The sequence below is a fragment of the Mastomys coucha genome, unplaced genomic scaffold (assembly GCF_008632895.1).
Source record: "Mastomys coucha isolate ucsf_1 unplaced genomic scaffold, UCSF_Mcou_1 pScaffold22, whole genome shotgun sequence".
Classification (NCBI taxonomy): domain Eukaryota; kingdom Metazoa; phylum Chordata; class Mammalia; order Rodentia; family Muridae; genus Mastomys; species Mastomys coucha.
The window spans coordinates 46,165,585-46,225,609 of record NW_022196905.1 but is presented as its reverse complement, the minus strand read 5'-3'; the positions used below and the strand labels follow the sequence as shown (position 1 = coordinate 46,225,609).

Sequence of the window (60,025 nt, the reverse complement as noted above, 5' to 3'; positions counted from 1 at the left end):
GAAAGAATTTTAAAAGCAGTAAAGGAAAAAGGTCAAATAACATATAAAGGCAGGCCTATCAGAATTACCAGACTTCTCACCAGAGGCCATGAAAGCTAGAAGATCCTGGGCAGATGTCGTTCAGACCCTAAGAAAACACAAATGCCAGCCCAGGCTACTATACCCAGCAAAACTCTCAATTAGCATAGATGGAGAAAACAAGATATTCCATGACGAAACAAAATTTACACAATCTCTTTCCACAAATCCAGCCCTACAAAGGATAATACATGGAAAACACCAACATAAGGAGCAGAACTACACCCTAGAAGAAGCAGGAAAGTAATCTTTCAACAAATCCACACAAACCTAATTCCACCTCTTACAACAAAAACAACAGGAAGTAACAATTACTTTTTCTTAATATCTTAATATGAAAATTAATACTACCAACATATCCTAATGGATTGAAATCCAAGAATATGAGGAATTAGAAATTTGTTTATTGTCATCCAATAGTCTCTCTAATTTGGTAATTGGAGAAATAGGTCCAATATTGTTCAATCCATATATACTTTCAGCTTGTTTGTATGTGACAGTGTCTTGCTGTGTACAACATAATGGTCTTGAAATCTTGCTTTTACTATCTCAGCCTCTCTATTAGTAGTATTTTTATTTCATGTTTTTATACTATACTATGCTTTTTAGAACAGCTTACATATTTCAAAAGTATTTATATACTCAAAAGAAACGAAGACAATTAACTTGGGGGGTGGCTTGTCAGAGAACAACAAAGAGTGAGACTGAATGCTTTGCTTGATGTTCGCAACTATTGTATCTAGTTTGAAGAAGAGGACTTTATAAGTTACTCTTTCTCTGAGATGAATGCTTTTCCAAATTATCACAGCCAATGAACCAGATTCTTACCCTCACCTAATGTCTCTGCCACCCTCCAAGCAGAACCATTGTTCATTGAAACAGTTGGTGAATGACTTTATGGGTAGACCATCTTAATACCTACACCATTTCTTAAATGAATGTAACCTGTTCTCTGTAAGCTGAGAATGAAGTCACTCACTCAAGTCAAATAGCTTTGACCATAGCAGGAAGTCTGTATCCAAAAATGGAGCCTACAATTCATTCCTTGGCACAGCAGAACCCTCAACTCTCAGCTTAGCTACGATGGAGGTAAAATCCTTTGGTGATGTGAGGGTCATTGAAGTACAGCCTTATTACAATGAAATCCAATGTCTAGAAATTGTTCTTATTTTGGGCTTGTACCACAGTAAGAGCCAACATTTTAAGCTCTACTGAATACAAAACAAACAAATAAACAAAAAGACTTTATATATTCATGTTCATTTAAGAAAATACTGGTAGTGATGTATTATTTTGAAACATACAGTTAATATGTTTGGAGTTATTTAAAATTTATATTGAGAAAAACATATGTGTTGTCAGTGTTGGTGTAGACAAGCATCTACATAAGTGTTAAATTGATTGTTGTTTTATATCAAACAACTTTTATAATATTCATTTTTATTGTTATAATATTTTATAAATTTTAAAGAATATGACAAAAAAGTATTGAAGGAGGGGGTCTCTAGTAGGAGTTGGAGTACAAAAGGGAAACAAAGATGTGATTTAATTCTATTTACTTAAAATATGTTTTTAAATGTTAACAAATTCAGGAAATCGAAAGGGTATTTCCGGTCATAATGGCTCATGATTTTGCAAGAGTTTCTACAGCTCAATTAATGGCAGAGTCCCACAGCTCCAACATTCCTTTCCTTTCTTCTTTCTCCATACTGCAGAACATGGAAATCAAAAGAAGAGAGAAAAACAGAGGGAGCCAAAAATTGAAATCATGTAACTTTTCTCATCATAATGCAATAAAACTTAAAAAAAAATGCAAAGGAGGAGGCAGAGGCTCTCCTACAAAGCCTAGAGAAGCCTCTTGGGGAAGAAGATGAGGGCTGACCATAGCTTTCTGCTCCAGGCAGAAAGATTGCAGGGTAAAGTCGAGGCAAAGTGCTGGGTTTGGAGGGTCGGCATAATAGCAAGAAAATACGGGAATGCCTCTCCTACTTCAAACTGGAGGGTCAAACATCAGCATGACTTTCCCCAGCCAACCCCACTTCCTTTTCCCTTCTCATCTATTCCTGATAGAAACTCCTCACCAAAAGAGGCCAAGGAAACCTCAAATGACCAAACCCATGGCAGGGGTGATTCCACGCAGCCCAATGAGTTAAAACCCACACTACATGCATTTAAACATGCCACGGGCAGGGTAGGCTCATGTCTCAGTGTAGGCTGCCTGCCTAGCACACATGAGTCCTGGGTGCTTTGTCCTCTAGCACAGACTTGGAGAAGTGGCTGTGCTCACTGTTGTCACACCAATCTTGTGTAGAAGCTTGCTTTTCGCTCACAGAACAGCATTCAGCCCAGTGCCTGTCCTCAGCAGGTAATCATGCTGCACTCTGACAAGTGTCCTTTCTAACCTGTAGGCACTTGCTTTGCTTTGGTATTGTTTTGGCATCACCAGGATGGCATTTGTTAGTGACGAGAAATGTCTTATGGGATTGATGGAATGTCCTCATGAAAGGCAGCCAACTTGATTCAGATAAATGAAGTGGGAACGGAAAGGGTATTTCCCGTCATAATGGCTCATGATTTTGCAAGAGTTTCTATAGCTCAATTAATGGCAGAGTCCCACAGCCGCAACATTCCTTTCCTTTCTTCTTTCTCCATACTGCAGAACAGGAAATCAAAAGAAGAGAGAAAAACAGAGGGAGCCAGATTCCTCAACACCCAGGACTAACAGATTAACAATAGTGGCAATCATGATAGAGTAACAACTTTAACTGGGTGGACTTCTGTTGAGAGAGTGGTTCTGTGTGTCCTTGATTTGGTTCACACGGACCTTTTCATGTGCTTCTTAAACCTCATTAAAGAAATCTGATTAGCCAGATTTGAAGCTGAATTAGCCAAATCTTTGCAGGTCAAACTCATTCAGGTTGATAGGGCTCAAGCAAACGTCTTGCATCAAGTATTTGAAGTGCTATTTCTGTTGCTGTTTCAACAAACAACAGCTTGGCTGACTGTCATCTGGAGAGCACCTCAACTCGATAATAACTTATTCATGGCATGCTATGGTTTACTATTTATCTCATTCATTATGAGCTAATGAGTGAGAATTGTTGCCCTGGGCCCTCACACCCAGGCCAGCTACCCACTTGGTCTGTTCCTGAGCCATGTATTTCCTTGTGGGGAAAGACTGAATGGCTTGGTTTCTTCTCTCCCTCCTTCTTTTCTTCCCTCCCTCCCTCTCTCCCTCTCATTTGAGAGAGTTGAGCTGAAGTTTGAATGGGTTGGCATAACAACACAGCCAGCTCAGGATCCACATTTGTCTGTTTTTAGCTATTTGCTTAATGTTTGTGTGTTGTATCTACTTATCCACATGTTAGGTACCTCCAGGATTTTGTGGCTACTAACATCGAAGAGGCTAAGTGTGAGTTGAAACTCATGGAAGTACAGATGGCAGCCTCAATTCTCTACAACTGTGACAAGCCCAAGCCTGTGTGACATTTTCCCCAGGACCCTTCTAGAGCCTGAACGTCCTGCTTCCTCTTGCTTGCCTCGGTCTGTCCTTTGCACAGCAAGCCCTTTGGTTGGCTGCGTGTCTTAGCTTGTCACCTCCTTCCTTTCCTTCAGCTACTTCCACTGTACTTAAAACGAACCCCAAACTGATCCCTGTGCCCTGCAAGCTCCCTCTGACTGCTCTGACGTCAGCCTGCTGATCTCCACAGTCAGGGCTGGCTGCCTTGGCCTTCTGTCTGTCCTTGCACACATCAAGCCCTCAACTGCCCCAAGGCTTTTTTTACCTTCTGTCCCCTCTGTGCAGAATGATCTTTACAACCTTCACCGCACGTACTCAGCTTCTTAAATGCCACCCATCTCCTCATATGCCTTCAGGAGACTTCTCAGCATGTGTATACCTGCTTGTTTCCAAACCTAGGGGTGAGCCTTCACAAATGCTGACTTCCTACAGCCCCAGTGCCTGGGACAGAGCCTGGCATACACTAGGTGCTCTATCAATGCCTGTTGGCATATATTAGGTGTGCTACCAATGCCTGTTGAATGAACACACACCCCTCACAACAGTTTGGAGTTTGAGGAGGCATGTTTTACATTTTAACACGATTAGTACTCCCTAATTTTAAAACTGTGCGTGCTTGAGCTACAGCCATAGAACAACAGCACCAGAAACCTCACTGATATAGTCTCCCTCCCTCAGGCTGAATAGTCCACGCAGGTTCACCCAACTGTATGGGAGGGAGCAGGGATTAGATACTCAAAACCTCAGCCTGGTTCAGAACAAAGGATTCCTTAGGACCCTGGAAGGTGTTTAAGTTCACCCAGCTAGAAGCCTGTGGTCTGAGGAGAAAGCTAGACTGAAAGCTGGTATCCTTCTACGCCAGAACAACATAAAAAAACTAAGGGGTCTGGAGGCCATCTGTGAGTTCACCTGAGATCCTGTATTTTCTGCACTAGCATTTATGCTTCCTATGAGAGATGAAGTCTATGGGAATAACAGCGCCAGAACAAAGCTCACGGGAAGATAGTAGCAGACAACGTCACTAGGATTTCTATAGTGGCATCTGGGATGCTGAAGGACTCTGCCAGCTACGAAGCAAATGTGCTGTGTGACCTGGACAACCTCTGTTTAACCTCTCTGAGCTCCAACTTTCTTATCAGGGAGAAAGGAATGAAGACTGCTGAGATAGTCTATGAGAATAGGTCTTCCCTGTTCTCTAGGGAAGGTGCCAGTGTCTCCAGACCTGCTGGTCCATGTGCTAAGATAATAGTTTCTCTCCCCCAAAAGTCTACTTTAGACAATCAGTTGCTATAACAAAATCTCTGAGACCATGTATTTAATAAAAGCCAGCAGTTTACGTAGCTTACAGTTTGGGGGGACGTTCAAGGACATGGTAGCAGCCTGCGTGGGCAAAGACACCCCACGTGTTCTCATGCAGAACAGTTAAAGGAAGATGGATTTTTAGGTAATCAGTTCAATTACTGGACAACTTTGAAGTGTGTTTTGAAAACTTTGGGCATATGCTTCTTCTTTTTTTTTTTTTTCAGCTAGAAATGTGTTAAATAGCAAACATAGATAAAATGTGGCTGAGGAAAATTTAGCACTGAGAGTATAAACTGTTATTAACTGCAAAGCACACCACTAAAGTTGACGTCTCAGTGTAAAATTCAACTCTGTGTTTCAATAACTTAATATGAAGGCAATAAAATAGCTCAATATTTTTATATTGATCAGAAGATTGAAATAAAAACATCTTGTGAATATCTGCATTGATTTGGGGTCACCTCAAAATTCACATGTCAAAGGTCTGACCCACAACACTGGGATAGGACTCCGAGGGAAAGAGGGTCCCATTGATATATTGATGTCGCTCATTAAGATGATATTGGACCACAGGATAGAGGATTTCTAGCTCCCTAGGCCTGGTGTAACGAATGCCTAACCTTGAAGTGACCTGTCCAAAAACACCAAACCAAACCAAACCAAAACATATTTACAATCTCATATGTATGCATGATGAGGTATACATGGACTTAAAATTATGGGATATATGACCTGCACATGCATAGATAGTTTACAGTTATCTAACATCTATGGTTGTTATCTCAGTTGTTAACTTGATGAGATCTAGAATAGATGGGATACATGATTTCCTGCAATCCCACCCCCGGCTGATGGGAGCGCTGTAGTAAATAACTATAGTTATAGAATTGTAAAGAAGAACCAAAAGAAACCCATCAGCCTATTGGGAAATAATATTATGTTCAACCACAAGTTTAGCATAAGTTATTAACTTAAGGATTCATGGGCTTAACTAGTTCAGGACTGCTTAGGGTTGAGCCTGTTACACCTGAACAGTTTCTCCTCTCTCGCCCACCCCCACTTACCCTTCTTCCATCTCTTGTGGGCACAAGCTTTGTCAGCATGGTAGGCGGGATCTTACTAGCATTTCCATCCACCCTCGGGCTGATGAAGGCCCTCCCGAAGCCTCAATGTCCTCTTCAGCTGGAGACTACAGCAACATGCTGAGGACAGTCATTGAGTGACAGAAAGGAGGCCCCAGGACACACACTCTCATTCCTCTTGTCTCCTGAGAGCCCTTCATCTGTTCGGGGAGGGGTGACTCATTTCCTAAAACTGCTGGATCACAAACTAATTATCTCCAGGGCCACAGGGTTCTTGTCACCTGGCTCTGGGAAGCAGGTCAACAGGCAGGACAGAACGTGCTGTCCTGGAGAATCAGGAAATCATGCCAGACATGCACCCCAGGGTGGACACTTGACTCTGGTACAGAGATGCTTATGCTGAACTGAACACACCTATACTCAGAACTTTACTGAAAAGGAGCTGTACCTAGGTGTACCTAGACTGTCCGGGGCTTCTACTACGGCCCCCGCCCCCACCCCATGCCTGGATCGTTGAGTTCTGGGCAGCTGCCTACCCTCCATGCTGTTAGAATCTACTTTCCTATCAATCACGTCGTGTTATCATTTACTATGTTCCATCTGGGCTGCTCGTAACTCCAACTGGGCAGCCCTCAGGTCTATAAAATTGACCCCTTAACCCATGGTGGCTTCTCCTTCCTCCTCTCTTGCACATTCTTCTTCTTTCTCTTTCTCCTCTGACCACAGGCCTGTGAAACCTAAAGTCCACCCATGCCTCTTCTGCTTGGCTACTGGCTGTTGGCATCTTTAATAACCAATCACAATTAACTGGGGGCGGGATCACTTAGCTAGTGTTTACTTGCAGACAACATCAGGCCAACCCACCACACTGAGGCGGGTTGAGGGCTGGAGAAGCTGATGTGGTCTTGAACTCACTCTCCCAACAGGGACCTTACCCTTGTGCCAGCCAGCTCATGGCTCCAAGCTTTTTGAGCTCAGCTCTCAGTGGTCCTAGGAGCTGTCCCCTGTCACACTCCTCCAGCAGGAAGGCTAGCCAGCTTTTTCTTCTGAGATTATCTTCTACAGAGTCCCCAGGCACATGGGTCAGCTATGGGATCACTTGGACTGGGGAGCCATCTGGGGACCCAAAACTCTGAGGCTCCTCCTCTGCTAAAAGTCACCTGGGTGTGGCCTTCTTGGCTGGGTGTGGCCTTTTATTGATCTTTGTAGAACATAATTTTAATATTGTCAGCTGTTGATAGTCAACAAACCGAATAGTTATTTTAAGATATACTTTGTTATGTGTCCCTTTTCATTTCTGATTCTATTGGTTAGTCTGGCTAAGGGTTTATCTATCTTGTTGATTTTTCTCAAAGAACCAGCTCCTGGTTTTTGTTAATTCTTTGTATAGTTCTTTTTGTATCTATTTGGTTTGATTATTTCCTGCCATCTACTCCTCTTGGGTGTATTTGCTTCTTTTTTGTTCTAAAGCTTTCAGGTGTGCTGTCAAGCTGCTTGTGTAAGCTCTCTTCAATTTCTTTTTGGAGGCACTTAGAGCTATGAGTTTTCCTCCTACCTGACTGGGTGTGGCCTTCTTGACTGGTTGTAGCCTCCTTCACTGGGCATGGTGTCCTCTGAGCTTCTTCAGTGGTGGCATTAAATACCTCTGTTCTCAGCTTATCCCTCTTGCTTGGTGAAGAAGGCAGATCAAGCTTGAGTCTCAGGCCTGTGATGAGCCAGGGCCTATGTTTTCTGCAACTGCACAGATGTGGGTCTTCATCGCCCTTCTGCCTGGCAAACACTCCACTGTAGAGCTACACCCTAAGTCTCCCTTTCCATCTTTCTTGACCTGTTATCCATTCCTAAAGGACAGTGAAGCCAGCAGAAATAACAACTAGTATTCAGTAAGTGTTAGCAACAACTAAGCCCTATAGAGCATGGGCTCCTTGTGAAGCATCAGGAATAATGTCTCTGTCAGTTAGAGAGCCCTAGAGATGTGCAGTAGTGTTCACTGAGGCCCTTTCTGTTTATGTCCACCGACCCAAGCCAGATGCCTTTCCCCCTTTGCAGCAGAACCAGAGAATGGTGCTTTAGATGGCTCCCCACAAAAGGACTAGCTGTTCAGGGACTAGCCATGCACTTAGCTGACAGTCTCCAGCTGTTTGCTTCATGGGATCCTCCTCAGTGTGTGAGCTGAGATTCTTCTTCATCCAGGAAACTCCAGACTGTGACTGAATGAGGTGATGTTATAAGCTCCAGCCATTTCCACTGGGGATCCATATGTGGGACTTCTTTCTCCCTCTGACAGATCTGTCTCCAGTTCTCCAGTGGGCTGGTGGAGACTGTCTTCATGCCTGCCCTGCCATAGATGGTTCCCCTGTCCAGATGACTTCAGCCTTTTCTTCTGCATCTTCTACTACCCGGCGAGCCTTCCACTCTCAGTCCAGATCAGGTGTACCTCTGAGCAATGTCAAACAACACTCACTGCATGCCAGAGATTCAAGAGTGAGCTCAAGAGCAGATCATGCTCCTATAGCACTGCACATTGTAGCAGATGAAGGCACAGGGTATCCTGCTGTGGGCTGATGAGATGGCTTAGTAGCTCAAAATGCTTGCTGCCAAGCCTGATGGCCTGTAATTTGATCCCTGGAACCTATAGAGTGGAAAGAGAGAACTGACTCCTGAAAGTTTGTCCTCTGACTTTACACACACACACACACACACACACACACACACACACACATACACACACACACAGTGGTACATGTACCCCTACATATATATATATATATATATATAGGCAATATATATGCATATATATCTTTATTTTGGTATATATATATATATATATATATACCAAAAGTACCCCATTCATCCAGGAGTAGCAGCTGCCGCTGCTGCCACCACCACAGCAGCAATTTTTGAGCCTCTGAAGGTCATCAGATGCCTTTTCCAGTAGCCTGTCCATAGACCAGAAAGGTCACTAAGAATCTTTCTGGGGAATCCAGTTGTAATTACATTGTCCAAAATATAGTAAAATCGATCAGAGTATGCTATTCTCATGGCACATTTTTGGATTCCCAAACGAGTCTAAAACCACGACATTATTTATGAATTCTATTATTTCTTTTAAAGGATAAAAAATGAAAATAAAGAGGACTATCCGGGATGGCACCCTTTGGGAGGTGCTGAGGCTTGCATCAGAACCACGAGGTCTGCGGAGGGCAGCTGGGGAAGCTTTCCAGCTTGCCCTCAAGATCAATCTCCAAGAGTGACTGTCTTTTCTTGCTGCTCTTCTCTGCTGTCGGCAGCCCTGTCTTGGCTTTTGAAGATTTTTTTGCCTAGATCCAGGTTTTGGTTGCTTGGAGAAAGTCTATAAAGAACATTCATTCTGCCATTTCCCACACACTCAGCTGGGATCTGCTGGGATATTTGAGCATCATCACCTTGTCGTTCTCATGTGTCTGAATTGTCAAGACATACTCTGTAAAAGTAATTTTTATTTGCTTGATGTAATTGTCATCTCAGAGGCTTTTTGCCTCTGTCTGTTAATCTAGGCCTAATCTTATCTAGGTCTAGAATGTTTTCAGCCTCTGAGACTTGTTGTTGAATAAGCTCACCCTTCCTAGTCCTTTCTGAGCTCTGGCTGGCTGGTGCAACTCAGCTGTTCCGGCTCAAAACTCCTGTTCGAGCTGACTGATTTCGATCTGGCTTCCTTCTTGGTCTCTGACTTTCTGTTCTGCTTGGCCTCAAACTTAACTCTAGCTAGCTGTTCTAATCTTTTGCTCCTTCTCATTCTCTGGCTTGTCTGTCTTCACTTGTGTTTAGTTTGTTCTCTCTGCAACCTGTCTCTGTACAACTGTCTTGATAAAACTGCCTCCTTCTCCTCTTTGCACTGCTCCTTAAGTATCTTCCCTTTCCCCTCTCTTCTTGGAGAGTTGGGCAGATCCTATTCTGTCAAGTCTTTCTCTGATTCATCACTCTGTCTGTCACTCAATTAGACATCACTTTCAAACATGGCTATTTCCTTCTACAAACTAACTTTACCTTCATTGTTCGGGATTAAAGGTGTGTACTAAGGGCATGTCAGTATATTCCTGCCAGAGATTAAAGGTGTGTGTGAAGGGTGAGCCACATCGCAACTAGAAACTGGTTTTTCCAGTAAACAACATAATCTCAGGGTCCACAGTGTGATCAAATATCCTGCAACGTTGCTCTCTGATGATGATTATGAATGGTCATATTTCATCTTGCTTTCAGACAAATTTTAACATCAAAGATGCTTTCAAAATAGTTGGGGGTAAGGAGGTAGGAACAGCCAGGTTTCTGCCTTCTCTAGAATGTGGAAAGCATTAGCGTCCAGCACAGTGTTTGACACAGCAACTCTGGTTGTCCGATTCTGAACAAGCTACTTGCCGTGCCTAGGTTTCTTCCTCTGTTCCAGGGTTATCGCAAGTTGTTGTTGAGATCAGAGGGGTAAAAGGTGTTACAAATTGTAAACACTCTGTGTAAATGTCAGATACTGTCATTGTGCCCTTAAGGGCTGTTCCTCTTCTTCAAAGTGAGTAGATAAGGTAAATATCTCAACAACGCTGCGTGCTTTAACAGACACTCAAAAATTTTCAAGAAATGGAAAATAAGCCTCAGTGTGACATGAGGGAAGATGACCTGCTGAGGATAAACATGGGATTTATGACTATCTGCTCCTCTTATATGACAGGTATAGGGTCCATAGAAAGACCCTTTGCCCTTCCATAAATGATGGATCGCCTGCTAGTCTGACAAATTATCAGTCTTTAGCAGCCACATAAATTCTAAGCTCCAAGGTCACCAAAAGACTCAGAGCCAGGAAGTTAGGACTGCTTAAGGAATGGAAATATGTCTCCGTGCCATAGCAAGTCTGGTGCTGCTCTGGTATAAGGGCAGTGGTTAGATGAGGGTTTTTTTTTTGGCACCTCTACCATCTTGCTCTTTGACTGGATCCTGTGAGTCACTGTGATGGTTTGTATATGTTTAGTCCAGGGCGTGGCACTATTAGAAAGTGTACCCTTGTTGGAGTAGGTGTGTCATTATGGACTTGGTCTTGAAACCCTCATCCTAGCTACCTGGAAGCCAGTATTCTGCTAACAGGCTTCATATGAAGACTTAGGACTCTCCTACACCATACCTGCCTGGACACTGCCATATTCCCACCTTGATGATAAAAGACTGAACCTCTGAACCTGTAAGCCAGCCCCAATTAAATGTTGTCCTTATAAGAGTTGCCTTGGTCATGGTGTCTGTTCACAGTGGTAAACCCTAAGAGTACCATTGGCTGAGAGTAGGGCTGCTGTTAGCTACAGAGTTCAGAGTGTAGATACATCAACACCAAAGGTCATCTGAAGACAGCAGCCATCACATTGTCTATGGTGGATTTCAGAGTTCAGCATAGAGCCAGGCCCATAGGAGTCACTTACAAAGGAGAAGATGGCACCCTTTAGTCTTCAGCTTGACACATAAATTCCATCTCTTGAAGCTATAGAAAGTGATTAAAAAGAACTAAGATACCTCTGAGAGTCCAGAGCACTTTTCTGATACAAGAGAATCTTAAATTCTTGGGGATATTTGAAGCTTCTGGAGGAAAAAATATCCGTGTCTAGATTTATATCAACCAATATCTATACTTATTTACCCATTTTCTTAGTTAGGGTTACAGTAGCTGCCATAAAATAGCATAACTAAAAGCTACTTGGGGAGGAAAGGGTTTATAAGGTTTATAATTCCATATCACTATTCATTATTGAAGGAACTCAAACATGGCAGAAGCCTGGAGGCAGGAGCTGATGCAGAGGTCATGGAGGAGTGCTTTTATTGGCTTGCTCCTTATGGGTTGCCCAGCCTTCTTTCTTATAGAACCTAAGACAATGCCAAGAGAGGCACTGCCCACAGTGGCTAAGGTCATCTACATCAATCTCTAGTTAAGAAAATTCCAGATGTGCTTGCCTGCAGCCAATTTTAGGGATGGAATTTCTTAACTGAGGTTCTCTCCTCTAAGACAGCTCTAGCTTAGGTCAAATTGACATAAAACTAGGCAGTGCATACATCTTGGTATCTGTATCTGTGATAATCTATAGCTCTTAATAAACGAATAGAGACAAACTTGCTAACTGTTTGGTTAACTTGTATCACATACAAGGAATTTACTGATCCTCCTAGAAACAAGGTGGGGTATATACTGTCCCTTGTTAGCTTCAAAACAGAAAAAAGATCTTGAAGAGAGACAGTGGAAATGGGGTTGAAACCATCAACTCTGATCCCATATTCAATGCTCCTTGATTAAGCTAGAGCCATCTGAGGGGAAAGAACCTCAGAAACTTAAGAACTAAGAAATTCCCTCCAGAAAAACAGGCTGCAAGCAAGCGTGTTGAGAATTCTCTTAATTCGACTGATAGTACTACATTCTGAGGTGCCCAGAAAATGAAGATTCTGTGTGTCTGGAGTAAGCTTTGCCAACTTCTCTTCTGAAGAATTCTTCCCATAAGATATGGGTGAAATCAAGAGGAGACAGACATCCATAGCTAGGCCTACAGGGAGCAGTGGAAAACTGAGTCCATTTTCTCACTTCAGGAATGTGTTTCTGCTATCCTCACCATGGCACTTGGCTTAAGTCTGAGAGCTACGTTTCTTCATGTCAATCAAGTCTAGTCTCTTGAACACTTAGCACATATTGCCTATGGAGTTCTACTCTTAGTATTCTGAAGCATCTTGAGCCTCCATTTCTAAAGTCTTCTGCATTCCTCATGCAAACCACTTATAAAGCCCACTAGCCATAGAGTCATATAGATTAACCACAGCAAGACCCTACTCCTGGTACCATATTTTTGCATTAGCTACTTTTCTTTGGCTCTGTGACAAAATACCTGCTGGAAGCAACTCAAAGGACGAAAAATTTATTATGGCCCATGGTTCCAGAGGAATTTCCATTTACCAGAGTGGGAAAGGTCTGACTGTGGAGCAGATCAATCTACTGTGAGGAGTAGGGCAGCTGCCTCTGTGGTGAGGGATAAGGGTAGCTGCAGCTGCGTTGAGAAATGGAGCAGTTGCATCTGTGGCAAGGTGTAGGGTATGTGGCTTGACTCCTCACATTTTTTTGGCAGATTAAGGAAGCAAAGACTTATGCCAGAAGTACGGGCAGTTTACAGCTTTTCAAGACCCATCCCTCGTGATCTATTTCGACCAGCCAAGGCTCATTTCCTAAATGCTCCACAGCTTTCTAAAAAGTTCCACAAACTGGAGAGCAAATGCTCACAGCAGGAGCCTTTAGGGGACATCTTAGTTCTGAACCATGATATAAGGAGACCCAATAAATAGGCAGTCTTTGGGGTTCATGTGGGAGCCTTTCAGAAGATTCCCTCAGAACACATTTTTGATGTGTGCTGGACCAGCTGATCAAGAACATATGATCAGAGAGTAACTCTGATGCTGTGGAACAGGAAAATTGTTAAGTTTTAAATTTGATTAAAAATAAGTAGGGACCAAAGGCTGCTCCAAAGGCATGAATCTTGAGAAGATAAAAGACCAGACTGTAAAGCATGGGGTTCATTTTGATTTAGGATAAGAGAACAGCTTAGAGGCTATTTTAGGCCCATTATTATAAATCTAAGTTAAATCTCTACTTCACGACTCGTTCTGGTAAAGTAAAATTTCTTCTAAGCGTGCTCACTAAGAAGAGCAGAGAAATCCCATAAAAGTGTCATGTGAATTTGAGATTGCATCCTTTTCATGCAGAATACTGTGCTTGTTTTAGGGGACAGGATCATGAACCCATTGTGCATGACCTCTTAGGTGTGCTTCTATCCCATTTAACCCAACTCGATTTAGCATATCTCCTAGAAGTAGGAGCGTAATTAAAGGCATCCTGGCTTATAAATATAAGGTAACTCAAAAGAAGGTGACTTGAATAATAAAGAGGCTAACTGGTGGAGTATTTTACAAAGTGCAGGATTCCAGACAGATAGGTGTAAGGAATACAGCAATCCCTGACAGAATAGATAGTTCATGTAGAGTCAAAGCATGGAAAACCAAAGCAGAAAAAATAAGTCATCAAGGCTCCCCTAGAAAATCACTAGAACAGACAAGCTGCTCAAAGGAAGAGAGAGGGCACTGCTGAGTGTATGCATTTCTTTTTTCTAACTTAATAATATTAGCATATATTGATTGAAGAGGTGATGGGTGTCTTTGTATCTTCTCAGAGCATGCACATCATGCAGTTTGCTGATACACTATTCTATTTCACCCATCTATCCCACCTGTCCTCATTTTATCAAATATATATTACACATATAAGCACATATATAATATATATATATATATATATATATATGTGTGTGTGTGTATATATATATTCCACATGTAAGAAAAAATATGGTAATTGTCCTCTGAGTCAGGCTTATTGCACTTAACACGATGATCTCTGTTTCCTTTGATTTTCCTGCAAATGATACAGGTTCGTTGTACTTTAAAAGAAGATATTTTTTTTATGTGTATGAATGTTTTGTTTGCATGTAGGTTGCATACCACGTGTATGCAGTACCTTTCAAGGTCAGAAGAGGGCAACAAATCCCCCTGGAACTGGAGTCACAGCTGTTGGTGAGCTACCTTTGTAGGTGCTGGGAACTGAACTTGGGTCTTCAGCAAAAGCAGCCAGTGCTCTTAATTATTGAACCAGTCTGGACTTTGTTTTTCTTTATACTGAATAAAACTCCAATATATCTGGACCACATTTTCTTTATCCACTCATCTGTTGATGGATACGTAGGTCGGTCCTATAATTTGAAAATTGTTAGTAGTGTCACAGTAAACATAAATATACAGATTTGGTAAAAATGGAACCATCATATGATTAAAATTTCTTTGACAAAGGTGTCGCAGAACCGCAGGAAGAGGGCTGGAGAGGTGGCTTAGTCAGTAAAGTAGTGATAGCTATGCAAACATGAGGGGTAGAAGTTGATCCCCCAGAAGCACTGCAAAAATCTGGGCACGATGTACCTATAGTCCTAGTGCTGGGATGTGGAGGCAGGAGGGTCCCCGCGGGCTCCCTGGCCAGCTAGTCCAGCTAAATTGGTGAGCTCCAGTTCAATAAAAGATGATGCGGTCTCAAAATACAAGGTGGGGAATCATTTATGAAGATGGCCACGATTGATCTCTGGCCCTGCCTCACCCTCACACATATACATGTACACGTGTACCTGCACCAAAACAAACAAACAACAAATAAATGACTAAATGAGGTAACCACAGAGAAAAGTGAAGCTGGGAACCTGGCTTTTGTTTTCAGCCACTTCTGGGATTCCTCTCAGTGTCCCCGCAGATTGTCTTCTGCTGTTTGTAATGACTGAAGAGAAGAATTAGACCCATTTGATTGAGGCCAGATAAAACCCAGACTCATATTACTTAAACGAAGGGGGATATTTATTATCTCACTTAACTGAACGCTCGACTGGGTTGCTTGTCTTGAGACCCCTAGAATGCTCCAGCAGCCCACTTGTAGGTGGGGCGTTGCTCTTGATGTGTGGATTCTCTTATTCTCAGCAACACAGCTCCCTCGTTGGTAGAAATGAGAGTACTCCCTATTGTTTCATGAAAGTGCTCCCTCAAGGGTTTTGTGAAACTTATGTTTGTTTTCTCTTCTTGTTGCTGTTCTTGTTTCCAGACAAAACAAACTTAAAGGAGAAAGAGTTTATTTCAGCTCAAGGTTCAAGGTTCAAGGCACCGTCCACCACAGCAGGGAAGCCGAGAGGCTAGGAACTTGAAGCAGCTGGACAACATCTCTGCAGGAGGATGAGTGCTCAGAGCACTTTCCCTCCCTTTCTTTATGTGTTTGTTTATTAATACGATTGTTGTAGTTATTTTGAGACAAAGTCTCACTATTCAGCTCTGGCTGTCCTCGAACTCAATGATCTGCCTGCCTCCCTCTCTGAAATGCTGGGATTAAAGGTGTTTACCACTCACTATACCTTCCTCCTCCCTCATTTTTAATTAAAAAAAAAATTACATACATCTCTGCTTGTATTTGAGTATATATGTATGATAGTGCAGGTGCCCACAGAGGCCAGACACACTGGATTCCCTTTGAACTCATGTTACAAGCTGTTATGAACCAGACAGTGTGGGCACTGACACCTGAACTTGGTTCTCTGTAATGCAGTTCACATTCCTAACTACTGAGCAATCCTTCCAGCCCCTACTTTTACTCTTACATAGTCCAGAGTCCTCTGCCTAAGGAATGGTCCTGCTCATAGTGGGTGGGTCTTCCTGTGTCAAGTAACATATCAGAACAATTCCTTTCAGACATTTTTAGAGACTAACCTTATCCAGATAATCTTTCTTGGATGTACCCCAAGACCTGCCTCACAGGTATGAAGTTGACATTTAATACTGTTACCAATCAATTACTCGGTCTGCGTGGCTTGGCGAACGGAGTGTTCTGGAACAACTTAGTAGAGATGATGTCTACATGCAAGATGAAGCTGTCCCTCAAGTGAGCCATGTGGTCAAAGAGGTGTGACTCTTCATGATGCAAAATTATGTTCTGTTGTCGTGAGACCATGTAACTGCTGGTGAAAGCTAGCAAAGATCCATAAGGTTCCATTTCACGGGTGGTGAGGATGAGGTGACAAAAGTCACTAAGAGATATTGCCAGTGTCCTAGGGGCAAGACAGACAGCCACAGGTAGTCCTTTGGGACTTGATTGAAATCAAGGGGCAGCCCAGAGTGTGTTCCAGCCTGGGACATCCACTGGGTTTCTTGATAAAAGCAGTGGAGGGAAGCTAGAAATAGTTTCTGTGTTTGTTTGATCAGCAGCCAAACACAGAGTGGCAGATTGGACGTGGTGGAACTGAGATTGGCAAACTCAGTGTGTGTGTGTGTGTGTATGTGTGTGTGTGTGTGTGTATGTGTGTGTGCGTGCGCGCGCGCACGCATGGAGCAGGGAAGACAGTCCTGGGGAATCATCAAAGTGTGGCTGGTCATTCAAACCAAGTGCCTCTGAGGTTTGAATGGGCAACTTCTCTTTAAGCTACAGAAAGCTTAGGAGCCAGGAGCATTAGGTATTGGGATAGCTCTCCAAGGCTTGCGGTTCTGTGGGGACGCTTAGGTGGGGCTATGAGCAGACATTGGTCGGCATGTTGGGGAGGGAGAGTAACTGTGTGAGAAAGTCTCTAAGATTCTCAAAAGACTTATATTCAGTTTAGGATTTGAAGATTACTTGTGATCTAAAAATACATTCCCAACTGCAGTATTCTTAGCTCCACAGTTCTCTGTAATATGCATTGTTCCTGGCTGAGTACATCTGAGAGATAGCTTCTCACTAATGTACATCTGAAATGTCTCCCTCCCGTCTATGCAATTTACCAACAGCACACTGAGAACTTAGAAAGGACTGAAGCTTCGTGAGGGGATGTGAAGGCTACCTCCTCAATTCCTCTCAACCAGTGTGACTGGGCATCTAAAGACCCACTCAGCATGTGCATTACTTGGATGCCTCTTGGACATTTAAAACTCAACGTCCCTGACACCAAACTGTTGAAACCCCTCTCTCCCTAAGACCTCTTCTTCAGACATTGCTATCTTAGGAAGTGACGCCACCATCCATCACTCACAGGTCCTAGCCAACCCTTGAGAAATAACCTTGGCGTTTCCTTTGACTTCCCACCTGGAACGAACAGTGGGTGCTGCTGATCCTTCCCTTAGAATGCCTCTTGAAACTACACACACTTTCCGTCTTTCCTGCTGTAGCTTGAGCCCAGCTGCCATTATCACTTTCCTGGACTGGCTTTTCAGTCAGAATCAACTATTTGGAGGTATATGACATCATGCCAATTCTCTGACTCAGGGACCAGAGTCCATGGCTCCCTTTGGCATTGGGAAGGACAGTCGAGCTCCTTGCTTTGGCCTGCAGAGCCCTGTGTGATTTGCTTGTTTCTACCTTCCAGAACTCATGGCACTTCCCTCCCCATCCTTTATCTCTGAACATGCCATATATGGTTTGAACAGGCACTCAGCTCTTCTCAGTCCTGGGCCTTTCTTCTCTCATGCTGTGCTTTCTGCCTACACTGCTCCTTCCTTGGTCTCAGCCTCTCCTCCTCTCCTTCACCTGTGGGCTAGATCTTCCCATATCCTGCCCTCTATTTGTATTTACATATCCATTACTACATTCTTTTATTTAATGTCTGTCTCCAATGGAGGTAGGAAATGTGTTTGTCCTGGCTTTGCTTTACCATTGCATGCCAGCTCCTAGCAAGCTCCCAGTCAGTGCTGACTCGTGGTTGAGCGCAGGGGTATGAATGAACACAGCTCTGAAGTTGAAGCATGTGCAGTAATGTAAAGTACAGACAGTGTTAGACTTCAGAAAAATAAACAGGAGTCCTACCATTTCCTACACTCCAGGACTGTGCATTCATATCGCCAGGCCTCACTGGAACGAGTGTCCATCTGAATGAAGACATTTACATTTTCACAAATTCTTACTAGTTCCTGGAAACAGATTGTCGCTCTGATTGTCTATTACATTTTTTTTCCCTCAAACTGCTGAAGATCTTGGAACCAAACCAAAGTAATCTGCATTTCCATTTTTATGTCTTAATTTATAAACTGAGCCTTATAATTTACAAGCACCCACTTAGTGTCTCTACCAGAGCCTAAACAAATAACAGCTCTGCCAGGCCTATTCCTCTGGCCTTTTTCTGCACTCTACTCAGGACAGACTGTAGCTGGTTCTAGCAGGCTGGTGATTTGAATGAGAATGGCCCCCATAGGCTTATATCTTTGAATGTTTGGTCCCCGGTTGGTGGAACTGTTTGGGAAGGATTAGGGGGGTGTGGTTGTGTTGGAAGAGGTGTGTCCCTGCTGGGTGGGCTTTGTGTTTTCAAGAGCCCATGCCATTTCCCCAGTTAGCTTTCTCTCTCTGCCTCCTATTTGTCTATCAGAATGTAAGCTCTCAGCTACTGCTCCAGCACCATGACTGCCTGCCAGCTGGCTGCCAAAGTCCCTGCCATGATGGTCATGAATTCACCCTTTGAAATTGTAAGTACCCAATAAACTCTTCTATAAGCCACCTTGGCCATGGTGCCTCTTCTCAGCAATAGAAAAGGAACTAAGCTACTTGGTGGCATTAAGGACAGTAATCATGATGATTAGCTTCATGGTACAGGTGACTAAAAAAAGAATCATCTGATGGTGGAGTGGTTTGATGGAGAAGGCTGTCTGTAAGAGACAGCCCAGGCATAGACATGTGGCCCCTGCATTTGCTTGTGTCTAGGACTCTTTCAGGAACAGGGGGCTGAATCACTTTTTGTGCATCCCTGGCATCTGCTGCCCTCCTCAGACCCCAGCAGTCAGTTCTGAAGTATAAACTTCTCTGGTTGGGTCCTTGATAAGCTTGGGTGAGTGAGGAATGTTTCTGGACTCAGCTTCCCAATCCAGAAAATGGAAAGATCCATTCCTCAAGACAGATGTGTGTGTGTATGGGTGTGTAGTGTGTGTGTATGGGTGTGTATGGGTGTGTATGTATGGGTATGGGTATGTGTGTATATGTTTCTCTATATGGGTGTGTGTGTATGGGCATGTATAGATGGGTGTATGTATGTATGTGTGTATATGTCTCTCTCTGTGTGTATATATGGGTGTATGTGTATGGGTATGTGTGTATATGTTTCTCTATATGTGTATATATGTGTATGTATGGGTGTGTGTGTATGTCTCTCTGTGTGTGTATGTATGTGTGTGTGTGTATGTCTCTTTGTGTGTGTGTGTGTATGTGTGTGTGTGTATGGATATGTGTATGGATGTGTGTGTGAATAGTCTATGATAATGTGTGGTTCACATCACTGCTCCTGTTGGATACATGGTAACTAACCTTCAGTGATGTCTGTGATGGTTATGATTCAGTGTCACCTTGACAGGACCTGGATCCACCTAAAAGACAAACCTTCAGGCACATCTTTGAGAGACAATTTAGCTTAAATCAGCCTTTCATTGAAGTGGAAACTTAAGGGTTCTTCGGAAAGTCAGTTGTGTTGGATAGTGTTTTGCTGAGGCAAACACATGAAGGAACATTTCACTAAAGCTTACACAGATAAAAGTTAAGGCAGACTTGTGAATGAATGTTTCACTGAAGCAAACACAGGTGAAAGGACACATGATGAAGGATCCTTTGCTGATGTACATGTATTGGTCCGCCTTACATTGTATAGTTGAGCTCCATTTGTCAGGACTCCATAGAGAGAAATGCACCAAAAATCTTCTGGTGGTGTGCCGCGGCTTCTTGCCACTTCTGCAGACTCAGGCTGATTGACAGAGTGATGTCAGTTGAGACAGACTCACGTGCTAAGGCAAGACCTGTGGAGGACACATGATGGTTGGAGGGAGTATAGTTAGGGCTCAACAGACAGTGAGGGAGGCTGAGCTGGCTTGCCGGCAGAGGTAGCTGTGCAAAGCTTGTTGGTCTCCTGGCTTTGCTGATCTTTGCTTCTCTGAGAGAGGCATAACTGAGAACTTCTTTTGGTGTCCTCCTGGTCCCACCTGCTGACTCGGGATGAGGCTGAGGCCTGGCTGTCTTTGCTAGGTAGTGCTACCGTTGCTGATTTGTGATGTTTTTGTTAGGGTATTTTATGATAGCAACAGGAAAAGTAGCTAAGACAGTGCCTTACTCTTTCCACGAAGTGCCATAGTAGCAGCCCACTTCTGTCCTGTGGCCAGTCTCTTATATCGGTGTAACCATGGGGAGGTCCTTCTGCTGAGCTATCTGCCCAGCTATACTGAAGTTTCCTGCCCATATGGACTGTTTTTCTCCTTTCCCATAGTGGACAGCCAGATTCCCCCCCCTCCCACTGAATTATGCTAAAATGATTCAGGATTAAGAAGCAGCATCGATGAATTTCCTCTTCTGCATTGGCTGTACTTGTTTTGAGGGCTCATGCTAACATCAGAGTGCTTTGCCCAGGTTTGTAGCCTGATGGACAGGTCTGAGCTCAGAGCAGTTGCAGGGGTCGGGTGGGGGAATCTATAATGCTTTATTCTCCTTTGGCATTTCCCTCCATACCCCAGCAGCACACTACCTTAGGATAACATTCAAGCTCTTTAAGACAAATTCCAGAAGTCAAAAAGGGTTTCCCTGGGGCCAGTTACAAATCCCTATCTCAGGCTCCCGGCTTTCTCTTTGGTGCAGACTGTTACACCGGACTCGACAGCTACCCGGGCCTCCTGGGCTTCAGTTTTCTCATCAGTTAAATTCTGGAAGATGGATGGCATCTGCTAAGGGTTAGTAGATGAAAGGCCCAGTGCTCAGAGCAACAAACGGTCTCTCCTAACAATCTGTGTCTCCCATCATTTAATCAGGGGTTGGGGGTGGGGCGTAGGCTACTGTGTGGAGCCAGGGGAAACTTTTTGCAGGACGTATTCTTGCAAGGCTGAGCAGCACCGCAGGGGATTCTAGTTTCCTTGGGCAACAGAAAGTGGCTGGCTTCAGTGAGGTCAGGTGCAGTGGAGACTCAGACCCCACAATAACACAGTCGGCCAGCCAAGGTGGCCCAGTCGGGCCCCTTTTGCCACAGCTATTTAGGTCCTCTCTAAGATAAAAATGAAGTCTGCACAAAGGTCTGGCCTCTTCAGGTCACTCGGGAACAGAGACCTTTCTCCCAGGTCAAGACAGTGCACCCCACTCCTACTTTTCTGAAAGTATAGAGTTTCCAGCTTTTACTGTTTCTACTTTTTAAAATTTTTATTTATTTACTTTTTTTTTTTTCAGGGAAGGAAGCTCACGTTTTGACCCCGTAGGAAGGAGTCCACTGTCTCTGAAATTCTTTGCAGCCCACAGAAAGATTGCGGGTCCCTGCTCCTGCTAGGCTCAGCCGACATCTCAGGGGGTCTGAGCCACGGCCGGCCCCTCCCCCAAGGTCATCCAACTTTTCCCTGCCCCCCTCCCCCGCGGGGCGGGCCCCCGCGTGCATTATTCATTGGTCCGGGCCCGCGGCGGGCGCGGGTGCTGATGTCAGGCCAGCGCGGGTGAGGCGGGTGCGGCGGCCGCCCAGCAGACCGGGCGCGGGTGGGGGGGCGCCGAGTGGGGGTGGCGGCCAGCATGCTGCTCGGCTGCGGCTCGGCCTCCCACACCCGCGGCGCCCGCATCCTCGCCAGCAGCGCTGGCGGCCGATCCGCAAGCGGCACCGGTGTCTGCTGCGGCGCTGGGTCCGAGCGCGCGGCGCGGGGCGGCGGCGGCTGCGGGGGTCCGGGCCCGGGCGGGGACCGGGGGACCCGGCATGGCGCTACGGAGAGGCGGCGGGGCGCTGGGGCTGCTGCTGCTGAGCGCCGCGTGCTTCATCCCGCCGAGCGCGCAGGTGAGGCGGTTGGCGCGCTGCCCCGCCACTTGCAGCTGTACCAAGGAGTCCATCATCTGCGTGGGCTCCTCTTGGGTGCCTAGGATCGTGCCTGGCGACATCAGCTCCCTGTGAGTGGGACCCCTCCATCTCCGCCCCGCCCTGCCCTGCGCCGGCCGCCACCAGGGAGTTGCGGCTGGTGCTGGGGCAGCGCCACCTGACCCTGCTCCCCTGTCCCTTTCTTTGCGTTTGGGTTGGGGGCACGGAACGTGGGTGGAATCCGTGTGGAGTGGAGGAGAGGGGGGATTCTAAACCCCAGAGTACGGGAATCCAGAGAGGTCCGCGTGACAGTTTCTCCTTGTGGCCCGAGGCCACCTGCATTGGACCTACCTGGGGGAGCTGATGCTGCTGCAGACTCAGGGCCCACCTTGGGGTAGGGTCTCTGCACCAGAGTCCACAGCCTGTATTTCGAGCCACGGGGTGATCCTTGGGGTGCCTTAAAGTTTTGAGTGGTTCTGTTGTGTTGTTGAGTGGGTGGGTGTGTGACTGGAGAGCAGCTGTAAGCGCCCGGATTGAGCGCCTAATTAGGAATGGGTGAGGCCTCACCGTAGCGGGCCTCAGCTATGCTGGGAGGTTGGCCCCCTCCTGACCTCCCCACACTGCAGGCTAGAAAGTGCCTTGTGCAAAGGCACACAGCTTCTGGAAGTAGAGGGGTTGCTCCACGTGGCTTAAAGAGGGGGAACCCAGAGGGCTTCTAAGTGCTTTGCCGTTTATGGTGTCCAGCCGAGCCTCCTAGTGGGGGAAACCTTCCAACTTCTTGCCTTGAGTTCAAGAGGGCCTCTGTTTTACCACCTTTCTCCATGGTAGGTTGTATTACCAGCACTGACAGAACTAACCGGAGAGATTCCTCTGTTCACTTGCCAAGCACTTTCAACTAGGTCTCACCCAGTGGCAATGGTGAGATGGTGCTATGGAAGGGACCTGAGGGCGTAATGTTTCTTGCTGGGCATCTCTTGCTAGGATAGTACCTTATTCCAGGCTGAGGTGCTGGGGTATCCCTGCAGATGTAGAGGAGGGAATCCTGAGGGTAAGGGAGTCCTGAGTATCACGTTGCTTGTGCCTTCTCCAGCATGTCATCGGTCCTGTGCTTCCTCAAGGCAAAAACAGCATCACTGTTCAGGGAGGGAGAGGGTCTTGTTTACATTTGTAAAAAGTTGGAGGAGTTTGGCTGTGAGGAACAGCAGGCCTGTTTGACTCTTATTCTTGCTAAATTAGATCTCATGGAGGATTCTAGAATGTCTCTTGTTAAATCCTTTGGATGTGATCAAAGCTGAAGTGTTCTGCATGTTAACTCCAATCGTGTACTGAAGTCCTGCTGTGGCCGGAAAGGGTAGGAGGAGACCCTAAAGGCAGAAGCAGCCAAGCTTCTTTCCCCAGGTCGGTCAGGGTTGACTGTTTCTCTGGCAGATGGCCTTCCTTCCTGGGCCAGTTCAGGTGTCTCTGAGTTTCCCCCAAGGCTTTCACAGCACATTTAGCCAGAGTGCTCTGAGTGTCTTTCAGAGACTTGGGCTTCCAAGGGGAGTGCTTAATTCTATCCCAGAGTTTTGTGGGCCAACATTAACTTTGTGTCTGCACAAACAGAATCCTGGGTGAAGTAATTATCCACCTTCAGCGGAGGCCTCCTGTAGTTAAGTGAAGGAAGCTCGGGAATTGATTTAAGCTGACTTAGCTAATGTCTGTGCAAGGAGCCAGACCCATAGCCCGGGATTCTGTCAGCCAGACTAGTTTCCCTATTGATCAAGTACACTGGGAAGCAACTCTCCTCTTCTTGTTCCCTGGGAAGACAATGGCCAAACACGCATCTTCTCCCCAGAGAGGAGGAGTGTGAAGTTCAGGTGGAGGAAATGCCCACTGCCCACTTGGCTTGGCACTTCCTGAAAGAAGCCTGGGCCTCACTCTGTCCCTCTCTTGCCCCTAGGAGCCTAGTAAATGGAACATTTCTGGAAATCAAGGACCGAATGTTTTCCCATCTGCCTTCCCTGCAGCTTCTGTGAGTATGGGCCATTCTCTGCAAAATGGGGGTCCCTGAAGTACCATCCTTGAAGGGTGGTCTCCGTCTTGCTGGTGTGGGTCTTCCTATAATCAACAGTCCTCCGAGTCACCCTGGCTGGCTCTTAGCTTTAGTATGTCATACAGTGTCCACATTCTCCTGCACCAGGGCATTCCCCAACTTTATGCCACCTTATCCCCTGGGACTTGGGGTAGATTCCAATCACAGATAATTGGGAGGTGGCTGCATTGACCATAACCAGAGTTTCATCTCAGACATCTCACCTCAAAAAGAAACTTATTTTTAAAAAAAAAATCCTGATACTGCTCTCCTCATGGGAGCATTTTGAGTTTGTCTCACATGCATGCAGCAAGCAGCACAGGTGTGTGTGTGTTTATCTCACTGGCATGGCATCTCTTCAGGAGAGGTACTTTTGTTTTCCCTTGTTTTCCCGTCTGACAGATGAAGAAACTGGTGCTCAGGAAAGGTAAATACCTTGCCTTGGTTCACAGAGTCAGGATCCAAACCCAAAGCCCAAAGCTATGTTTGCCCAGCTCCTCTTAGGGAACTACATCCAAGTCACCATGGGGAGTGCCCGTCTAGGGACCCCAAGCCCAAGTCAGTTGATGTATGATAATGAAAATAATTGTCCCAGAGTCACTTTCCCAAAGCATTTCCTTAGGCTGGGATGTATGTGTGTGGAGGGTGTGTAGCTCAGTAGTAGAGCACTTGCCTACCATGCAGCGCTGGGTTTTATCCGTAGCACAAACAAAAGATCAGCAGACGGTGTGAGTATCTAACACTGACTCTTACCATAGTTCTTGTGTAGTGAGACTATACCTACAGCAAGCAATGCACTGGAGAAAAGTGCAGAGGTACTAATCACTCCCAAGCCACAATAAGTTGTCACTGATAGTTTTGTTTTTAATATGTCCTATACCTACTATAACATTAAACTTACCACTTAAAATCTCAGTTCGTATGCCAGCAAGATGACTCAGTAGGTAAAGGTGCTTGCTGCCATGCCTAATGACCTGAGTTTGATCCCTGGGTCCTGTATGGTGGAAGGAATGAACTAACTCCAGCAAATTATCCTCTGACCTCACATGTGTTATGCCACACTTGTGTCCACAGATACATCTTTGAACATACAACTTTGCAATATACACAAACATACATACATACATACATACATACATACATACATACCCTTAAATCTCAAAGCTTTTAGAATAGAAATATAGCATGGATTTGGTCAAATAAACATAGGTAGTTTTGTAAATATTTATCAAATGGATTTACCTAGCTACCCAAATTAAAAACTACATAGAGATAATCTTTTGGGGATGTCTTAACCTTTTAAAAATGATTATTTCTCATGAGAATGTACAGTGTGGTAGGAAGGATTTTTGCTTTTAGGCCCACTGTGTGACTTTAGCCAAGTCTCTTATCTTCTTGGGGCTCAAATATCTCTAGAATACAGTTGGGTTAGATCCTTGTAGGTCTGTAACTCCGTGGTTCCTTGGGTATCATGAAGTATTTATTGGCTGCTCTGTTGTGCTTAGCAGAAAATTGGGTTTAAATAATGGCCACCAGTTAGTTCATATTCCTAAGATCCTCTAGGAGTGAGACCAGTAGTATTGGAGACAGCAGAAAACTCAGCCAACAGGGATCCCTTCCTTGCTGTCCCTATTACCATGGTGAGGACATTAGGGACCTAAGGAGTGGTCCTTCGGTCCTCATTTGCATAGGGACCATCACCTAGCAAAAGAAAAAGAAATGGCGTCTTTGCATGACACCATCTTCCCACCTCTGTTAACCTGTCTTGCTTTCAGACTGCTGAACTCTAACTCCTTCACGGTGATCCGGGATGATGCCTTTGCTGGCCTTTTTCATCTTGAATACCTGTAAGTGTTGTGTGGTGTCTGCTGAAAGTTTATTGCCTCTGGGAGACTTCTGAATTATATCCTGTGGTGGGGATAGGGGTACAGCAAACCCTATTCTTAAGCCAGCACTGATCTGTGAGTCGACTTACTTCCCAGCTTGCTAGGGTAGGAAGGGGCTGCAGACAAAGCCTAGGACAGGAGACACTCACTCATTCATTCTCTGCTGACCTTTAATTTGTCATGTAGCAGGCACAGTTGGAAATCACATTGGATATTTTTACCTCCATAACTAGGCATGGATTTGCTGATGGTCCAGAAATAGAACTGGACGGTTTTGGGGGCTACGTATTTTTAAACAAAGTTTCCCTATTTTGGGGTAAACTGCCTGGTTTTTATCCAGCTGTCCCATATCTCATTTGCTCTGTCTCCTGTGAGTCGTGTTGAAGGTCTAATTAGATTTTCCTTTTTCTAAAAATGAAAACCCAAACCAAACCATAACAACAAGAAAGCAGGAGAGGGAGGGAATTCTTTTCCCTTCTTCTTCTCCCATTTCCCCCTTTAGCATGAGCTTGGCTGTGGTTCTTATTTCAGCCTTTCTCACATTCAAACCTTTCTCTTCCTCCTTAAGTTGTCCTAGCCTTGTATTGGGTAAGTCTGTAATAACGTTAATCCTGCTATCAGTTTGGGATTTCCTTGCTTAGCATTCAGGGGATTTGCAAAGCCTTGCTCCTGCTGTCTTATCTGAGGTGAACAGGTAGATGTTGGAATTCTAGACACATCCCAGGTAGAAAAAAAGCTCTCTGCTGATATGAACTCTCAGGGAATGATGTCTCCCCAGGAATTCTTTCTCCCGAGAACCCTCTTATAATCCGGTATTTTGACATGTATTTGATGTGCAAAGAGTGTCGCAGCTGCAGGGTTGAAGCCACCAGGGTCGCCCAAAAGCCCATGAATAGCTGTGGGGTATTTGGGATTGTCTCAGGTGGGGAGTTCACATGCTGCCCAGGGCATCAGGGAGAAAGACAGCTTATCAGGGTATGCTAAAGTCTACTACTAAACAGACACCAGTTTTTAAAAACAGGCATCAGAGACTGCTCCCTATGAAACCTAACTCATCAGTTGTGTCACAGATGTAGCAAAGCCTTTCCCATGGACCATCTCTTCAAAGACCGGCTAGCATTTATTTGACTTAGTTCTTTGGCCCTAGAGAACAGTTACAATGTATCCCTGTCATATCTTGAGAGTTTATGGCTTAGTCAGCGTCATTGCTACAAGGTCTCTGTTCAAGCCCTGTACCATTTCAGCCCAGAGCAAGTCAGTCTGGCTCCGGTACATGCCCTTTCTGCTTCTCAGCCTTGTCCAGAGCTTGAGAACACCCCTACCTCGTTATCATTTGCCCAGAGATGAGGCTGTGCAGGACAGGATGAGCTCAAGATTTCTGGAAACCATGCTTAATGGAACTCTTCCTCAGCAAAAACTAAAGTATAGAGATGTAAAATAATGGGCTTTCCTCTAGGGACTACGGTATTAACAAAAGTATAGTTAGCAAGGAGCAGGGCAATAATGTAAGAGGAAGCCGGGAGACTGCCTGGAACCTTTCCAGTGTTGGAGAGATAGGGGAATTTCTGGCCTCAGTGCAGTATGTTCTTCTCCCTTACTCAAACCAAAGATGTGATTGCCCATGTTGCCAGCTCTGAATTTGGAGACACCCATGCTGGGCTAGCTGGAGCAGAGAGCACATGTTCTTGCTCACATGCCCGGCTCCCTCATGGGGTTTAGCATAGCTTGCTGCTAACTTTGGAGCATCTATACCTCATAAGTGCTTTCCGATTTTATTGCCAGAGCACACTGCATTATCTGTTAGAGATGTTAAGGAGAGGGAATTCAGTTGTATTTTATTGTTTCTCTCCTTAGGTTCATTGAAGGGAACAAAATAGAAACCATTTCCAGAAATGCCTTTCGGGGCCTCCGTGACCTGACTCACCTGTAAGTCTTATGAAATATCTTGTATGGTCTGGCCATGAAAACATGAGGCCTTTGGTTTGATTTCCAAAACCCATGTAAAAGAGACAGTCATCAAGGTACATTCTTGCAAACCCTGTGCTGGGGAAGCAGAGACAGAAGGATCCTTGCAGCTTGTTGGACAGCCAGCCTTGCCTAAGCAATGATGCCCAGGTCCCAGGGAGATACATGGTCTCAAAAAATAAGGTGGATGGCTCCTGAGGTAACATGTGCACACACTCACATGTGCACATTTGTTCATGAATACACATATGCACACACATGCACATACACATTTGGTTCTCTTTGGTGTTTCCATGATATTTCGGTGTTCACAACATCTCTCAAAGGAGACTCATTTCCAGATTACCTAAGAGATTCCTATGCTGTCAGACAGCACTTGTTGAGGTGACCAACTACACATTGGTCTCCATCATCCTGTGTCACCATGGGGACCACATGACTCCATGAGAAGTGGGAATACTTCAGTGCTGTGTAGGCCATGTGCTCATGGAGGAAGTGGGATAGAGGTATGGCTCTCATATCCACTTGGTGTCAGCTGCTAGGCCTGGTACACACAGGCCTTCCTATGTTTTATGATAATTTGTGAATTCCTATTCTACGGAATTGGGAACTATGACTTAAGAGATTCAGCAAAAGACATCACGTAGAGGGTAAAGTGGTATAGAGACATTGAATGTCCTCCCTGTAGGATGAAAGTTGGTTTTTCTTTTATGTTGGATTTATCTGTAGTTTCAGCTAAACTCTTCAGTTCCTTAATAGCATGCCAGAGACCAAAAGGGGGAGAAGGAATTGATCTGAATCGATTGGCATATCAAAATGAAGCAAGCACACACACTTAGAAAAGTTAATAAGATTGGAAAAAATAATGGCTGTGTTTGTGAAAATGCAAAGGCAATTATTGTCATGGTAGATGGCATTTATTAGCTAAGAAGTGGGCTTAAGCCAGGCGGTGGTGGTGCATGCCTTTAATCCCAGCACTTGGGAGGCAGAGGTAGACGGATTTCTGAGTTCGAGGTCAGCCTGGTCTACAGAGTGAGTTCCAGGACAACCAAGGCTACCCAGAGAAACCCTGTCTCGAAAACAAACAAACAAACAAAAAAAAGTGGGTTTAATTTGCATAATCATTTTTGTCTGAGGAAGATAATGGGTTCTATATATCCATAGTCATCTTGTCTACAATAAAAAGGGGAATTGGGGAAACTGGAGAGCACTGAACCTGGGCGCTGGGCAAGGATGGTGGTATGTTTGAGTGTAACCCTGACCATAGTGTAGGGGCATAGTCATTTAAAAAAAGAGTCTTGCCGGGTGGTGGTGGTTCATGCCTTTGATCCCAGCACTCAGAGGCAGAAGTAGGTGCATCTCTGAGGCCACTCTGTCTACTGAGTGAGTTCCAGGACAGCCAGGGATACACAGAAATATCCTGTCTCATGAAACAAACAAAAACAACAACAAAGACTCTTCCTATTATGCTGTATTGATCCTGGTGAAGGCACATGCTGCTGGGCACAGTGAGCCTGGGGTCTGGGGCCACCAAACAGAAGCTGAGCTGGAGACTGGAGAGTAAGGAAGTAGGGAGTGACCATGGGGGACCAAAGCAGTTGTCAGCACGGTGCACAGAGGAGAACATGCGTCCCATGGTTGACGACATTGTTCTTGAGTTTCTTCTCTTTCTATGGAAGGACAGAGTCAACCTGTTTAGAGGAGTCCTTAGTTCCTGTGGACTAAGACTTCAGGTCTGGATTCACAACCCAGTGATTACTTAGCTTTTCTGACACTTTGTTTCCTCATTCTCAGGATAAGCATTATTTTACTGTCCATGGATGGTATGATGTACGTCACGGGTTTATGATATACAAAGACTGTAGCCCTACTCTCCATAGTAAATGCCGATGCCCAGAGTTTGACTAGTATCCCCATCACCACCACCACCACCACCACCACCATCATCATCTTCACCACCATCATCATCTTCATCATCATTTTCCTCCTCCTCCTCCTCTTCCACTTCCTCCTCTCCTCAATGACAGTATCATCTCATCCTTCCAGTCATTAAAAAGTCTCGTTTTTCTCTCTGGGTTGCTAAATTTTCTTGGTGATTTGAATATCCAGATAGAGACTGTTGAAGGACAGGTGTGGTTGTCTGGAAAAGAGCAACTGAGGCAGATAAGGGTGGGTCTCAAAAGTTGGAAAGGAAGGAGGGCCGTTGCTATTGATCACAGGCTGTAGGCAGAACGTATACATTGTTTCCAGATGGAACTGTCCCCTTTCCCCTTTAAACTTCTCATGCAGAGGACGCCTCAGCTCCAGAAGTCACTACCCAGAATCTTCTCACTTAAATGAGATGTTCGATGTTGGCCTTTGGTGATAGCCACATTCATATTAAAACACAGGTTAAGTTCCCAAACAGAGGAAGCAGTGCCAATCTGTAACTAAAATCTAGGACATTTGTGTTCCAGCACTCTTATAGAACCCCTGGGACAGGAAGCTATTAAATAGTTTGAGAAATGAAGTAAGCGCTATGGGTCTGTAGACAAAATAAAATTAAAAGGAAGATGTTAAGCACTTAGCCTGCGTAGGGTAGATAGCTCATGGAAATAGGTCTGGCTTATGAAATCTAAATTACAAGCTCGGAACAGTTGAAAAATATATGTTTTGTTTATTTGTTTGTTTTCTTTGACCAGTCTATATATATTGTTACATTATTACCATTACAATGCAACAGCTTCCAGGTAGCCACATTTAAAAAAAAAAAAAAAAAACAAAAACAACCAACTGAACAATTAACTGATATTTAGCTAAAATCTTTTTGTGCTTTGTTTTCTGTATCAAAGCAAAACAGTTCCTTTAAACTTTTTCCAAAAGTTATCCCCAGCTTATGTTCAATGTGATTATATAATCAGCTTATTCCCCAACACATCTAACAATGTGTAAGTACCTCATTACGAAAAGCAAGGTAAAACTGCCCATGAAGTGGTATTCTAATCCATTTATGGTTGCCTGAGTGGGAAGGAGAATCACTAGGAAATACTGTTCTCCCCATTCTCAGTCAGTATTGTGAAGGAAGAATGTTTGCAGTAAAAATGGGCTTATGCTTTCTACTACACCCAACTGACTGTAAATAGGAGTGCACATCCATTTGCATGTCATCCTGGGGTGGGCCATGACCATGCTATGACAAGCTATGACTAACTTCATACATTTTTATAAAACACCTACATGTTTATCAGTCATACATGTTGCCATTTGTACTCACGTGTAAACTCTGGAGGAAGGTATACACTTCTTGACTGTGTTACTTCAGTACCTGGGGAAGCACAGACTTGTTGCCCATCATTTCTACTCGGCATCTTCCCACAGCAGCGCTGCACTATGGCCACCCATCCTCAGTGGGCTGGCTACAGGGCACTGCTGAATCCCGAATCGACGGGAGCTGAGGCTCTTCACAGCCTCTACTCTAGCTGGAGGTGGGTGTGAGCTAGCATCTCAGAAACCTCTGCAACTCTAAGAAGAAACAGGGAAATGAGAAGATGAAATTGACAATCACAATCAGTTCTTCACTAAGCATCCCACTTCAGTGAGATTTTATCTTCATGTAAAAGAGTGTTCACTGAGTCCGTTTCAGAAGCACAAGTGATCTCATACACCTGGGTGGACCACAAGAGGACTTCTCGGGAGAGGATTGTGCATCTTCTGTTGTTTGTCTTACATTGATGCTTCCTTCATTTTAAAAAAATAGCATATCCGGGGCTGGCAAGATGGCTCAGCAGGTAAGAGCACTGACTGCTCTTCTGAAGGTCCTGAGTTAGGATCCCAGCAACCACATGGTGGCTCACAACCACCCATAATGAGATCGGACGCCCTCTTCTGGTGCATCTGAAGACAGCTACAGTGAATTAAGCCAGAGTGAGCAGGCCGGAGCGAGTGGGGCCTGGCAGAGGTCCTGAGTCCAATTCCCAGCAGCCACACACATGATGGTTCATGGCTCAAGGCCATCTGTACAGCTACAGTGTGCTCATACACATAAAATAAATAAAATCTTAAAAAGAATAGCAAATCCATCTTCTTTACTAGTAAAAGTTTTACAACTTCCTATGTATGTGCCCTGTTCTAGGGATGGGATAAAACCATGGAGAGACAGCAGTGTCTGTGTGCTGCTTTTGTGTTGAGAAGTGACACAGAACCAAGCAATTAAAACATAGTTTGCAAATGACCATCTTCCAATTTAGACCCAAGGAGCTATGACAGAGATTCCTGTATTGCTGGAATAGAGTAGTGGGTGGTGCAGTCTCACCTAATGGGGATGTTCTTAGACTATCACAGACACGGTCACAGAGATCCACCTCCCTCTGCCCCCCAAGGGTTGGAATTAAAGGTGTGTGCTCCACTAGACCTGGCCTAGGACGTTGGCTTTTATTCCAGCAACTATAGAAGCCAACTGTAGTTTAATAGCTGTGCATAAAGAGCTTACTTAGTAAAGTGCTTATTTTCAAAGCAAAAAAAAAAAAGCTTACATTGGAATCAGTTGTCGTTGTGTAATGGAATCTGAGTCTTTCAGTGATGATCAAGCTATGGATTGAGCTATGTTTTGATGAGGAAGCTCAGAATTCTCCTTGAACCATTAGATGTACTTAAAGGGACTTCAGAATGATTGACAGGAAGGTAGTAACCACATTAAAATGTGACTTTCTTTTTCTAGTTCTTTGGCCAACAACCACATTAAAGCACTTCCAAGGGACGTGTTCAGCGATCTGGACTCCCTCATTGAGCTGTGAGTAATGCAATTTAAATTTGTGTATACTGCCACAGGCCCTAGTCAATAACATCTTTCAAATCCCTTTGCTCTCAACTGTTGACCACAAAGTAGTATACACTGAGAAACAGCATGTGTATTGTCTTGTGTTGAGTTCAGCCATTAGATACTGTACCCTTCGTCCAATAGTAAATTAGGCGTGTTGGCTGGCTGGTCCCTGTGTACTGTGCCCATCTGCTTTGCCTTCTCAAATTTCACTGGAAGCATTGTGACCATAGCATGTCTTACTGAATGCAGGTTAACAAGAGCCCAAATGTTCCAGTTGTATTTGTGAGTACTGTCTTCCTATCACGTCCTGTTTTCATTTATGGGAAACCTATTCCACTATTGCACTGAGACAATTTTTTTTTATTAAATTAATTTATTTTTTACACTCCATATTCCATTCCCCATTCCCCCATCTACCCTCTGACTGCTCCACATCCCACCCCCCTGTCTCCACGTGGATGTCCCCATCCCCCACCCCAACTGACCTCTAAACTCCCTGGGGCCTCCAGTCTCTTGGGGATTAGATGCATCATCTCTGAATGAACACAGACCTGGAAGTCCTCTACGGTATGTGTATTGGGGGCCTTATATCAGCTAGTGTATGCTGTCTGTTTGGTGGTCCAGTGTTTGAGAGATCTCGGGGGTCCAGATTAATTGAGACTGCTGGTCCTTCTACAGGATCGCCCTTCTTTCAGGCTTTCCCTAATTCAACCAATCAATGGTCAGCTGCTTCTATCCATTGGTTGGGTGCAAATATCTGCATCTGACTTGTTGGGTCTTTTGGAGGGCAGTCATGATAGGTCCCTTTTTGTGAGTGCTCCATAGCCTCAGTAATAGTGTGAGGCCTTGGGACCTTCCCTTGAGCTGGATCCCACTTTGGGCCTGTCACTGGACCTTCTTTTCCTCAGGCTCCTCTCCATTTCCATCCCTGTAATTCTTTCAGACAGTGACAATTATGGGTCAGAGATGTGACTGTGGGATAGCAACCCCATCCCTCACTTGATGCCCTCTCTTCCTGCTGAAGGTGAGCTCTATAAGTTCCCTCTGCCTACAGTGGGGCATTTCATCTAAGTTCCATCTCTTTGATTCCTGAAAGTCTGTCACCTCCCAGGTCTCTGGTGCATTCTGAAGGGTCCCCTCAATTTCCTATTTCCTGAGGTTGCCTGTTTACATTCTTTTTGCTGACCCTCAGGGCTTCAGTCCTTTTCCCTCACCCAATACCAGATCAGGTTCCCCTCTCCCCCTACTGCCCTCGTCCATTCACTTTTCCTCCCAGGTCCCTCCCTCCCTTCCCACTTGTGATTGATTTCCCCTCTTTTCCAAGTGGGACTGAGGCATCCTCACTTGGGCACTTCAGCTTGTTGACCTTTCTGAGTTCTGTGGACTGTATCTTGGGTATTCTGTAATTTTTTTTTTTTTTTTTGGCTAATATCCATTTATTAGTGAGTATATACCTTGCACTTCTTTTTGGGTCTGAGTTACCTCACTCAGGATGATATTTTCTAGTTCCATCCATTTGCCTACAAAACTCAGTATGTCCTCATTCTTAATAGCTGAGTAGTATTCCATTGTGTAAATAAACCACATTTTCTGTATCCATTCTTCTGTCATGGAACATATAGGTTTTTTCCAGCTTCTGGCTATCACAAATAAGGCTGTTATGAACATAGTGGAACACATGCCCCTGTGGCATGGTGGGGCATCTTTTGGGTATATTCCCAAGAGTGGTATAGCTGGGTCTTCAGGTAGATCTATTTCCAATTTTCTGAGGAACCTCCAGATTAATTTCCAGAATGGTTGTAGCAGTTTGCAATCCCACCAGCAATGGAAGAATGTTCCTCCACAGCCTCTCCAATATGTGTTGTCACCCGAGGTTTTGATCTTAGCTATTCTGATTGGTGTAAGGTAAAATCTCAGGGTTGTTTTGATTTGCATTTCTCTGATCACTAAGAACTTTGAACATTTCTTTAGGTGCTTCTCAGCCATTTGAGATTCTTCAGTTATGAATTCTTGATTTAGTTCTATATCCAAAATATATAAAGAACTCAAGAAGTTAATCATCAAAAAACCAAACAACCTAATCAAAAAATGGGGTTTAGAACTAAACTGAGAATGCACTGAGACAATTTTAAGAGGGCTGATGAGAACCTTCTCAGAACCTTCTGTATGTCATTCAACTAAAATCACCACATCAAGAAATATTCAATAAAGACAACAGTCAGTACAAGAAGTAATATCTATGAAATAAAATTTTTTTTAATTCCATATTTGGATTGTTTTAGATCTATCAGGCTATGAATAACTCCAGTGTTTCACATTACAACTGTCTTAGTCATGGTTTCTATTCCTGCACAAACATCATGACCAAGAAGCAAGTTGGGGTGGAAAGGGTTTATTCAGCTTACATTCTACATTGCTGTTCATCACCAAAGGAAGTCAGGACAAGAACTCGCACAGGTGGGAACTTAGAGGCAGGAGCTGATGCAGAGGGCATGGAGCGGTGCTGCTTACTGGCTTGCTTTCCCTGGCTTGCTCATCTTGCTTTCTTATAGAACCCAGGACTACTACTAGCCCAGGGATGGTACCACCCACAAGGGGCTAGGCCCTTCCCCCTTGATCACTAATTGAGAACGTGGAAGCATGTCCTTAAGGGAGGATCCTTTTTCTGTGATAGCTCCAGCTTGTGTCAAGTTGACACACAAAACCAGCTTGTACAACTACAAAAACCTATCAGATATGCCTTCTTCCCTGTATATGTATGTGTGTTTTGTATTTCAGAGACTTAAGGGGTAATAAATTTGAATGTGACTGCAAAGCCAAATGGCTGTATCTATGGCTGAAGATGACAAATTCCACCGTGTCTGATGTGCTATGTATCGGTCCACCAGAATACCAGGAGAAAAAACTCAACGATGTGGCCAGCTTTGACTATGAATGTACCACCACAGGTAGGCAGAGCCTCCGTCCTCAGACATGGGCATGTAGAACAATCCTTTGCTTTGCTTATAGACCTTTGACTGCACATGAAGGCGAGCATATGTAGATACTCTCTATAAAAATCATTTTAGAGAAAGTGTAAGGATTTTAAAAGAAATGAATCAGGGCTAACATGGTGGCTCATTGAGTAAACATGCTTACCACCAAGTTTAGTGACCTGAGTCCAATGCCTGTGTGGTTGAAGGAGAGAACTGACTCTCACAACCAACTATCTTCGGAGGTACACATGAGTATGTGTATGCACACACATATACACACACACACACACACACAATAAATTGTGTAAAATGTTTAAGAAGATGAGCCAGTGTGGTTCGGAGAGCATCTCAGTAGTTGGGAAGGATTTTGTTAGCTACACTGGCTCTGGTTTTAATTTTTTCTTCATCTTTTCCCCTCTTTTGAGGCTGGGTATTGCTATGTAGCTCAGGCTAGCCTGATTCTTGTTATACTGAATGAGCTGGCCTTGCAGTTGAGGCAGTTGTTTGGCTTCGACCTCCCGAGGGCTAGCTATGGCAAGCGTTTTGGCAAATCAAGGCCGATTTAATTTTGATTCTTTGCAAACTTCAGATTCTCCAGTGTTGGTTCTTCCGTCTGATTGTATGTTTGTGTGTCCAAGTGCCTGCACACGTTCTTATGTGTGCCCGAATGGCTATGCGGATGCCAGAGGTCAAACTTGGGTGTCATTCCTCAGGACTGCTTTTTGAGGCAGCATCTCTCATTGGTCTGGAACCCCCTGATTCATCTGATAGCCAGTGAGACCCAGGGCTCTGCCTGTCTTCGCCTCTCCAGCACTGAGCTTTGGTGTGAATTTTACCTACCACATCCAGGTTTTTTAATGTGCGTTTTGGGGAAAAACAATTTGTCTTCACATGTAGAAAATACTTTTCTGACTAAGCTAGCTCTCCCAGACGGCTTATCTGTCTGTCTTTCCTTAAAGATTAAAATGCAGCCTTGAGAATTTGGCACGAGGACCCTCTTCAAACAGGCCTGGCCTGCCTTTCGTTGAAAGCCAGTGCAGAGGGGTCTGGGTATTTTTTACTGTCACAGGCTTTTATTTTTCTCTAGTAAGGTGATACTTAACGTAAGTTTAATACCATATTTTTATATCTACAAATTATTTTCCATTTCAAGTAGGACGAGATAACTGGGGAAATGATGGCCAGTGGCAAAGCAGAATATGTACCCTGACAAGTGCTTGCTGGGAAAAAACCGTCACATCAAGGGGAAACTGTAAAGGTTGTTTGGCTTTGTTTTTTTCAGAGCCCACCTCGGGGTTTCCATTTCCACATTTTTGAGGTTATGGAATAAAATTAAAATGCCAACTTCCTCCAAGTCCCTGCAGGTAGAGGGTCGGGGGAGGGGTGCCTCCATTTGAAAGGCTCAAGCAGGCTTCCACTGCTTCTGAAGCCAGATTTTCAAGGAGGGAGGATCAGTCCACAGTGTGCAGCCTGCTTTCTAGATGTTTGTGGAAATAAACGGTGAGGTTAGGAGTTGCTATCTACAAAGCCTGAAGGCATGTCAAGAGAACTCAGAAAAAATGGTTAAAGAAATGTAAAAATCATAAAGATCCCCAGGAACAAAGTATCGTATTTAGGCCAAAATATATGACTGCCTTCCAAACAAATAAGCTGAAAGCCACCAAGTAGAAATGAATTCCAGGTGTTTGAATTTGTGTGCATGTGCTTGGGTGTGTTTGCAGCTAAACTCACAAGTTCTGCTCTCTTATGGGAAACTGGAAGTTTCAAGGAAGTAGCCTGTCTTTCACAATAGAGCTGGGGCTATTCAGCTGTGTAATTGGCAGGTACCCTTTACTCAGCCAGGCCACTAGGAGGTTATTTATTATGCTATCAGGCCAACAAATCAGAGGTCATGGTCAATGACATTTGTGCAGAAAGGTGTCACGTAAGACCATTTGACATTAAGTGCATATAGGAAGCCATCTGAGGCTCCTCTCGGCCTTGCCTTCCATCCCTTTCTGGAAAGTTCTCTAAACTCCACAGTGAGGTTGGCATCTCCCATTATTGACCTGGTCACAGTGTCTGTCTCTGAGAAGATGACATGGGTTTACGGAAGGTGAACACTCTGGGAACAGAGCATCATTTATAACACAAAACAGGATTTCTGACCTCAAGGCCTTTGGGACAGTTCTAATCACATTCTGGGATTGAGAACTGTCATTGGAAAAGAGACAGTTTGGAACTAGAACTGCCAGGTCCTGCATCTCAGAACCCAGGGGGCGAGGTGAGCCCTTTAACACATCTGGGGTATCTCTAACACATCTGGGGTATCTCTCTTGGGTTTGTCTTTGTCAACAAGGTTCCTACTCCTTTGCAACGTCCACCCGAGGTGAGAGCTCGCTGACTGTTCTGTCTCTGTTACCCTAAGGCTCATGGACACCCTAGCTCTGCTCCAATGTTTTTCTGTGGGGTGGGTGGATAGGTGAAGGGACACAAGATGACCTGTCCCCAGATAACTGTTCCTGCCATATATCCTCAATAAATTATGAGGTATGACTGTCCTGGCTTCTGCTCACATCAAGCCCTGGCATCTGGAGCTTTAACAAAGACTTTGGAGGGTAGGTATGAGGATGCCTAGAGGGTGGAGACTAGACTCCTGGAGAAAGAGAGACAGAGACAGAGACAGACAGACAGACAGACAGAAAGACAGATACACACACACACACACACACACACACACACACACACACACACACACAGAGAGAGAGAGAGAGAGAGAGAGAGAGAGAGAGAGAGAGAGCTCAGAGAGCTCAGGGTCACCTTATGGCTTCCTTACTGTGGAGTCTTTCTCTTAGCTCAGATCTGTTCTGTTTGGCCCGAGAGAGAGGACGACATTGTTACCATGCTGTTCCTCCGCAGAGGAGAGTAATGAGCAGGCAGCCGTCACCCAGCTGCCTCAGCAATTCAGATTAATCACAATTCTTCCACACCCTCCCCTTCAAGTCTATTTTTAACCAGGCAGAGATTCCTGTTACCCATCGATGATCCCATGTTAGGTAGATAATTCGCTAAATTCCTTAGAGGGAGTGAGTTGCGCATCCTAATTGTCCTGTTACCATCCCTGTTTCAGGGCTGATGAAAATGCAAAGAGAAATAATGCATTAATGTGCACTCTCTCTCCCCATAGGCTCAGCATCATGTATAATTTATTTTCTACAAGTTCTATAAATAGCTATGTAAAAACCCACGGATTCCAGTGGGAGAAAGGCTGAAATTGTAAGAGACCCACTGACATCATGAACTTGATCTGGTGTGAATGGAAGCAGTGGCTCTCATGGAGGCACATACTATTAATATTTTAACGCTAGTAAATTGATGTCACTTCAGTATGTGTCTCCTCTGGGGTCTCTGTACAATGACCGTGCCTTTGGCTTTTTTGTAAAAGTTCAAGTTTAGATATGGGGTACGAAAGAGTATTTAAATTTGTCTTGTGCCTTTCTTTAGAATGTATAGATGCCCGAGTCTCAGTCACTGTCCCTTTGGTGGTGGGCATGGTACTCGGTCTTCTATGAAGGATTAGTCATTTTGGTGATTAACAGTGTGTGTCATTCCAGATAGTCAGAGTATAAGAAATATTATGAAATGATGAATTCAATTTGGAAAAATAAATTAACAGGGCCGGGGAAGCTTGATTTGTACAACAAATCTGAATTCTGGTAGAACTATTTTTAAAATTTACTTTACATCCAGATTGCTGCCGCCCCTCCCAGTCCCCTCCCTCACACAGTTCCTTCTCCCAACCCCCCTCCCTTTTTTCTGAGAAAGTGGAAGCCCTGCTGGGTATCCCCTAACCCTGGTACATCAATTCTTTGCAGTGCTAGGTGCATCCCACTGAGGCCAGGCCAGGCAGCCCAGTTAGAGGAATGTAGTCCACAGACAGGCACCAGCTTTAGGGATAACTCTGCTCCAGTTGTTGGCAGATCCACATGAAGACCAGGCTGCACATCTGCTACATATGTGTGGGGAGACCTAGGTCCAGCTCATGTATGTTCTTTGGTTGGTGGGTCAGTCTCTGAGAGCCCGCAAGGGTCCAGGTTAGTTGACTCTGTAGGTCTTCCTGTGGAGTTCCTATCCACTCTGGGGCCCTCAATCCTTCCCCCAACTCTTCCATAAGAGTCCCCAAGCTCCTCCCAATGTTTGGTTGTGGGTGTCCACATCTGTTTTGATCATTTGTTGAGTGGTGCCTCTCAGAGACAGTTATGCTATGCTCCTGTCTGCAAGCATAACGAAGTATCATTAATAGTGTCAGAGACTGGTGCTTGCCCATGGTTTGGGGCTGAAGTTGGGTTGGCCATTCCCTCAGCCTCTGCTCCATTGCTGTCCCTGCATTTCTTATAGACAGGATAAGTTTGGGGGATAGAACTTTTTTTTTTTTAACAAAATAATTTCTTTTTTTTTAAAGTGTGGATATTCTTATGGATTTGTACATATATTTGTGCCTGTGGATACCAGCTCCCTTGGAGCTGGAGTTACAGGTAGTTTGCGAGGCACCTGACATGGGTGCTGGGAATTGAACTAGGGTCCTCTGCAAGAACAGCAAGCCCTCTTAAGCATCGAACCATCTCTGCAGCCCCTATTCTGGTAGATCCTTTGTATTTCAGGATTCCTCAGTAAAGGTGGAAAGCTTTCGTTCTCTTTAAAGTGTGCACATTCTGCTGCAGAGGTTTAACATCTCTGGGCCTTGAGAACACAGTTGAGAGAGAGACAGGAGCCAGCAGGTAGATGTCAGGGAGCGTTTAGAACCTGTGGCCTTCATGAGGAAAGAAAAGCAGCTTAGCAGAGAGGAGTTTATTTATCACTGTCTCCGCTGAAGTGAAGAGAGCTGCATTCGTCTATGTTGTAGAGGCCAAGAGAGGGAGTCTGCAGGAGCTACCTCTTTCTTCCTGTCTACCTGCCTTGAACAGAAGCAGCCTTGAGCACTTGCTAGCTGCTTTCCGCACTGGCGTGGCAGTTATTTCTTGGTTGGGGTGGGAACAGCAGGAGCAGGCTAGAAGCTATAGGGCATCTACCCTAAGTCTTCAGCAGGAGGCTTGATAATACCATCCTGCAGAAGTAAAATCCTCCATGATTGGCATGGGCTAGGTGCTATGCTCGACACTACCTCCTTTGGAGATGTAGGCTCCTCTGATCATAACCCGGAGGCTCCTGAGGCTCCATCTTCCACCTTAGGTCACATGGGAGCCAAGTTGTTGCTGTTGTTGTTGTTTCCTTCACTCAAGAACCCCATTGTTTAAGTCCTGGAGGTCAGGGTAACCTGCCTGTCCACTAAGGCTGGCCTCCCCTGGACTCTGCTCTCTGTTGGAATATGGGAAGGAGCACCCTGTTCTCTAGAAACATCTATCCCTCTACCACCCCTCAGTCACCTTCTAGTGTTTGACTACAGAAGCATCCTCCTCTTAGTTCCCAATGACAAACTCTTCTCCTGTCTCCCCCTTCTCACAGGACCTGCCTGCTGTTTTCAGCCTCCTCGGCTGTCTCCCAGTCTCTACAACAGTACCTGGGTGGAGGCTATGTCCACCCATTAAGTAAAATAGTGTAGTAAGCACTTTATATTGGGTACCCCAGATGAAGAAGGGATACCTCTTACAGTAAAGGTGTATGGAACTTCCTTTTGTGTTGGGCTAAGTGGTACTTATATGCTTGCAAATGTGTTACAGATGCGTGCCTGCATTCCCTCCCGCATGCATAGGAAAGTAGGGAGAGGGTATGTCATTTCCCCAAGGTTACTCAGAACCTCAAGAATCAACTCAGCAACAATGTTATTAAGATAAGACACCTCCCACCTCACAAAGCCAGTCAGGATGCAGACACAGGTGGGGCAGGCTCTGTCTGCATCTGTTTATACTGAGTGTGTTGAGCCCTGAGGTGGGCATTTTAACCCAGCAAGATCTGATCTGTACCCACCATGGAGTTGAGAGGCAGAGCCTCCTTCCTTATGACAGATTAACTGAGACCTGAAAGCCACCAGTCCTGGGTCTTCAGGGCAGGAAATAGCTTCAGACCATTTGCCTCCAGGCACAATCCTAGTACCTCACAGGGTCCTTGTCCTCTGAGCCCCTACTTTCCTGCCACCTGCCTTTCCTAACCCTTCTCACCCCTGCTTCACACTTGCCATCTCAACCTTTGCCCAGCTGCAGTCTCTTTTCCTGCCGCTTTGATTGAACAGGCTCCCTTGATGCATGGCCCCTGAGATTTCTTTGATAAGACCGTGCCTCCAAGTGGGACTCTGACACTATTGTTTGGAGTCATATGATTATGACTTAAACATCAGGGTCCAGAGATGAGCCCAGCTAGTGTTGTGGGGGCTGGTCAGAGATGGCCTTGTTGGCGACATGAACTTTTAATTAAGATGGTTAAGGATTAGGTGAGAAAGCACTGGGCAAAAGCCATGATCATCCTCCTAGGCGTATAACTAAGGGCTACACTTTTTGGAGCATTTCTGGCCAGAAGAACTGCTTAGTCTGTTTTTTAACCATTTGTTGTGAGGTTTTATTTGTTTGCTTTTTGAGACAAGGTCTCACTGTGTAGCCCTAGTTGGCCTGGAGCTTGCTATATAGACCAGGCTGGCCTTGGACTCACAGAAATCCACTTACCTGCCTGTGCCTCCTGAGGACTGGGATTAGAGGCATGCTCCACACATCTTGCTGTGTGTGTGTGTGTGTGTGTGTGTGTATGTGTGTGTGTGTTTTAAAAAATTATTTCTTTTCTAGATTTCTAATTCCCCCACGTACAGGTGATGCTAGCTAGCACTGTGGGCATGCCCCTCACCCCCATCCCTTGGCAATTCTGTGCCATACCCAAACCTTCACAGAGAGTTGGTTGTCACTTATGGGCTCTCTGTGGGTGAGGAACACTCAATCCCTACGCCACTGTGCTTTACTTGTTCCCGTGAGTTCTGTGCCTGCTCGCTGCTATGTCATGATGCCCAGACCCTAGTCACAGGACATCAAGACCAGTGCCAAGGGAGCTCAGTTAAGTTCCCCTCAACTTCCCTAGCATCCCTTCATAAACCTCTAAGACTGCTGCAGAATGTATTTGTTCCCAAACTTAGGCATGTCCTGTTTGGAGTGTAGTACTCAGTGTGGCCTGCAGGGGCGCTCATTCCCAGTAGGGGTTTGTGGAACTGGGTGTAAATCACAGGTGACCAAAGGGTCCCTGTGTTGAGTGAGTTTGAGAAGAATATCAAGCCATATTCAGCCACTTTCTTTTCTACAGGGGCTGCTCTGAGAGAGCTAGAGGCTTAGCATTCTCAGAACTTACTAGAACACAACATCCCCTGTCACAGAATAATTTGCGTGCCAGCTTCATGAATTTCCTGCCCCCTTCTTTCTGCCCTGGCTTTCTGAAAGCCAGGCCTCCCACATTTGCTTAGACCATTGAGACCTTGTTGGTACTTTGGGAGAGTGTCTCCAGGAAGCAGTATCAAAAACTGCACTTACCTGACAGCCCCGTCTTTCACAGTCTACAGGGCAGTGTGGAGTTGCCTGTTCCTCCCCAGGTCACCTGATGATGCAAAGCAAAGAGAAAGGCAGTTGGGATTCTCACTGGGATTTTATGAACTAATATTTGTTTTTCAACACCCACTCTCAGATTTTGTCGTTCATCAGACTCTGCCATACCAGTCGGTGTCAGTAGACACGTTCAACTCCAAGAATGATGTGTACGTGGCCATTGCTCAGCCCAGCATGGAGAACTGCATGGTGTTGGAGTGGGACCACATAGAAATGAATTTCCGGAGTTATGACAATATCACAGGTGTGTTCCTCTGCTGCAATCAAGGGACGTTGATGCCCTAGCTGGAGGGGAGGCAAGGGCCGCATTCCAGTCTGCACTCATGCTCCCTCTAAGCTTTTCTCCATGTGGTCCAAGATTGGCGATTACAGAATTTCAGGTGGTCATTTCTCACTGGAGGCGAGCCCTTTGGGAAAGAGGAGGTGGCAACTCCATGAGAAAGGCGAGAATATTCCTTCAATGGTAAGAAGTCACGTGGAATCCCATGGTCCTGCATAGTTAAGGTGGCCTATCTGTACCAGAGTTAAGTCACAGCTTTGTTAAGCTGATTGTTAACTAATGTACTAACACATACATACATGCACACACACATACATATACATACATGCATATATACACATACATATACACACATGCACACTTGTACACACACATACATACACATGCATATACACACACATACACACACATGCACATACATACAGACACATACACACATGCACACACACATACATACATGCATACACACATGCATATACACACACATGCACATACATACATGCACACATGCACATAATACATGCGCACATGCACACACATACATATATGCATGTATATACACACATATATACACATGCACACACATGCACATACATACATGCACACATGCACATAATACATGCACACATGCACACACATACATACATGCATGCATATACACACATATACACACATGCACACACACATGTACACATATACACATGCATACACACATACACACATGTATACAATATACATATGTACATACATGCATATACACACATACACACATATACACGTATGCACACACATACATATACACACATGCATACACACATGCATACACACATGCATATACACACATATGCACACATGCATATACACACATACATATACACACATACACACATGCACACACATACATACACACATACATATACACACATACATATACACATACATACACACACATACATACACACATGCACACATGCACACACATACACACATGTACACACACATACATATACACATACACACATACACACATGCACACCCACATACATACACACACATGCATACACACACACACCACCCCTCCTCCTATTGCTTGCTCTCAAGCACCCTTCCTGGGTCATGATGATGAGTGCTCACACTTGGTAAAAGCATAGCAGCGAGAACAGACTGATCCTAAGTTCAGACCTGTGGCTTCTTTCCACTCTGATATGAGTTCTGAGGGCTTTAGTAAGACTAAAAAACAAGCTGTCTGTTTGCTCTTTAAGTAAAAGGATAAAATTAGGGATTCTCAGCTTGTCAGTGTAACTGATACTGGCTCTTAGAAAGAGCACTCTGAAAGGCTGGCCATTGTCCTTCAAGAGATTTCCTGCCCAGGCTCCAGGAGGTATTGAACTGTTTCTCTGGAGTGGATCATGGTACAAAATCTAGGTTGGGAGGATCCTAGCAGTTTCTCAGGCACAAACGGCTATCCAGCAAATGCAAGAGCATAGGTAGGCAGAAACAGTGGCATTTTACCCCTGGGGAACGGGCTACTAATGAGTCTAATCATGAGCCCCGATGCCCAGGAGATGCCATCTCAGATGAGCTAGTTGCTGCTGCCATAGCCACCTGGCCTTCCAGTGTGGAGCACACTGTCCTTGGAGTAGAGTCTGGAAGCACAGAATCAGTGTAGATCTGTATGATGGACCTTGAATCTGGACCACGGCATGGGAAAGAGAGGATGTACGAGGAGCTTGATATCCTGGCGGAGTTTGCTTCGAGGTTTGGGGCTTAGAGCATGGTGGAGGACGTGTGTGACAGTTCAGTCAGCACAGCTTTCCAAGGGACCTACTCTGTTCATTCAGGGACAGAACCTATCCCTATGTGCGTCCCCGTCCCAGTCCAATGAGGACAGAAAGGCGTAGCATTGCTGTTCACCTGCCCTTGCCACTCACTGCAGCTGGCAATACAGGGGAGACTAGGGTCCTCCTTTAGGGTTCCTAGTTTCATGAATAAAAGAATGAGCTCAAATGTAAGCACAGGGGGAATTTTTATTAGCATTAGAAGGAAAAGCATAGAGCACCCAGCTCTAAGTCTCAGCAGCTGCCTGGAGGGGTAAATGAAGGAGAAGAACAGGCCATGCCATTTAAACTGGTACAGTCAGATGCAGGTGAGCAAGGTGGTGGGGAGGAAGGCTTTAGAGAAAGGGTAAGGAAGAACACAAAGGCTAAAGAGTCGAGGAAAGCAGACTTAGAAGAGAGAGAAGAAAAGGAGAAGTTAGACCCTTATCTGACCAATTCAGAAAATCAGACTTATGAACCCAGAACCTGTGGTCTGGGTCTGTAAGCCTCTGCACTAGAAGTGAGGATTCTGGGAAGGGAAAATCTCATTAAAAGACTAATTAGTCCACCTAACTCATCAGCATGGCTTAAGGTGAGCCTTCCTCTCCTGGGGTGGTCCTTAGCCAAGGTGTTTGACCCAGCCCAGCTGGTAAAGTAGATTTCCTTCCCACCCAGAGATTCTATTTCCTTGGTTAAGATTAAAAAAAACCAAAAAACAAAAACCCAAAAAACTCTAGCACTGGTGGCAACTGTAAATCATTGGTTCTTCATGCATTCATTTATTGGTCATTTCTCTGACCTAGCTGCATTCTAGCTGGTGGGGACGTAGTATTTGGGCAAGTTCATTAATGTTCATAGGTTTCTTTTCATCTGCTCAGTGGGAATTTTATGGCTTCTATTTCATCTATGAAATGGGATTAGTGTAGTATTGGCCTTGGCAGTCTGGAAAGAATGTAATGGGTATCGTATGTGTGTAGTGGGCAGACCCAGAGCGTTATCCACCAGGGATGAAATGGAACCAGCTCTCCTTCATCAGAGACCCCCACCTTTCTGACTTCAGCTAAGTCTTCTGAGACTTTTTATAGTCACAGAGAACCCCAAGAACTGGCAGAGACTGCCTGAGAGTGAACTGTTCAGGCAGGGGAAGAGTATGTGCCTGTCCTTGGTAGCTGAAGTTTAGCTTGGTGTGAAAGAGTCCTTCTGGTTTGGGTGGTTGGGCAAAGCCATGTGTGGAGCTACTGACTGTGAACAAGAGTGAGGGAGAGAGAATCAATGGTTCTTCCCTCCTTGGGCTGGGCCTTCTTCATTCGTCATCTTGCTTTGTCATGGGTGACTCTAAAGTCAGAACGAGCTGCTCAGTGTGTTCTCAATGTGTGCCTGTGAGGTAGGGTTTCTGAGGAATCAGAGGCACCCAGGTTTTCTTCTGGGGCCCTGGTAAAGTGTTCCTTTGTCTCCAGTGAGAAACCCAATGGTCACGTTCACCTCGATGTCCGCTGCTTCCTCTCCTTTGTTGCTCTTTTTGTATTTTTGTTATGTGACCTCTGCATGTTCAGACTTCTAATCTTTGTTCCTAGACTAACAGTCAGACAGTCAGACAATCAGACAGACAGACAGACAGATGAATATATATTGAGTGTACACACCCCCACCCCACCCCCACATACATTATCTCTGTTGCTGCTGACACTCATGGGCTGGTCACCTGGGCAGTGGGATTGAAATCCTTCTCTAGGACAGACAAACTTCTAAGGTGTCCCTTAGGGATATCGACCTCTGTAGCCAGCTTCTCCACCCCAGGAAGAATGGAAGCTTGATTTGGAAATTGCTGTTTGTAGAGTGGGAGTTCTTGAAGAGCACTTTGGTAGGTCAAGCAACATCTATGCTAGCAGATTCTTACACATGAGAACACTGTCACAGGTATTAAAAGCATGTTTATTTAATGGTATGTGAAAGGAAACATGTCATTTATCAAGAATGAAAAACTAGAACCAACTGCTTTGTCCTGCAGTATAGGATCAATGCTTTGGTGCATTCATGCGATATGATTTTGCATAGTACTGTGGTTTTTGTCTCTTTTAAAGTTTTATTACACTTTATTTTTATGGATGTTTTGCCTCCCTATATGTATATGCACCACTTGCACCTACATATGTGGTCACCAGGGTGACCACAGAGCCCAGAAGATGGCACAGGATCCCTGGAACTGGAATTAGAGATGGCTGCAATGTGGGCACTTGGAAACTAACCTGGGGTCCTCTGGAAAAAATATCAAATGCTCTTAAACTCTAAGCTATCTCTCCAGTATATATTCCAATGTATAGGAATTTAAAAAGATTCAACTGTAGAAGATAGGTAACAGCATACAGGCTCAGTGAAAAAAAGTAGGTTCTCAGGATGGGAGACAGCTCAGTAGGGAAAGCATTGCTGGCAAGAATGAAAACCTGAGTTCGGTCCTCAGAACCCACATTTAAAAAAATAAGACAGATGTGGTGCCTTGTGCTTGGAATGTCAGCTCTGAGGAGGCAGAGACAGCTGGATGCTTGAGGCTTGCAATGGGAAATGATGACCAGGCACACACAGATATGCATGTACATATATGAAAAGTAGGTTTTTAAAAGCGTGTATATAGTATAAGCCCAGTGGTTTGTTTTTTTTTAAAAAAAAAAGCAAATTTGATATAGTGATATATAGATACTGATAATAGATTAAAGATTAAGGAAATATATCAAAATATTAATATTTACCAATTGATGTTGGTTTCAGCATAGATTTTCATTTTGTATGTGTCCTTTTGGTACTTTAGTGATGGAGTACGGGTGATCTAGATTTAAAACCCAGGCACAATCACATACTGGCTGTGTGACTTTCTATGAAATGCTTAACCCTTTTGTGTCACATTGTCAAGACGAGCATGCTGGTAAGACTCGTCCTGTCTGCCTCCAGCAGTGATTGGAACGAGGGGCAGAAAGGTGAAGGTGCTTAGCATAGTGCCTGGTTACAAGGACTCCCTTTGTAAGCTTCACCTGTGCTTATTTCAGTTTTTGCTTTGGTGAACATCACTTTTGCCCTCACAAAAAAAACAATGCAAGAGTTTGTTTTAAACAAAGGCAAGAGATCAGGTTGCAGAAAGTTCAGAGCAATAAAAGAGAAAAACAAATACCTTTCTGAAAGCCACTGATTAGCCCCAAAGCTAATCTTCAGGACAGAAATTAGGTCATTATCCTTGTAATTTACAGACCAAATTCACTTTGGTCAAATTACCAGGAAAATTAAAAGACAAAACTTATTATGATCTCGAAGGAGGGGCAGTCATCTTTGGTAGGTGGCCTTCTCCAGTGGGGGATGGGAGTCCAGCGGAGAGAGAATGCCAGGGGCAACCCAGAGCAGAGTGGGAGTGGTCCCTTGTGATATGGAGCTGGGTCTTAGACCCCTGTAAGTTCCACAGGAGTTTCTGAACTGTGGAAAAGCATTAAGAGGCGGGGAATGTCTCGAGATTGTCAGGACAGTTCAGTTACTTCACTTATCGTGTGATGCCAGCCACTGTGTGCCAGCATCATGCACTAAGGGTCTTGCACACCCTTTGATGTCTTCAGAGGCCCTGAGGACCCCACCATGGAGACATGCAGTGCAGAACCCGATCCTGACCGATTTTGTGTACTGTGTTGTGGTGTTAGTTATACTGGTGTTGTGGGCGACAGGTCTTCGTGCCTCTTTCACAGTGTAGCTACTACACAGTAGCTCTTCCCCTCCCCATCCCTTATGTCCACTCTCTGTGCCTGTGACTCCACCTGCAGGAGGACTGACAGCTTTGTCCTTTCATGGCTGGCTTTATTCACTTAGCAGAGTGTCCCCGAGGCCAATCCGGGTTGTACTAACCATCAGGCTTTCTTTCCCGAGTACTGAGTACTATTCTTGGTGTCCATGGACCACAGTTGGTTTATCCACTCATCTGTCTGTGGAAGTGTGGATATAGCATCCACCTTTCAGCTGCTGTGTGTAATGATGCTGTCAATAAGACTGTCTTGGTATATTTAGTGCTGCTATTAGAGGAAAGCGTATAAGCAACAGAAATTTCTTTCTCAAGTTCTGGAGTCTGAGACATCCAAGATCAAGATACCAGCAGATTTCATGTCTGGTGCAAGATCACCCTTCATGGCTGTGCATGTGTGTGTGTGTGTGTGTGTGTGTGGTGTGTACATGTGTGTGGTGTATGTGCTTACATGTGTGAGTACAGGCACATGTGTGGCATGTTGCATGTGTGGGGGTCAGAAAGACAACTTTGGATGTCCGTCCTTGCCTTTCATGTTGTTTGAGAGAGATATCCCTTTTGTTGTTTGTCTACCCTAGGCTAGCTTGCTGGAGAGCTCCCCTGTCTTCATCTCACATCTTGCTATAGGAAGGAGCACAGGGACTCTAGGACCTAGGGATTTGACCTCAGGTCCTTGTGCTTATGCCCAGAGCCATTTCCCTAGTCTTGCAGTGCCATTGCACTCCACCCCAGTCCTGCCCAAGTCTCTCCATGGTGGAAGGGCAGAAGGGGGTCCCTAGGGTTTCTGTTGTCAGGGCCGTTCTGATCACGAGTGACCTAGTTACCTCTCTGAACCCCTACTTCCTGGCACAATTCCCTCAAGGTTGTTACAGATGGAGAAATCCCTGAATTCCCCCTAGTCCCAGCCATGGCAGAAATCTTGATTCCTGTGCTCCTGAGGAAGAAGAACTCACAGAGGGATACAGCTAGAATGAACAGTCTATTTATTTTTAACAGGAGGGTAAGTGAAATTAAATATGTCCACTAGAATGGAGGACAGACCCAGCCAAGCAGCCTGGCAGCCAGCCATCTCTACATCTGGACTTCTAATCCTTGACTTACCAATCTCCAGCTAACCACCCTTGGGGTAGCTTAGAGTAGTCCCTTTTCTAAAATAGCTGAGGAATTTTTTTGGAGTCATTTTTTCCCCCATAATTCGGTCTGTTATCATTAAATATCTTTGATGCAAGAATGCATCGAAATGCTGAGAAAGGTGTAACTACCAATACAGTTGACAAGTTTACTCAGAGAAAGGGCAATGGTTCATGTTCCCTGTCTTAGCTTGGTCTTCTAGTGCTGTGATGAAACACTGTGACCAAAGCAACTTGGGAGAGGAAAGGGTTTGTTCAGCTTATGCTTCACCAGCACGGTTTACCATCAAAAGAAGTCAGGAGAGTAACTCAAGCCAGGCAGGAACCTGGGGGTGGAAGCTGATACAGAAGGCATGAAGAAGGGCTGCTGGCTTACTGGCTTGCTCCCCATGGCTTTGTCAGCCTGCTTTCTTACAGAGCCCAGGACTACCAGTCCAGGGATAGCATCACCCATAATGGGCTAGGCAGTCCCCCACCAATCATTAATTAAGAAAATACCCTACAGTCTTGCCCACAACCCAATCTTATGGAGGTGTTTTCTTAATTGAGGCTCCCTCCTCTCTGGTGGCTCTAGCTTGTGTCAAGTTGACATAAAACCTGCCAGTACATTCCCCAAAGAGGAATCTGTAGGATCGTGGGATCTGGCCAAGACTGGCTTGGTAGGTTTCCCTAGAGCCCCGCCTCTCCTCTCACGTGATCTGTTTGGCTGTCTCAGACCCCAGCTGCAAGCTCTCTTCTGTATCTTCTTCCCCAATGTTCCCAGCGACTGCCCTGATTGGCTTTTGTCAACTTGACACAAATCTAAACATATCTGGGAAGAGGAAGCTGTATCCGTAAGACTGTCCTGAAGGCATGCGTGTCTGGACAGCTGGACAGCATCTTCTTGATGGATGATTGATATTTGGGGGTGGGGGGCAGAAGGGGCGGGGTCCAACTCACTGTGGGTGGTACCACTCCTGGGTAGGTGGTCCTAGATAGTATAAAAAAGCAGGTTGAGCAAACCACAAGGATCAAACTAGTAAGCTGCCTTCCTCCATAGTTTCTGCTCCCATTCCTACCTTCAGGTTCCTGCTCCGACTTCCCTCAGTGACTGACTGTAATGTGGAACCATAAGATCAAATAAAGCTTTTCTTCCACAAGTTGCTTTTGTCATGGTTGTGGTGGCTTTATCACAGCAATAGAAACCATACCAAAGACACCAACCTCACTGTTTCAACCCTAACATTTGTTTTAAACGGAACCAAGGCCAGGTTTCTAGAGCCCTGGCTTTCCTTTGGTCTGCTTGGCTGTTTCAGACCCCAACCGCAAGTTGCCTTCTTCATTTTTCCCAATGGTCTCTTTGGGAAGAGACTAAATATGAACATTTGGTCTTTCAATTTAGTATCCAGGTATCTCTTCCAGGCCTTGCTTTAAGCTCATCTGGGGTTTGTATCAAGAAACAGGATTGTCATTTGGCAAGTCTAGGTTTACATTCACAAGAAAGCACATGCTGTCTCCCACAGTACCACAGTACCTTTGCGCCAGCAGCACCTGACTCACGGTCCAGAGGGAGAATTACCACTCACTGCAGCCACACTAATGTTGTCTTCTCTTTCTTTTGGCCACAGGCCAGTCCATTGTGGGCTGCAAGGCCATTCTCATCGATGACCAGGTCTTTGTGGTGGTGGCCCAGCTTTTCGGTGGCTCTCACATTTACAAATACGATGAGAGCTGGACCAAGTTTGTCAAATTCCAAGACATAGAGGTATCTCGGATTTCCAAGCCCAATGACATCGAGCTGTTTGAGATCGACGACGAGACGTTCTTCATCATTGCCGACAGCTCAAAAGCGGGGCTGTCCACAGTTTACAAGTGGAACAGTAAAGGGTTTTACTCCTACCAGTCACTACATGAGTGGTTCAGGGACACGGATGCGGAGTTTGTTGACATCGACGGGAAGTCACACCTCATCCTGTCTAGCCGCTCCCAGGTCCCCATCATCCTGCAGTGGAATAAAAGCTCCAAGAAGTTTGTCCCCCATGGAGACATCCCCAACATGGAGGATGTGCTGGCTGTGAAGAGCTTCCGGATGCAGAACACCCTCTACCTTTCCCTCACCCGCTTCATCGGGGACTCTCGGGTCATGCGGTGGAACAGTAAGCAGTTTGTGGAGGTCCAGGCTCTTCCTTCCCGGGGGGCCATGACCTTGCAACCCTTCTCCTTCAAAGATAACCACTACCTGGCCCTAGGGAGTGACTACACGTTCTCACAGATATACCAGTGGGATAAAGAGAAACAGCAGTTTAAAAAGTTTAAAGAAATCTATGTTCAGGCTCCCCGGTCCTTCACAGCCGTCTCTACCGACAGGAGAGATTTCTTTTTTGCATCCAGTTTCAAAGGGAAGACAAAGATTTTTGAACATATCATTGTTGATTTAAGTTTGTGAAGGTATGATTGGAAGGAGTTCAAAGATGTGTAGCGTTAGCTCTCACAAGAGAGACAGGACCAAGAAGAAATAATAATAATTAATAATAATAAAAATCATAAAATAAGTCCAGGCTCAGAGCTCTGAAATTAAAATTCATAATGCACTGGGGGAAAATAGTTAGACATTTTCAAACTTTTAGGATTCACATTTTAACCAGGGATTGCGTTTTTTTTTCTTTTGGCTGATTGCATGACAGGCCCATGCTGCTGTTAACAAGCGACATCTTAAAGCCTGTAAATTCCGAGGAGTGTAGCATCTTCACCATCTAGAAAGCAATGTGCTTCTACTTTATTTTCAATAAGAAAGGGTAAAACAGACAAGATGGGCCAGCCCTGTTAGCGAAATCAAGAACGACAAGAAGCCCCGACCTGTCTAACCCCACCGACCTCTCCAATCATATCTTAGCAGTCTTCAGCTAAGAACTGGTAAAGCCAAAGTGAGCTGAAAACATTTGTTGATCATTTGCTTGAAAATCTTAGAATGTTTCACAGTGCTATTTTGAGCCATCCTAGTTTCCTGAAAGTCATGGCCAGGCCAGTCTTCCAGAATCTTCCTTGGAGTAGAACCTTGACTCTACCCTCATCTGGGTTGATCTCTTTCACGAGTATGCTCACAGCTTAATGTTTAACATCGTTTCCTCTGCCTCAGAGATAATATTCTGGTGACACATGACTAGGCCAGCATGGGATGTGTCCAAGATAAAGGAGTTTCCCTGTGTGTATGTGTGGTTTTTTTTTTTTCCTGTGGTTTAAAGTTGACCCTTGAGGTGGCTGGAGCAATCATGTGTGTTTGATGTCCTCCGTTGCTCACTCAAATCTCTGAACCCATCCTTTTAGTTTGTGGGTAACTGGCAGGCAGGCCAAAGGCTGACTGGTGCTTTTCATCTGTCCCTTAGAGGGATGGAACAGGTGTTTCCGTCTCCTGCGCATTGGGGAGGGTTTTTGAAGTGAGATTTTACGGAGTCAGAGGGCACTTTACTCAGATCTCCATGTGCTTTGAGACCCAGAGGGAGTCCTTTGATTATTGCATGTCTTTGCCCTCTGGACAACTTAATATTTCAAGTAATTGATTGAATAGCAACCTGCCTACCTGCCCACCTGCCCCCGCTTCCTCCCAGAAGAGTCCTTTGTTAAGTTGTAGCTATTACAGTGGCTGGCTTGCACAGCCCTGCTGAAGTTTCTGCACATACAAAAGTCAAAATCTCAGCTTGGATGTGTTAGACAGGGGCATACCTCCCTCCTTCAGCACACTAGCCACAGGAAGCTCAGCCATGCGCTAGTGTCGGGGTATCTGGTAGAGCTTCAGGCAAGACCAGCTGGAACCAGATGAGCTTAATCTCATAGGCCAGGTTTTTGTATGGGACCAGGTGGCTTATTTCAAAATAGGCCTCCGGTGAGGACAGCAGGGAAGCTCTGGGGATCTGGTTTTGTAGATGAGATGGTTACACAGTGGATATTCTAAGCAGCTGCTTTAGGGGAGTGTTTTGCAGAGAAACCCTGTCCTGCTGTAGTATGATGTAGTTTTTTAATGGTCATACTCAAGCTGTAGATAGGGAGAGGGTACGCCACAATTATGAGTGTGTCTGTTGTCTCCTGACTGTAAGCAGCAGGGAATGATCAGTACACCACACTGGAGAGCTATGCGTTGATGATAATCAGCATTCCTGGCTGATGCTTCCAGCCTAGGGGACCAAGGACTGTAATGAACTCTGGCTTTATAGTGTGGCTGCTTAGACCGCTGGTGCTAAATGCCAAGCCAATAGAAAGAGTGGTCTGTTTTAATTTTCTAAGCATAAGTTAAGTTTTCTTCCCTTTCTTTTGCCTCCTTGGTTCATTTGCTTTGACCATGCGTTCCCAGCTCTCCATATTGGAGGCGGAAAGTGTGATGTTTCTGCTATTCCTTCCCCTGAAGAACTGGCGAGCCATGTTCCTTCATGCATGGGTCCCCCCAGACAGGCTGGTAGCCCTGACGTCAGATAGAAATAACACGTTTGGTTCCCACCACTTGTAGAGGAACCCCACAGGGGCATCTCTCAGAGTGCCACCTCTATAGAGCCTTGCACCAGCTTCCCTGTGCTTCCTCACAAGAGTGAAGCCAGGGACTTGTCATGGCCATTGCTTAGAGTTCAGAAAGCCAAGATACATGGGGTTTGACTTGGGGGGTAGGGCAGGCTGTCAGATCCAGATGAAGCATTTGGGGAATGAAAAAGACCCCCGGTAGGTGGTGGGGCTGGGGTATGAGAGGGTGGGCACTCTGCTCTGCTGCAATCAAGTTTTCTTTTTAAGATGAGTCTAGACAAGACTGGAGTCTGCAGCTTTCTGAGTCCTGCGCTATGGGAGGAGATATTTGTTCTGGCCAACTTAGCGAAGGAACATAGATGTTCTTGGCATAAGGTGGGAAGCTTTGCTTCATTAATCTTACTGCTCTCTCCCAAGGATCCCTGAAGTTTTAAGCAATTTCTGCAAAATGCTTCTTCCAGTAAAATAACAAAACTCACCCACGTAGCCATACAAGAGCCCAAAGCAGAGAAATGCATAGGACTGTCCAGCTGAGGGGGACTGGTCCCCTCCTTCCTCTTCTCTTCCCCCTCCCTCCCCCTCCCTCTCTCCCTCTCTTCCTTCCTCCCTTCCCATTTCTTCTCTCTTTCCTTCTCAACACCCATCCACTGACATCTGTCCTTTGTCTGCCTCTGCAGCTGAGTTCCTAAGATGCTCCCTCCAATCAGTCATGTGGCTTTAAGGCCATAACCTGAAAGCAAGGGTTAGTCCTCGGACTCCATAGGATCCGTAGTAGGTTTCTATAAAGACTAAAAATAAACCTTAGGGCTGACAAGCACTTCGTTCCTGGGCTGTGGATAAGATCAGCACATCCCGGAAGCTTCTTGTCATTCCCGCCTGTGCATCTGTGTTCTGCTCATGTGTCACATGTAGCTCTTTGGTTTACGGAGGGCAGGTGTTATTCTAATTTCAGAGAGAAGGAAATAGACACAGAACCAAAGTGGATGGCCTGCCTGAGATTATCTAGTTTTAAGTAGCAAAGCTAGAACTTTCCCATGGAGAGCAGGTGCATTTTCTCTCTCGAGTGCTCTGCTGTGCCCACCCAAAAGACAGACTCTGTTACCATGACAGTGAAGACAGCAGCAGTTCTTGTAGATCAAGTAAAAGTGCAAGCAGAATGAAGAGCCAGGGGGAAAGTCATGCCTGACACACACATTGTTCAATCGTCAGTGCCATCGAACAATTAGCAAGCACCTCCGAACTATGGGGCATGCCTAGCTAGGCTTGAGAAAGCCTTCCAGAAGTGGTAGATGGCTTCAGTTGTCTAGAGAGGATTTCTAGCAGGCATGGTTGTATCTCCTCACACACAGTCACGGAGGGAATGCTGAGGCTGGACACATCTGGTTCTTGTCACAGTGTCTACCAGATACGATGATTTCTAGGAGAGAAATTAAAAACCCCAACTCAGGAGCAATGATGAATTGCTCTGGGCCAGTGTTGTGTTGTTCTTCTCGTGGAATGAGGTTGCACGTTCTTAGGGGTGAAAAATCAATGTGAGATGCTACAAGTTGAGCTGCTAGGAGTGCTCACGATGGAAACTTCTCTGGCTAAGGGAGCTCTATGCAAACCAGAGGAAGGTCTGCAGGAGGGGCTCCAGTTGGCATGCCACCTAAAGGAACCCTCGAGCCAGCTTCCTGACTCTTCGGCAGAAGAATCACTCCTTGGGTGGCTTCACTCCTTGTGTGATTGAATAACTCTGGAAGGAAGCTATTTCCTTAGGCAATGCCAAGGGTTTTGTTCGACCATGCACTAGAGCAGAATCAGCAACCTAGCAGCAGGTGCAAAAAACAAGGTGGTTTAGATCTGGGACACCGTGAGAAAAGTGGGAGAGAAATGCAGGGCAGACGGTTAGGGAGTGAATGCTTTGGGGGAAGGAGGAATAAGCTTGAAAGAGTAGTCATGATTTCTGTGGCCTTAGCAGAGGATAGAATGACCAGGCAAATCAGCAGCATGCCAATCATTGAACTGTAATGCTGATTCAAGCAACAGTGACATCACTGGGCCGCTGGGCTCTCCGCCGAGCACTCTGCTCTTTACCCTGTCTTCATTGCCTGTGCCGGAAGCCACCTCTTTCTAGTGGGAAACTATGCATTCCCTATCCAACCCCCTGACTATCAGGAATGTATGAGAACTGTGATAAAATAGGCCAATATGCCATTTGGTACTGTTTTTATGTCTTTTAAATGCACAACTTAGGTGAAATAATACTTTATACGTGTATGGAAGTAAGTTTTACAGTAGGCAGACAATGACAGATGTGTTTTAAAGTTGTATCTACTTTAGCTCTTTTTGGAAAATAGATTGGACACATGATATGCCTCTTAATTCTATATATTCTGTAATCCTGTGAATAAAAAGTAGTAAATGCCTAACGCAGCTTTGATCTCTGGTCTGCTTCAAAAATGGATGCACCCACTGGATCGCATAGCCGAAGGGTGCTACAGAGAGCCGAGGCATTTGGGGAGGATGGAGATGCCTCTGTGGCTGCCTTGCTGTTTAAACAGAAGATGGGTGCCATGGGGACTGTTTGGTTTTTCACTTGGAAACTAAGAATTCATTTAAAAGCCACTAAATATTCACTGAAGAACTTCTTACCTGATCTGTGGTCTCCGAAGCCTGCTAGGTGGACTGGGAGTTTCAGGAGTCTCTTAGGAGCTTGTGGTTGTCTGAGACAATTAGAGGGAAGGAAGGACCTCAGTCCTCTGTGTGTCTAGGACCCACATGGCTGTCACATGTACTTTAGCCTCAGATTCACTGGTTTGGTTGGACAAAGGAAGGGTCAACAGACTGATTTACACAATGGAGACAATACCTATCGTGCGCAGAGCACTCTGATAGGCTATGAGCTTCATAAAAAGTATTTAGGTGTGGTTCACTTGATCATAGATGGCTGTGTCGCTAGTTGAGTAACAACAGTCATTGGGGGTCATAAGTAGGCAGCAGATGACTGCCAGGCCTCTCTTTCTATGGCTACAGTTGTACTTCATTTCCAGGGGCAGGAGTCCAGGCATGGCATAGCTGGTGTCTCTGGTCAAGGTCCCCTAGGACTGTGTATGGGATCTCCTGGAGGACCAGCTTGTTCACATTGTTTGCAGGGTTTATTTTCTCATGATTGTGATGTGGCAGTCCCCATCTCCTTGCTGGTGTTTGGTTGGGGGCCTCTTTCAGCACCCCCAGGTCCCTATACTTTTCCAGTGTTCCTTCAGCCCCATAGCTGTAGGCTTCTGTAGCTGGAGCCCAGAAGAGAAAACCCATCACTTTGGCCTGGTTTTATTGCTTTGATGCAGGTCATAGACTCTGCTCGCATCCCTTGAAGGTCTCTATGAGGACACAATTTATGGGGACTGAGAAGTCACCCTAAAATGTCTTCTATCTAGATTGGATGCTCAGCTCATCAGAACAGGCCCCAATCATCAACTGGCATTCACTCAGACCCGGGGCAACAGGAACTATACATATAGAGACCTGATTCTTAGGGACAAGGCCACCGTGGGCCACAGAAAATACCTTTTGGCCGGCAGATACTGGAGAAGGTCTTTCACATTCTTATTTCATAATTAAATAATTGTTTCATGTTTGTGAAGTGCAGAAAAGAAGTAAAAATCTCCAAGCCTGCAAGCCTGACGCTCATTAAGGCAGAGGCAGATCCTGATACCCCAGTGTGGTTGCTCTCGGATATCTTCAAGGCTTGGCAACCCCAATAGAGGCAAGGACACTTTCCTTCTCCGTTCTTCAGAATGCTAATTGAAGCTGAACTGTCTAGAAAGAATTGGAGCCCCAAGTGATGTGCCACCTTCACTGATCAAGTGGCTGTACGATTGGCTTGTACCTGCCTCTTAGACCGGACACTCCTTTACTAACCAGATCTATTTGGCACAGATAACTTTAAAACAAAACAAAACAAAAACCTTCTGGTAACAGAGGTGAACCGGAAGATATCCTACACACCCAACCTCCTGGCCTCTGCTCCAGGGAGCCTCTAGGTAAGTTGTGAACTTTTGGTCCTGCCTGGAGTCAGACAGCAGACCAGGCAGGAAGGCTGTGGAGGGTGGAAGGCTTCCTCAGACAGTAGCTTAACAACAACTACCATTCCTGACCACTCCAGAACCTTCTGTACAGATCTCTGGGTGTCTGGTCCAAGAGGCTTCCGAACAGACGAGAGTGAAAGGACAATGGGGTTTCCCTCAGGACAAGAGGAGAGAGTTTAACTTAGCAAGTCAAGACTGTCATCGCCCCTACCCCTCAAGATGATACAGAGCTCAGAGCCCTGTCTTAGTGCCAGGATGGGTGAGAGGTAGTCACTCCAGACAACCCAGTTTGCTCTGAGAGGGCATCGTTGCCAAAGGCAACAGTGAACCAGGGGAGGTGCTACAAATAATCCAGGAGAGGGGCTTTGCTGGCCAAGACTCCCACGTTTGTTTTCCTTCAGTCTTTCATGAATGGTGGACACACTGCATGCAGTTCTATAAGGTTTGTTTTCAAATTTCATGTTTACCTCCTTTCCCAGTCCCTTTATGGTATATAGCACCTTGGATCTTACACTCCATGAAAGTCCTAGTTCTCTTGTTCATCTGATTCGTTCTAGCTAATTCTGAGTTCTTGCTGTGTGACTAGTGCTGTGTGTGCTCAGAATTCAAAAGTCTTAGGAAAGAGACAAAAGGCAGGGCTCTATGGTCCACGCCTTTAATCCCAGCCCACAGGTGGCAGAGGCAGGGAGAGCTCTGTGAGTTTGAAGCCAGCCTGGTCTACACAGAGCCCTAGTCCAGCCAATGAGAGAGAGAGCGAGAGTGAGAGAAAAGAGTGAGAGAACGAGAGAAAGGGAGAGGGGCAGGGAGAGGGGGAGAGGGAGAGGGAGAGAGTGAGAGAACCGATAGTGAGAGAAAGAGAGAGGGAGAGGGGGAGGGGAGGGGG

General features: G+C 45.2%; 1 protein-coding gene across 1 annotated transcript; it reads left to right on the top strand.

Annotated features, from left to right (window-relative positions):
* Positions 1 to 22,030: 22,030 nt before the first annotated feature.
* Positions 22,031 to 57,486, top strand: Lgi2 (leucine rich repeat LGI family member 2). Its single transcript, XM_031342275.1, has 8 exons — positions 22,031 to 22,441; positions 24,289 to 24,360; positions 26,196 to 26,267; positions 28,161 to 28,232; positions 32,968 to 33,039; positions 35,848 to 36,017; positions 43,674 to 43,838; positions 52,198 to 57,486. The coding sequence occupies exons 1-8, from the start codon at positions 22,254 to 22,256 to the stop codon at positions 53,013 to 53,015; spliced, it is 1,629 nt and encodes a 542-aa protein (XP_031198135.1). The 5' UTR covers positions 22,031 to 22,253; the 3' UTR covers positions 53,016 to 57,486.
* Positions 57,487 to 60,025: the final 2,539 nt, after the last annotated feature.

What these genes read in the sequence shown, in the direction of transcription:
- Lgi2 (XM_031342275.1), top strand. Translation starts at nt 22,254, where the DNA reads ATGGCGCTACGGAGAGGCGGCGGGGCGCTGGGGCTGCTGCTGCTGAGC. An exon ending in CTGCCTTCCCTGCAGCTTCT is followed by an intron (nt 24,361 to 26,195) that starts GTGAGTATGGGC and finishes TCTTGCTTTCAG; the next exon opens with ACTGCTGAACTCTAACTCCT. An exon ending in CTTTTTCATCTTGAATACCT is followed by an intron (nt 26,268 to 28,160) that starts GTAAGTGTTGTG and finishes TTCTCTCCTTAG; the next exon opens with GTTCATTGAAGGGAACAAAA.